Below are 72,089 nucleotides of genomic sequence, written 5' to 3'. Positions count from 1 at the left end.
GAGGCAACTCATAATTGTATTGAAGGAAACTGTTCATCTTTTCACTGTTTGTATTTTTTAACTTGATGCTGTTTTAAACTGTTTGGGAATGTAATTTTTACAGATTTTTATGAATAAAGTATATTTTGGAAATTTAAAAAAATAAAAAATAAAAAACTTGAGTACTTTTATATCCTGTGTGCATAACTAAGTAGTAATTGTAGTTTGAATTTCTTTCCACACTGTTTTAGTGTTGGTACTAGTTCGAGACCAATGCCTGCAGTGCTGTTGATTGCAAAATGCTGACTTCACACAGTTGACAGCATTGTTAGATATGAAAGTACTAGTCTGTACCAGACCCACCGGCCGTCCCTGTCTCCGCTTTAAAGACGTCTGCAAACGCGACATGAAGTCCTATGACATTGATCACAAGTCGTGGGAGTCAGTTGCCAGCGATCGCCAGAGCTGGCGGGCAACCATAAAGGCGGGGCTAAAGTGTGGCGAGTCGAAGAGACTTAGCAGTTGGCAGGAAAAAAGACAGAAGCGCAAGGAGAGAGCCAACTGTGTAACAGCCCCGACAACCAATCTTATCTGCAGCACCTGTGGAAGAGTCTGTCACTCTAAAATTGGCCTTTATAGCCACTCCAGGCGCTGTTTCACAAACCACTGACCACCTCCAGGCGCTTACCCATTGTCTCTCGAGACAAGGAGGCCAAAGAGTCTGTGTTGAGTGTTGCAGAGCCCCCATTTCTACTGGGCATCCCGATCTGTTAACAGTACTCAGAGCTCTCTTGACTACCTCATAAAATGCATTGAGATGGCTCTGTCCATCAGCATACCCATGTCATGAAGTAAAATAGCATTGTGATGCAATTTCGTAAGGAGCATTGGGTGAGCTCAGTTTCTACTCCCACCCTGTGCATCAAGCTTTTGAAATTGAAGACTTTTTGTTAATACAGAAGAGGAATATACTGCCTAGTGGCTCCACCTTCCTCTGGGCATGCTGAGAAGTGAATAGCAAAATGGAGATAGGCTTCTGCACATGTAGAATCAAATTGTTTCCAAATCAGCCACCAATGAGTCTACATAACAGCAGAGAATATCCAAAAATAATGAGGGTATTTTTGACTTTGGTTAATAGTGGAGAACAGGCGATTTGGAATCAGCTGCCCATTATACATCACTCCTGAGTTTTATTTCATTGATTTCAATGGAATTGAAAATTGAGGGAGGTGTACAATGGGCGTCTTAACTGATATCATCTGTTTTATACTATCGATGGAAATCAAGAGAGGTTACAATGGGTGTCTTATCCAATATCAGCTGTTCTACATTATAACCAAAATCAAAATTACCCCCTATAAAATGACACACTCAAAAGTCCAGGTAAGTATAAAAGCACAGTTAGAACAATGTGGAACAAGCAGGGAACAATGTGGAACAAGCCTGCTGGGCAGGCATCCCTCTTCCAGCCAGGCATGTATGGTTAGGACTTCTGGTCCATTGTCATGGCAGCTGCTCCAGAGGCTCTGCAAACTTTTAAAAATCAGGAAATATTGGAAAACAGAGACTGTGAAGATCTCAAGCACTGACTGGACTCCACCAGGTCCAATGTAGCCAACGAGATAAACTGTAATAGGGCAAAATGTTGCCACTGGGACTGCTCAATTTTCCAAAGCCTCTGTTCAGCATGAAGTTTGAGAAAATCAATACACAGACTATACAACACAGAAACAGGCCATTTGACACAACAAGTTTATGCCACAGGTTATGCTCCACACAAATCCCTTCCCAGGTTACTTCATCCCACCTATCAGAATAACCATCTATTCCTTTCTCCATCTTGTACTTAACTAACTTCCCCTTTAAATGCATCTCTGCTACTCAAGGCAACAACTCTATGTGGGAGCAAGTTCAACATCTTCCCTGCCCTCTGAACAAAGAGGTTTTTCCTGAATTCTTTACTGGATTTATCAGTGACTATCTTATATTTATGGCCCTTGGTTTTAGGCTCTGCCACAAGTAGAAATATATTCTCTACATGTACCCTATCTAATCCTACATAATTTTAAAGAATTCTATCAGGTCACCTCTCAGTCTTCTCTTTTCTAGAGGAAAGACTTCCAGCCTGTTCAGTTTTTCCAGCCAGCTTTAAGCTCTCATTTCTGGTATCATCCTTATACATCGGGAAAAGTAACAGGTGGGCAGGAAAGAAAGAGGGATCAGTAACTGTGGGTACTGTGGGCAGGCTGTAGTGTGCCTAATCGGTAGATGAGATGCTGTTCCTCGAGCTTGCGTTGATGTTCACTGGAACACTGCAGCAATCCCAGGGCAGAGATGTGAGCATGAGAGCAGGGGGGAGTGTTGAAATGGCTTGCCGGACTGAACATTGAGTTCAATAATTTCAGAGCATGACAGCCCCCCATTTTACTTTCATTTTTAGTTATTTTTTCTTCCTTTTTTTTACATTCCTTTTTACATTTTTTACAATCTTTTTTTGCATTTATTTCATTTCATCTTAGTTTGTTCAGTTTGCTTACCCACTGTTTTTTTCAGGTTGTTTTTCTTCAGGTTTGCACTTGCTGCTGTTCAATATTCAGTGTATTCACACCTAATCTGTACTAATGCTTTGTCTTTCAACACACCATTAACATATTGTTTGCCTTTGCTCCGTGACCTTTTGGTCAGCTATGTGGCCTGGTCCAATCTGCACCTTCTCTTTTGTTATCTCTTGCCCCACCCCCACCTCACTTGTTTATAATCTGTGACTTTTCTAATATTTGTCAGTTCCGAAGAAGGGTCACTGACCCGAAACGTTAACTCTGCTTCTCTTTCCACAGATGCTGCCAGACCTGCTGAGTGATTCCAGCATTTCTTGTTTTTGTTTCAGATTTCCAGCATCCGCAGTATTTTGCTTTTATTTTAAAGGAAAACTAAGATGGGGACGATGAGGTGTATTGGCTGTCATATGTTCACAAGTGAGGGAGCCAGATAAAATAAAGGGGTTAAGAAATATGAAAACTGTCTGCTACTCAATGAGCTTAAAGAAAGAATAATGGACCTGAATTTACCTTGCTGTTGCAGCTGCAAAAAAAGTGTCAGTTCTGCTACTGTCCTCCAGAGAGATACACAGACGTTTCCTGGAGAAGCATTTCACTTGGTGCTTCAGAGGATAATTTTAACCTAACTTGCCCGGAGGGAGACTGGCCTGATCAGATCAGCCATCCAGTTTTACATGTCACCTGTTTTTATTTTCCAATGAATCTGTTTGTTTGTTACCCATTAATCTAAAATAAAAACAGAAAGTGCTGGAAATACTCAGCAGGTCTGGCAGCATCTGTAGAGAGAGAAGCAGAGTTAATGTTTCAGGTCTGTGACCTTTCATCAGAACTCCATTAGTCTAGAACCCTGTCACAGCTGAATCAGCTGAACCTCCAGGAAACTCCTGTGCAGCCTATTAGATGCACTGTTCAGCCTGCGAACGGAATAAACAGCCCCCTGGGTGTAGGTGCCAACACACCACCCAGAATTATAACTCATGCCACTTGGAGGAAACTGGCACTGGCATTGACTGCCAACTCTCTCAGTCCCAGGACTGCAGACGATGCCACAACAAGTCCTACATCCTCAGCAGGGCAGGCAAGATAATACGCTGGACATCTCCTCCTTGCCTGCACCAGCAAATTTTTCACCCTCTTACAGCAACCCTCTTAAACTAACCCTTCACTCTGCACTCTGGTCAAGGACATTTCTATCTCTCTATTATACACTATGGCTGCACAGCTTTCCAAAGACGCAACTACCTTCCATAACCCCAAAACACTTTCCTTCACTTTAACACCCTCACACCGTTGCTTCTAATACTTCACCGCTATCATGCCACTTGCCACACAAAACTTTAAACACACTTTTAGACTCAACTACTCTAAAGATTTCCTAGCTGGCTTCCCATCTTCCACTGTTAATAAACTCCAGGTTATCTACTCGTTTCCTGTCTTGCACTGAGGGCTATCTGACTATCAGCCCCATCCTTGCTGACCTGCATAGACCATGTAGCAGCCCGTGTCCATATGCAGCAAGACCTGGACAACATCCGGATTTGGCCTGATAAGTAGCAAGTAACATTCGTGCCATACAAGTGCCAGGCAATGACCATGTCAAACAAGCGAGAATGTAACCATCTCCCCTTGATGTTCAATGGCATTACCATCGCTGAATCCCCCACGATCAACATCCTAGGGGCTACCATTGACCAGAAGCTAAACTGGACCAGCCACATAAATGTTGCGGCTACAAGACCAGGTCAGAGGCTCGGAATTCTGCGGCGAGTAACTCATCTCCTGTCACCCCAATGCCTGTCCACCATCCACAAGGCACAAGTCAGGAGTATGACGGAATACTCTCCAATTGCCTGGATGGACAAAGCAGCCTGCTTGATTGGCACCCCATCCGCCACCTTCAACATTCACTCTCTCCACCACAGACGCACAGTGGCAGCAGCGTGTACAAGATACACATATACAAGATACACTGCAGCAACTCACCAAGACTCCTTCAACAGCACCTTCCAAACCCGCAACCTCAACTACCTAGAAGGACAAGGGCAGCAGATGCATGGGAACACTGCCACCTGCAAGTTCTCCTCCAAGCCAAGACCATCCTGACTTGGAACTATATCGCCAGTCCTTCACTGTCGCTGGGTCAAAATCCTGGAACTCCCTTCCTAACTGGAGTGTGGGTGTGCCTACACCCCAAGCACTAGAGCAGTTCAAGAAGGCAGCTCACCACCACCTTCTCAAGGGCAATTAGGTATGGGCAATAACTGCTGGCTTAGCCAATGATGCCCACATCCCATGAACGAATAAAAAAATCATGTCAGGCAACACATTAAATCTACTCTCTTCATCCTTACCTTTAAATCTCTCCAGCAACACATCTAACACCTTAAATTATCTTTAAACTTCTCCATGGCCTTATCCCCAGCTCCCACTCTTTCTACAATCTCCTTCATTCCTTCCACTCCCCCGTTCTTTACAGGAAACCAGGGCCAGGCAGGCAGGTCCCAGCGAACAAGGACTGAGGAGTTGTTCTGATGGCAGCAAATTAGGCACGGAGGCAGCCATTGCTGCTATGGAGGCCCCTTCATGGGCCATGGACCACCCATCAAGGAGGGCCATCCCAGGTAACACACTGGGAGACCACCAGGGTTTACCTAGCGGTCTCCCCACATGGCGGCGGCCCCTTCCGATGCTGGTGAAATGCCAACAGGGGTGGGAGGAGGCCCTTCATTGTGCAATTAATTGACTCAATTGGCCGCCCGGTGGTGGCTGCGCCACTGTGGTTCCTGCCCCTGGCAATGTGCCATGGCAGTGCGAATACGTTGGGCTCCCCTCCTGCCTCCCAGCCCATCTCCAAAGGACCGGGAAAATTCAGCGTAACTTTTCAGGTTGATGACCTTTCATCAATCTGAAACATTAACTTTGTTTCTCTCCCCACAGATGCTGCCAGACCTGCTGAGTATTTCCAGCATTTTCTATTTTTATTTCAGATAACCAGCATCCGCAGTATTTTGCAATTGTTACACATACTGAAACTCCCTAGCTTCATGAGAAAGAGGCAGGCTACCTAAGTGTTCATTGTGGTCCACCTCCAACCAAATTGGCAGATGATGCCACACCCATGTTGTAAAATTTACCCTTGAAAATGTTGGCAGACTATGAGAGGCATTGCACTCAGGCCCGAATGTGCCCTCACCCACCCACACGTGCACTTTTCAGCAGAGATCACTGGATAGCATTGGGAAGCAGGAACCCTGGCTGATACTTTTCCTCCTGCCTGGCCCAGAGGTGGAGCCTTAAAAAAGTTTTTGGTAAAAGAGCAAATTTTTGATGTCCTGTTTAGCAATCTACCCAGAATCCAGCCTGGTGGAGAGATTATTCAGAGCAGCTCATTCTGGAACAGAGATGTGCCACAACATTCCGAATGAAGCAGCAATGCCCTCCTTATGTGACTCACTAGTTTAATTACAGTGAATCAAAGTAAGCCCTTCAGGGACAACCTGACAATTCCAAATTACTTCTGGTTCAACACACAGAACATTTTTCCATTATGAGCTCATTTTTGTCACTAATTTGTTTCAAATATTTATTCATTCATGGGATGTGGGCATTGCTGGCAAGGCCAGCATTTAGTGCCCATCCCTAATTGCCCTTGAGATGGCAGTGGTGAGCCGCCTTCTTGAACTGTTGCAATCCATGTGATGTCAGTACACCCACAGTGCTGTTAGGGAGGAAGTTCCAAGATTTTTACCCAGCAGCAGTGAAGGAACAGCGATATAGTTCCAAGTAAAGATGGTGTGTGACTTGGAGGAGAACTTGCAGATGGTGGTATTCCCATACACCTTCTCCTTCCAGCTGGTAGAGGTTGCGAGATTGGGAGATGCCATGGAAGCAGCCTTGGTGAGTTGCTGCAGTGCATCTTGTAGACGGTACACACTGCAGCCATGGTGCATTGGTGGTAGAGGGAGTGAATGCTTAAGGTGGTAGATGGCATGTCAAAGCGGGCTGCTTTGTCTTGGATGGTGTCAAGCTTCTTGAGTGTTGTTGGAGCTGCACTCGTCCAGGCAAGTGGAGTGTATTCCATCACACACCTGACTTGTGCCTTGTAAATGTTGGAAAGACTTTGGGGAGTCAGGAGGTGAATCGCCGACCGCAAAATACCCAGCCTCTGATCTACTCTTGTAGCCACAATACTTGTGTGGCTGGTCCAGTTATGTTTCTGATCAATAATAATCCCCAAGATGTTGTTGGTGAGGGATTCAGCAAAGGTAATCCTATTGAATGTCAAGGGGAGTTGGTTAGACTCTCTCTTGTTGGAGATGGTCATTGCCTGGCATTTGTGTGGTGTGAATGTTACTTGCTACTTATCAGCCCAAGCCTGAATGTTGTCTAGGTCTTACTGCATGCAGGCACAGACTGCTTCATTATCTGAGCAGTTGCGAATGGAACTGAGCACTGCAATCATCAGCGAACATCCCAACTTCTAAACTTATGAAGGAGGAAAGGAGCAGCTGAAAATGGTTGGGCTAAGACACTGCCCTGAGGATCTCCTTTGTGATGTCCTTGAGCTGAGACCATTGGTCTCCAACAATCACAACCATCTTCCTTGGTGCTCTGTATGACTCCAGCCAGTGGAGAGCTCCCAGACACCGATTCCCATTGACTTCAATACTCAGGCTCGTTGGTGCCACACTCCTAATTGGCACTGAATACAGCAAGAAGCTTATGGACTTGTTTGTCACCAAAATTAAGAACAACTGTTCAGCTGCCTCTGCTTCTCGCCGCCATCCCTCCCCTTTGCCAAAGCCAATCCAAACCATATTTCCTTCCAGATCACCGTTTCCCCTAGCTCTTTGTCTTTGTCTGACTTCTCTTCCATCTTCTCTCATGCTGTCTCCAAGTTCCTCTGGTTTGTGAGACCCACCTCCTATTCCCTTTACCCCATTCACACTAATTTGCTGACCGCCCAACCTCTCTTCCTATCCCCATGTTAGCTGACATTGTAAATAATTCTCTCACGTCAAGTATCGTCTCTCTCCCTTTCAAAACTGTTATCATCACCCACTTCATCAAAAAAATCCTCAAATCCATCCATTCTTACAAAATACTGCCCATCTCCAACTATTGATTCCTTTCCAAAATGCTTGAACACCTTGTTGCTTCCAAAATCTATGTTCATCTTACCCACAACTCCCATTTCAAATCTCTCCAATCTGGTTTCCACCCCTGCTGCAATACCAAAAGGCCAGAACTGAAGTCACAAATTACATCCTGTTTAACTGCAATTGTGGTGCATTATTCCTTCGCAACCTTTCTGCAGCCTTTGACATGATCGATCATTTTCTAATGCCTCTCCACTTGCCTGGATGGGGGCAGCTCCAATAACACTCAAGAAGCTCAACACCATCCAGAACAAAGCAGCCTGCTTGATTGGCACACCATCCACAAACATTCACTCCCTCCACCACCGATGCACAGTGGCAGCAGTGTGTACCATCTACAAGATGCACTGCAGCAACGCACCAAGGCTCCTTAGACAGCACCTTCCAAACCCGCGACCTCTACCACCTCAAAGGACAAGAGCAGCAGATGCATGGGAACATCACCACCTGCAAGTTCCCCTCCAAGTCACACACCATCCTGACTTGCAACTATATTGCCGTTCCTTCACTGTCGCTGGGTCAAAATCCTGGAACTCCCTTCTTAACAGCACTGTGGGTGTACCTACCTCACATAGCCTGCAGCGGTTTAAGAAGGCAGCTCACCACCACCTTCTCAAGGGCAATTAGGGATGGGCAATAAATGCTGGCATAGCCAGTGACGCCCACGTCCCATAAATGAATTTTAAAAAACCAAGGCTATAATGAGTTCAGGAGCTGAGTGGCCCTGGCGGAACCCAAACTGAGCGTCACTGAGCAGGTTGTTGCTAAGCAAGTGCCGCTTGATGACACTGTTGATGACACCTTCCATCACTTTACTGATAATTGAGAGCAGGCTGATGGGGTGGTAATTGGCTGGGTTGGACTTGTCCTGCTTTTTGTGTACAGGACATACCTGGGCAATTTTCCACATTGCCGAATCGATGACAGTGTTGTAGCTGTACTGGAACAGTGTGGCTAGGGGAGCGGCAAGTTCTGGAGCACGGGTCTTCAGTACTATTGCCGGAATATTGTCAGGGCCCATATAGCCTTTGCAGTATCCAGTGCTTTCAGTCGTTTCTTGATATCACGCGGAGTGAATCGAATTGGCTGAAGTCTGATATCTGTGACGCTGGAGACTTCAGGAGGAGGCTGAAATGGATCATCAACTTGGCACTTCTGGCTGAAGATTGTGCAAATGCTTCAGCCTTATCCTTCGCACTGATGTGCTGGACTCCCCCATCATTGAGTATGGGGATATTTGAGGAGCCTCCTCCTCCAGTTAGTTGTTTAATTGTCCACCACCATTCACAGCTGGATGTGGCAGGACTGCAGAGCTTAGATCTGATCCATTGGTTATGGGATTGCTTAGCTCTGTCTATCGCATGCTGCTTACGCAGTTTAGCACGCAGATAGTCCTGTGTTGTAGCTTCACCAGGTTGACACCTCATCTTGAGGTATGCCTGGTGCTGCTCCTGACATGCTCTCCTGCACTCTTCATTGAACCAGGGTTGGTCTCCTGGCTTGATGGTAATGGCAGAGTGGGAGATATACCAGGCCATGAGGTTACAGATTGTGGTTAAGAACAATTCTGCTGCTGCTGACGGCCCACAGTGCCTCATGGATGCCCAGTTTTGCATTGTTAGATCTGTTCAAAATCTATCCCATTTAGCACTGTGGTAGCGCCACACAACACGATGGAGGGTATCCTCAATGTGAAGGTGGGATTTTGTCTCCACAAGGACTGTGCGGTGGTCACTCCTACCAATACTGTCATGGACAGATGTATCTGTGGCAGGCAGATTGGTGAGGACGAGGTCAAGCATGTTTTTCCCTCTTGTTTGTTCCCTCACCACCTGCCGCATACCCAGTCTAGCAGATATGTCCTTTAGGACTCGGCCAGCCCGGTCAGTAGTGGTGCTACTGAGTCATTCTTGGTGATGGACATTGAAGTCCTCCACACAGAGTACATTCTGTGTCCTTGCCACCCTCAGTGCTTCCTCCAAGTGCTGTTCAACATGGAGGAGTACTGACTCATCAGCTGAGGGAGGGCGGTAGGTGGTAATCAGCAGAAGGTTTCCTTTTCCATGTTTGACCTGATGCCATGACTCTTCATGGGCTCCAGAGTCGATGTTGAGGACTCCCAGGGCAACTCCCTCCCACCTGTATACCACTGTGCCGCCACCTCTGCTGGGTCTGTCCTGCCGTTGGGACAGGACATACCCGGGGATGGTGATGGCAGTGTCTGGGAAATTGTCTGTAAGGTATGATTCCGTGAAGATGACTATGTCAGGCTGTTGCTTGACGAGTCTGTGGGACAGCTTTCCCAACTTTGGCACAAGCCCCCAGATGTTAGTGAGGAGGACTTTGCAGTGTCGACAGGGCTGGGTTTGCCGTTGTCGTTTCTGGTGCCTAGGTCAATGCCGTGTGGTCCATCCGGTTTCATTCCTTTTTATTGACTTATTGAAGTAGCTTTTCTTCCTACCCCATAACTATTACCTTTGGATTCAACCTTGCCTTCACCACCGCCTCCCCTTCCGCCCACCTCCCTCTCAACTCCTCTGCTTCTCTTGCTCATCTACAGTCTGCTCTTTGGCAATATCATCTGCAGACATCAGGACAGCTTCCACATGTACACTGGCAAAACCCAGCCCTACCTCTCTACCACCCTTTTTGAACCCCTCCACTGCATCTATGTTATTAGAGTGCTTGTTTGAGATCCAATCTTGGATGAGACACAATTTCTTTCAGTGCAACATTGGAAAAATTGAAGCCATTACCACAAAGCTCTTTTCATTAGCATTGATTCTATCCATCTCCTCAGCCACTAGCTTTGTTTTTGGTCTCTTACACTCTGCCAATGAAGCTCAATGCAATTTTCAGGAACAGTAGTTCATCTTTCTGCTGGACCTTTTTTTTTAGCGCTCTTGTCTAAACACTGACTTTGGTAACTTCAGATCTTAACTACAACCCCAACTTGTGATGTGGGGAGGATCTGTCAGTATCAAGGGGAGGCGTGTGTGTGTGTTGACATTTGAGTTTGAGACACCTCAGCACCAGCAAGGGTCTGACCCTGCTCTCTTTTTTGTACTCACTATTGGCCTGTCCACTTTGTTTCATTTTCATTTTCTGTTCTAATTTTATTTCTACTGCATCAGCAGTTTTTTCTTCTTTATGACTCCAGTTTTTGCATGCACAAACTTATTTTGTATCTTTTCACACCACTCATTTGCATAAACTTATTTTCATTCTATAGGTAAAATAATTTTCGAGTCCAATTGGTGAAAGCTGGCCAATATTAATAATTTAGTAATTTACTTCTTTTGGGCCTCCTTATCTCGAGAGACAATGGATACGCGCCTGGAGGTGGTCAGTGGTTTGTGAAGCAGCGCCTGGAGTGGCTATAAAGGCCAATTCTGGAGTAACAGGCTCTTCCACAGGTGCTGCAGAGAAATTTGTTTGTTGGGGCTGTTGCACAGTTGGCTCTCCCCTTGCGCCTCTGTCTTTTTTCCTGCCAACTACTAAGTCTCTTCGACTCGCCACAATTTAGCCCTGTCTTTATGGCTGCCCGCCAGCTCTGGCGAATGCTGGCAACTGACTCCCACGACTTGTGATCAATGTCACACGATTTCATGTCACGTTTGCAGACGTCTTTATAACGGAGACATGGACGGCCGGTGGGTCTGATACCAGTGGCGAGCTCGCTGTACAATGTGTCTTTGGGGATCCTGCCATCTTCCATGCGGCTCACATGGCCAAGCCATCTCAAGCGCCGCTGACTCAGTAGTGTGTATAAGCTGGGGATGTTGGCCGCTTCAAGGACTTCTGTGTTGGAGATATAGTCTTGCCACCTGATGCCAAGTATTCTCCGAAGGCAGCGAAGATGGAATGAATTGAGACGTCGCTCTTGGCTGGCATACGTTGTCCAGGCCTCGCTGCCGTAGAGCAAGGTACTGAGGACACAGGCCTGATACACTCGGACTTTTGTGTTCCGTGTCAGTGCGCCATTTTCCCACACTCTCTTGGCCAGTCTGGACATAGCAGTGGAAGCCTTACCCATGCGCTTGTTGATTTCTGCATCTAGAGACAGGTTACTGGTGATAGTTGAGCCTAGGTAGGTGAACTCTTGAACCACTTCCAGAGCGTGGTCGCCAATATTGATGGATGGAGCATTTCTGACATCCTGCCCCATGATGTTCGTTTTCTTGAGGCTGATGGTTAGGCCAAATTCATTGCAGGCAGACGCAAACCTGTCGATGAGACTCTGCAGGCATTCTTCAGTGTGAGATGTTAAAGCAGCATCGTCAGCAAAGAGGAGTTCTCTGATGAGGACTTTCCGTACTTTGGACTTCGCTCTTAGACGGGCAAGGTTGAACAACCTGCCCCCTGATCTTGTGTGGAGGAAAATTCCTTCTTCAGAGGATTTGAACGCATGTGAAAGCAGCAGGGAGAAGAAAATCCCAAAAAGTGTGGGTGCGAGAACACAGCCCTGTTTCACACCACTCAGGATAGGAAAGGGCTCTGATGAGGAGCCACCATGTTGAATTGTGCCTTTCATATTGTCATGGAATGAGGTGATGATACTTAGTAGCTTTGGTGGACATCCGATCTTTTCTAGTAGTCTCAAGAGACCTCGTCTGCTGACGAGGTCAAAGGCTTTGGTGAGATCAATGAAAGCAATGTAGAGGGGCATCTGTTGTTCACGGCATTTCTCCTGTATCTGACGAAGGGAGAACAGCATGTCAATAGTCGATCTCTCTGCACGAAAGCCACACTGTGCCTCAGGGTAGACGCGCTCGGCCAGCTTCTGGAGCCTGTTCAGAGCGACTCGAGCAAAGACTTTCCCCACTATGCTGAGCAGGGAGATTCCACGGTAGTTGTTGCAGTCACCGCGGTCACCTTTGTTTTTATAGAGGGTGATGATGTTGGCATCGCGCATGTCCTGGGGTACTGCTCCCTCGTCCCAGCACAGGCATAGCAGTTCATGTAGTGCTGAGAGTATAGCAGGCTTGGCACTCTTGATTATTTCAGGGGTAATGCTGTCCTTCCCAGGGGCTTTTCCGCTGGCTAGGGAATCAATGGCATCACTGAGTTCCGATTTGGTTGGCTGTATGTCCAGCTCATCCATGACTGGTAGAGGCTGGGCTGCATTGAGGGCAGTCTCAGTGACAGCATTCTCCCTGGAGTACAGTTCTAGGTAGTGCTCAACCAAGCGGTCCATCTGTTTGCGTTGGTCAGTGATTATGTCCCCCGATTTAGATTTGAGGGGGGTGATCTTCTTGATGGTTGGCCCAAGAGCTCTCTTCATGCCATCATACATTCCTCTGATGTTTCCGGTGTCTGAGGCCAGCTGAATATGACTGCATAGGTGTTGCCAGTAGTCGTTTGCGCAACGCCTAGCTGTTCTTTGTGCAGTACTTCTGGCTGCTTTAAGTGCTGCGGATGTTAAATTGCTGGGGGCTTTCTTGTAGTTCAAAAGTGCAATGCGCTTAGCGGCTATGACAGGTTCCAGCTCTTCATTATGAGATTGAAACCAGTCTGCATTTCTCTTCGCACTTTTGCCGTAGGTGGTCAAAGCTGACTCATAGATGGCGTCTCTGATGTGGGCCCACTTGGTCTCAGCATCCCCTGTGGGAGTGTTTTGAAGGGCTGTTACAAGTGAATTTAGAAATTTTTGTAACAGCTGTGGGTGAGAAATTCTGCTCGTGTTGATGCGCGGGTGGCCCTTCTGCTTGGAATGATGCAACTTCTTTGGTCTGAGTCTAACCTTGCTGCACACCAGGGAGTGGTCGGTGTCGCAGTCCGCACTGTGGAAGCTGCGTGTGATTTGAACACTGTTTAAGGCGGCTCGCCTTGTGACAATGAGGTCTAGCTGGTGCCAACGACGTGATCTTGGGTGCCTCCATGAAACCTGGTGACAGGGTTTAGTGTGAAAGAACGAGTTGGTGATGCAGAGGTTATGATAGGTACACAACTCAAGCAGTCTCTGCCCGTTCTCATTCATCCTTCCAACGCCATAGCGCCCAAGGCAGGAGGGCCATGAGTCATGGTCGGCCCCAACCCTGGCATTAAAGTCCCCCAGCAGGAATAGGTGTTCGGTGTTGGGGATGCTGCTAATGATGTTATGGAGTTGTTCATAGAACTGGTCTTTAGCTTCAGGTGCGGAGCAGAGTGTTGGAGCATAGATGCTGAGTAGGTGTACTGGACCAGAGGTGGTGAGCAGTCGGATGGACAGTATGCGTTCCGAGCCATTTGAGGGAGGCTCTATCATGCTGAGCAAGGAGTTTCTGATGGCGAAGCCCACTCCATGCTGTCTTGGTTCTTCAGGATCCCTGCCCTGCCAGAAGAAGGTGTAGTCTTGCTCTGCTAGAGAGCCACTCGCGGGGAGGCGAGTCTCCTGAAGTGCTGCAATGTCCACATTGAATCTACTGAGCTCGTTGTTAATGATGGCGGTCTTCCGAGAATCGTTGATTTGTGTAAGGTCTTCCGACAGGCCAGGACACATAGTTCTGACGTTCCAGCTTGCAAAGCGAAGGGCTGGTACCTTCTTTCCTTTTTTCATGTTGTTTGGTGCGGTGTATCAGTCCACCTTTCGGGCAATGACCCTGAGCTCCAAGCACCCATTGAAGCAGGCAGACTGTGGCGGGACAGAACCTTATTGACCGGGGGCTGCCCGGTTTGAGGCGGGCGGTAGCTGTCCAGTGAGGTGCAATGACCTCTCCCACCGACAAAGGCAACCCGTGGCGCCCAGTTTCTACGCCAATTTATCTGGACTTATAACCCGTAACTGCTGCCTTCCGTGTTGTTTTAGTCGCTGTGAGGCAACTATGGAGTGACCTCTCCATGGCGCATGCCTGGGCAAATTTATGGAGGTTGAGAGTTGCCCAGTCGTCAAAACCCCCCTCTCGGCCTTTCTGGTGGGGTCCAAAGGAGTGCAGGACACGACGTTTGGCACCAGTATGGCTGCAGGAACTGCCGGAAACATGCCAAAGGTGACACATGACCGCCTACGGGGTTCCGCTCCGGATTTTCTGTTAGGGTTTACTCCCTTAGCCTTGGTCTCTCCCGAGACGCCCACAAGGCAGTGGGGTTGTTGGGGCCCCTACACAGGTGTAGGATGGTGCCGGTGGGAGGAGGGGATGCAAGGGGGAGGGGTAGAGGGAGGGGGTGGGGGGGCGGTGCAGGGGAAGGGGGTGCGGGGTGAAGATGGTGCGAGGGGGGGGGGCGGGCTGGGACGGGGTTGTGAGGGGGTGAGCTGAGAGGGTGGAGCAGGGAAGGGGACGGGGGTGGGGGGGGGTGGAAGGGGGGTAAAGGGGGGGGGGGGGGGGGAGGGGGGGTGGAATCTGGTGCAGGTAATAAGCCATTTCCTCAGTGCCCACCATCGACGTCCGGAAAGCTCATCCACGTCCTTCGGGAGGTGAAGCATCATTTGGCAGATAACATCGTAGGATAACATAAAATGAAGGCAAAAATATGTCCTAATACTGAACAAGAATCTCAATGTTTTGCTTATGAACCCTACCTTCCTAATGTTAACTTATTACAATTTTACATAGGTAATTATACAAGAATAATAAAAGGTCTGTAATATAAGCTGTGGTGTTGAAAGTTTTCCCTCCCATGAAGACAAGTTTAAACGCATTCCGTATTGTAAGTACTAAGAATGCATTTCAAATATTTTTGCGACCTTATTTTATTTTAAGAAACTGATGCGATTATTTTTGCAAAATATTACAAATTATTTGTGATAATTCTGTAAGTCCAGGTAAAATGTTACGAGAAAACATTTTGACTGCACTTTTAAGTTGCAGCATCCGCGCAGACGTTACTTTATTTGGATCGATGCTGTTCAAACAACTGCATTACTTTCAAAATTATTTTCCCCAAAAACAGTTACTTATTTTTGGTAACTGGGACTTCAGGTATTTTCCCGTCTCGGTTGCCCATAAAACATGTGCTCCAGGTGAGGCTCGAACTCACAACCTCGGCATGGCTCACTCTGTACTGTCATATAAGTACCGCGCGCTAACCGATTGCGCCACTGGAGCTCTGACATCAACCCTCGACAAATCTCCCATCTACCCTCGGCCCAGAGGGAGGCAGCAGTTACACCGCCTCTTTACCGCTCCCCAAACCGGCCTCATTCCAACCGCTCGCCGCCACGTCGAGCCGCTGTACAGCCCCGGCCGGACGGCAGGCTTGCTGCCCCGGCTTGTGCTGAGAATTCGTCCCGCCACCCCCGGGTCTGGCCTCGCATTGTCGCCGCTTTGCTCGAAGGCCTTTGTGGCTTCGGCGGCCGGAGGAGGAGGGGGAGGAATTGGCGGAATTCCGGCCTCTCCCAACATTTAAAGAAAGGGCTCGATCTGCCGCCTCTGGGCGGAATATCGCAGGCCGCAAACCGCCACATTTCAGAGATAGCCAGGAGGCTGTGTGGCCTGTAATGGGAGGGGTAGAGAGGGAGACTGTCATCTGTGAAGAGAGACAGTTTGCAATGGGGGAGAGAAAAAGAGAGATGATCTACATTGGGGGAGAGGGAGAGAGAGACTGGCAACTGGGGAGCTTAAGCACCACAGCTTAAGAGTATGCAGGGAGAGAGGGAATGGGTGACCGCCAGGCAGTCAAAAAGAATGAGGCAGGTAGGGCAGGAGACCATTCAGTGCCTCTCACTCTCCAACAGGTATTCAGTTCTGAATACTGAGGAAAGTGATGCTTCACCTGGTGAGTGCAGCCAGAGACCACGAGTGGCTCAGCTACACAGTGGGGCTACAGGGAAGACTGGAAGAGCCATAGTGATAGGTGATTCAATAGTTAGGGGAACAGACAGGCTTTTCTGTGGCCGGAGATGTGAATCCAGTATGGTGTGTTGCCGCCCTGATGCCAGGATCATGGATGTCACTGAGCAGCTGCAGAGCATCCTGCAGGAGGAGGGCCAGCAGTCGTGGTCCACATTGGAACCAATGACGTAGGTAGAAAGAGGGATGTGGTCCTGCAGTCAGAATTTAGGGAGCTAGGTAAGAAATTAGCAAGCAGGACCTCAAAAGTATTAATCTCCGGATTACTTCCAGTGCCACGCGCAAGGTGAGTACAGAAATAGAAGGGTAAGACAGATGAATGATTGGCTGGAAAGATGGTGCAGGAGAGAGGGCTTTAAATTCCTGGGACATTGGGACTGGCTCTGGGAGATGGGACCAGTACAGGCCGGACAGGTTGCACTTGAACAGAGCCAGGACTGAGTTCCTTGTGGAATGTTTTGCTAGTACTGTTGGGGAAGGTTTAAACTAGTTTGGCAAGGGAATGGGAACCTGAGGATAGACTCAGTTGGGGCAAAATCAGAAATGAAAATGGAAGGCCGAAAATTAATGAATGAGTCTGGAAGACAGAGGAAACAAAGGTTAGAAAATTTTAAAAAAGTTTGGCAGTGCTCAAGGGTATTTATTTCAATGCAAGGAGTATAACAAATAAAACAGATCAGCTGAAAGCACAGACAGACTCATGGTAGTATGATATCATAGCTATTACAGAAACATGGCTTAAGGAGGGACAGGAATGGCAGCCCAACATTCCTGGTTACAGGGATTTCAGATAGGGAGGGGAATAAGAAAGGAGGGGGAGGGGCACTTTTGGTCAAGGAAATTTATTACAGCTGTGAGGAGGGATGATATGTTGGAAGGCTCATCAAATGAGGCCATATGGATTGAGCTAAGGAACAAAAAAGAGGCAATCACACTGCTGGGAGTGTACTATAGACCCCCAAACAGTCAGAGGGAGATAGAAAAGCAGATATGTAGGCAAATCTCTGAGAAGTGCAAGAAGAATAGGGCAGTAATAGTAGGGGATTTTAACTACCCCAATATTAACTGGGATAGTTTTAGTGTGAAAGGAATTGAGGGAGTAGAATTCTTGAGGTGCATTCAGGAGAACTGTCTTGGCCAGTATGTAGCAAGTCCAACAAGAGAGGGTGCAGTTTTAGACTTAGTTTTAGGAAATGAAGCTGGGCTGGTGGATGGAGTTGCAGTGGAAGAGCATTTTGGTGGGAATGATCATAATTCAGTCAGTTTTAACATAATTATGGAGAAGGACAGAGGTAGAACAGGAGTTAGAGTTCTCAACTGGGGCAAGGCCAATTTTACTAAAATGAGGAGTGATGTAGCAAAAGTGGACTGGAAACAGCTACTTGAAGGTAAATCAGTGTCAGAACAGTGGGAGGCATTCAAATGGGAGATTCAAGGGATTTAGAATAAACATGTTCCCAGAAAGAAAAAGGGCGAGATGGCCAAATCTAGAGCCCTATGGATGTCAAGGAGCCTACAGGGTAAGGTAAGGCAGAAAAGGAAAGCTTATGTCCGACACTGAGACCTCAATACTGCAGAAAGCCGAGAGGAGTATAGAAAGTGGAGGGGTGAAATCAAAAAGGAAAATAGGAAAGCAAAGAGGGGACATTAAAGAATATTGGCAAGCAAAATCAAGGTAAACTAAAAGATGTTTTATCAATACATTAAGAGTAAGAGGATATAAAAGGAGAGAGTAGGGCCCATAAAAGACCAAAAAGGTAACCTATGTGTAGGGGCGGAAGACGTTGGTATTGTTCTTAATGAATACTTTGTGTCTGTCTTCACAAAAGAGGGGGACGTGCAGATATTGTAGTTAAAGAGGAGGAGTGTGAAGTATTGGATCTGATAAACATGGGGAGATAGGAAGTATTTATGGGATTAGCATCCTTAAAATTTGGATAAAGCACCAACGCCAGAGGAAATGTACCCTAGGCTGTTAAAAGAAGCAAGAGAGGAAATAGCAGAAGGACTGACCATCATTTTCCAGTCCTCACTGGATACGGGTATGGTGCCGGGGGATTGGAGAACTGCTAACGTTGTATCTCTGTTTAAAAAGGAAGTAAAAGATATACAGGCCAGTAAGTCTAACCTCAGTAGTGGGCAAATTATTGGAATCTATTCTGAGAGACAGGATAAATTGTCACTTGGAAAGGCACAGGTTAATCAAGGATAGTCAGCATGGATTTGTTAAGGGAAGATCTTGTTTGACCAACTTGATCAAATTTTTTGAAGAAGTAATAAGGAAGATAGATGAGGGTAGTGCAGTTGATGTGGTCTACATGGATTTTAGCAAGGCTTTTGACAAGGTGCCACATGGCAGACTGGTTAAAAAAATAAAATCCCATGGGATCCAGGGAAATGCAACAAGGTGGATACAAAATTGGCTCAGTGGCAGGAAACAAAGGGTAATTATTGATGAGTGTTTTAGTGACTGGAGGGCTGTTTCCAGTGACTTTCCGCAGGGCTCAGTACTGGATCCCCTGCTTTTTGTGGTATATATTAACCATCTAGATGTAAATGTAGGGGCATGATCAAGAAGTTTGCAGACGACATAAAGATTGGCCGTGTGGTAGATAGCGAGGAGGATAGCTGTAGGCTGCAGGAAGATATTAATGGTCTGGTCAGATGGGCAAAAAAATGGCAAATGGAATTCAACCTGGAGAAGTGTGAGGTGATGCATTTGAGGAGGTCAAACAAGGCAAAGGATTACACAATTAATGGGAAAATACTGAGAAGTGTTGAGGAAGTGAGGGACCTTGGAGTGAATGTCCACAGATCCCTGAAGGTAGCAGTGCAGGTCGATAAGATGGTTAAGAAGGCATATGGAATCCTTTCTTTTATTAGCCGAGGTATAGAATTTAAGAGCAGGGACATTATGCTGGAACTGTATAACTCATTGGTCAGGCCACCAGTTGAGTACTGTGTGCAGTCCAGAAAGGATATATTTGCACTAGGGAGGGTACAGAAGAGATTTACGAGGATGTTGCCAGGACTGGAAAATTGCAGCTATAATGAAAGATTGGATAGGCTGGAGTTGTTCTCCTTGGAACAGAGAAGGCTGAGGGGAGATCAGATTGAAATGTACAAAATTTTGAGGGGCCTGGATAGAGTGGAGGTGAAGGGTCTGTTCACCTTAGCAGAGATGTCAGTGACGAGGGGGCTTAAAATGATTAGTAGAAAAATTAGAGGGGAGATGAGGAAAAACATTTTCACCCAGAGGGTGGTGGGAGACTGGAACTCACTGCCTGAAAGAGTAGTTGAGGCAGAAACCCTCAACTCATTCAAAAGGAGTCTGGATATACAATTCAAGTGCCATAATCTGCAAGGCCACAGACCAAATGCTGGACGGTGGGATTAGAATAGCTGGAAGGTTTTTCGGCCTGCACAGACACGATGGGCCAAGTGGCCTCCTTCTGTGCCTTAAACTTTCTATGATTCTATGGGGAGAGAGCGAGTCTGTACTGGGGGGGAGAGAGAAAGAGATGGTCTGTACTAGGGAGAGGGAGCGAGAGATGGTCTACACTGGGGGAGAGGGAGATGGAACTAACTGGTTCAGACCAGTTTCTGCCAGCTGCACACACAGTCAAATGGACACATCACATCATGTGACCTCTACTGCTGTTGCTCAGGGTAACCAAAAATGCAGCTGAAGTACATTCTGTCTCCAGAATTTCCAGAATCTTCTCTCCCTTTAAAGGTGCACTGTTTTTAACAGTCTTAAAGGCATACACACTGTTTTTAATCTGAGGAGAAAAAATAATACAAGTCTGTGACACTTTAAATCAATGGCCCCTGGTTGTTGACCTTACTGCTAAGGGAATTAGGTCCTTCTTATTCATTCTATCCAGACTGTCATAATTTTACACACCTCAATCAAATCTCCCCTTAGCCTCCTCTGTTCCGAAGAAAACAAACACAGCCTATCCAATCTTTCCTCATAGCTAAAATTCTCCATTTCTGGTAACATCCTCATAAATCTCCTCTGTATCCTGTCTAGTGAGATCACATCCTTCCTGTAATGCAGTGACCATAACTGTATGCAGTACTCTAGCTGTGATCTAACTAGTGTTTTATACAGTTCGAGCATAACCTCCCTCCAGTCCTTGGCCGATAAAGCAAAGTATCCCATCTGCCTTTTGACCACCTCATCTACTGCCTTGCTACCTTCGGGGATCTGGAGACATACACTCCAAGGTCCCTCTGTTCCTCTGCTTTTCAGAATCCTACCATTTAATGTGAATTCTGTTGCCTTGTTAGCCTCCACAAATGCATGACCTCACACTTCTCTGGATTGAATTCCGTTTTCCATTTTTCTGTCCACCTGACCAGTCCATTGATATGTTCCTCTAGACCTGCTGAGTTTCTCTAGAACTTTATGCTTTGCTGCCAGATTGACAGCATCCCCACTCTTCAATTGTGAGGTAAGTATTTATTTGGCAGGTTGTCAGGAAGCAGGTGCTGGGGCACTTCAAATAGGGCCCCAGAACCTGTTACACAGCTAAGCCAATGCCCATCATGGTGCTGGATGTCCCGCCTTCCCCCACGTAATTTTGGGGGGGGTGGCGCGCCGCCATGATGCTAAAAAGCCCCCGTGCGTAATATAGGGGGGGCTCAGCGATGGCGATCGGCGCTGGCGGACTGCAAACTTCAAAGCGCATGCAGCGATTGGCGGTGCACTCGTAAAATTCAGGTCATGAGGTCAGCAGCAGAGGAGTGGTGTGGAGGAACTGAGTCCAGTGCAGGAAATGTTTCAATGACCTGCTTAGGTCTGGCAAGGTGAGTCCAAAGATAGGCCCAGATGGCATGCCTCCTTGTCAGTAGTCACCAGATTGCAAAAGAGAGGGGCAGCCTGTGAGCACATCGAGCTCTCCTGACCATGGGAGAGATGTGTGCCCAGCATAATTGATGACACATAAGCATGGTTCATTATCTGAGTGCTATTGGACAGGAAGCTATGGGGAAGGCAACATCCCATGCAAATGAAAAGCTGCAAGTGGTGAGGTAGAGGCATTGTGCTAACGGCATCTTTCTTCACCTCATAAACCAGATGGGAGAACAATGTCAGGGCAAGTGAGAGGGCCCGCTGGACAGTGGGATTCCCCAGCTCACGTCACTGAAGCATTTCGAGGAGCTGGCCCGAGTGGCAAGCCACTGGGATGTTGGAAATGGAGAAACAGGAGTCCAACATAGGGGAAAAAAATCTCTACATCCCCAGGTTCAGAGGATGCATAGCAATCCTCCCTATGCAACGAGCTGTCAATGCCTAAGCTGTCATCTCATTAGTTCAAGCAGCAGAAGCATCTTTTGATTGTGCCGATTTCTCATGACCACCTTCTCATGTCTCAGGGCCAGCTGCAGAGGAGGAGGAGTTAAGACACCACCAACCTGTTCTGGAGGAGTCACAGGAGAAGACAGCTCGAAGCCTGCACCATCACATCTTTTTTGCGCACCCTCCTCTAGTGCAGATACTTGCACTTCGGTGGGTCCTTACACAGTATTAGAAATGGTGGCACAGGGTGAAGCACACATCACTTCAGAGCAGGAGGATACGGGGGAGGGAGAATTATCGGTGGGTAGTCTCTCTAGGAGGATGGAGGACAGGCGCAGCCCTGCTCAGTAGGGTGGAGATGCAAAGCCTAGGGAGTCACGAAACACATGGCTCTACTTGGAGAACCAGCATGAGATGTGTGCCCACATGCCAGAGTTTCCTATCATGGGATGACAATGGAGGAGTTCATTGTTTCAGTGCTTTGAGTGCATGAGCTCCACCATTAAGACAGTGGCTAACCTCATGAAGAGCCATGTGTGGCATAACTCAGTGGATGCAGGAACAGTGTATTGACATACACAGAATGCATGCTGCAGTCTGTAGCATTGACTGGTCAGTGGAGCAACGAAGCATGGATTGGATGCCAGCTGTGCCCCAGCTGGTGTTTCCCTCTAACGATCATGGGTGCCATGAAAGGGCTGAGGTGGTGACTTGGTGATGAGGGAGCCACCCCTCACAGGGCTCTGTCATCATCATCTGTCTCCATGGCTCCACCAATGGATGAAGCATCTGTAGATTCACACCCTGTGACAGAGGTTGCCCATATAGCAGCCTTTGGAGGTGCCCCCCGCCCCCGGCATCTCCTCACCAAGGTCAACCACCACAGGCATCTCAATTCCAGACAGGCATTAGTGAGCAGTCTGCCTCCACCTCATCCTCAGCCACAGGGGGAGTACCTTGTAGGAGTGGTTGTGAGCGGAAGCCACTGTGTTGGTGATGTCACTTTGTGGATCACTCGGCTATTTCTGTTGTAAATGACATCAATCTTATTCAATAAAGCACTGGGCATGTTGTTGCACTAAGGCAGACTTGTGTGTTTCCATTTCATTATGGTGACAAGCAGGAGAATGGAAAATAAGGGCTAGTAGGGCAAAGGAGTGTGTTGGAGTAGAGTGTGTCAGGTGGAGACTCTGGAGCCTTGCAGTGTTTGTGCCATTGGAAGGATGCTGCCTTTAGTTCTTAATGGATGCTTGCTCTCGATCAGATGAAGGAGAATCTCCTCTCCAAATGTCCTGTAGACTGTGTATTGCTCAGGTTAAACATGTCTGGATCAGAGTGGCCGTAATGGCCCTGCCATCCTGATAAGCACTTCACCTCCTGAGCCTACCACGGAGACGTCCCTGCAAAGCGTGGGACCATTCTCCAGTTCTCCCTCAGCCTCAACGTTCTCAGCTTCCTTTTCCTGTTCCTCTTCCGAGGTGCTGTGCCGTTCCAACATTTCTCCCTCCTCAAGGTCCACACCTCTCTGGGAGGCCATGTTGTGAAGTGAGCAGCAGACCACCACATGCGACCTTTGAGGGTGTGTAATGGAGGGTGCTACCCAACTGGTCAAGGCACCTGAACACCATCTTCAGGAAGCCGATAGCCTGCTGAATGATGATGGCCCACATGCTGTGGTGGCATCGATTGTTGTGTCTCTCAACCTCCATGGCAGGGTTACACACCGGAGTCATCAGCCATCTCCTCACAGGATAAGCCTTATCCGCTATCAGCCATTCAAAGATTTCCGATGGCTCCATGAAAAGCTGCAATACCTGTGATCGCCAGAGGATGAAGGCATCATGGCAGCTTCCAGGATAGCGTGCACACCCCTGCATAAAGCGCTTGCTGTGATCGCAGACCTTTGAGGAATCTCCCTGGCCGGTCAGTCAATCCTTGATGACCACATGGGTGCAATCGATGATCCCCTGCACCTAAGGCAATTCCCACCATACTTTGAGCTTGAGTGCTGCTATCCATGAATTCAATGTAGCCCGTTGCCCTCTCGAACAGAGCATCCATTACCTCTGTGATACAATGATGTGCTGCTGCCTGTGAGATGCCACCAATGTCTGCTGCCACTGCTTGGAAGGAACCAGTTGCAAAAATGTGCAAGACCACTGTGACTTTTACAGCCATGGGAAGTCCATGGTGACAGTTCCTGCAAACCCTCGCATAACCTTTAAGGAGGGCACACAAATCAGCAACCATCTGCCTGGACAGGTGCAGCTGACGCGCCAACCTGGTAGGTTCTCCTTTTGCGGTAGACCCTCTACTGAGGGTATCACCTTTGTTGCCTTCCTGCGCCTCGTTCCTAACCTCTGCGCCCCTGTTGCCCAGGGGTCTGCCTCTGCACCCGCAAATGCTGCTCCTCATCGCTAATCAATCCTATCTTGGAGTAGCTTAATCTCATTTCCAGTTACGTCCTTTTTCAGTTGGAATTTGCAGTCTTCCTGAAACCCCCTCTCATGAGGTTTGTAAGCAGAAGGACCCATCCACCGCCCCCCTCCCCCTCAAATTCCCTTATCCTGATTGAAGCGATATGACAAATAATTCTCCTGACTCTACAACTAGTTGCCCATGGATGAGGGCCTTCTCTGAGCCTTCTATTTTTAATGGTGGCTCTTGCTGCTGTCAATGAGGAGTGGGGGGGGGAGGGGGGGGTGGTGGTGGAGGTTTGCCAGAAGGCCTTGCTGCCACTGGCAATATCAGGCCGGGCCCTCGTGGCATCAGGGTGCATGCCGGCCCTCTACCAGAGGCATTTTTCGGCTCCCCGCCACGCACCCTGACATCGGGGGTCTGTAAAATCGAGCCCCTAGATTCCTTCAGCAACCTCTGGACCAGGTGACTTGTTAACTTTGAGTGATGACAACTTTTTTAGCACCTTCTTTCTGTCTTTATCTGAACAGGGATTACCTTTCGGTGCCTCACTTCCTCCAGTCGAATTGAAAGGGCCCCATCAAGGACTAGACCATTGCCAATTGTGGACTTGTTTGAGAGAGAGAAAAAGGAGCGGGTGCTGGTTTGTGATTCGTGTCGAAAATTTGTTGCAACAATATTGCTCAAAGTACCGCCTTTCCCACCAATGTACCAGCTGCCAGTCAAGTGATTTCCATGTCTCCTGGCGTAACTACGTATGAACTTTGAAAGCTCAGTATCTGGGTGTGACGGTTCTCATTTAAGCAGGTGTTTCTTTTTTCACTCTTTTTGCGTGCCAACTTGTTAAAGCTCGCAATATCAAAACGATGGGGCTGTTTTACAATGTAGATCGATGGATCGAAGAGAACAAGAAATACTTTAATCCCCCCGTCTGCAACAAACTCATGTAAGTCTTCTTTAGTGGTTGGGAAAAACAAGAGGTCAGCTCCTGCAGTAAAGCTGCAAGAATGAAATGCATTTCCATCGCGTTTGAATGTTTGTTAAAGAGTTGTGCACTTGCCACCGATTCTAAAAAAATCCGCACCAATCAATTCCTTCGGAACAGATCCCCAATAATGTATTGCAGCTTTAAAGCACCATCGATATTCCTTCATTTTAATGTGATGTTTTTGAAACCTGCCTTGTTAATTTTAAAAGGTCTTGCACTTCCCTCGAAGACTGGCGGGGAGCCGTGGATTTACCGTAAATCATAGTTCCGACATCGTTCTTAAATTAGCCATGGGTTAATAAAACGTTGTTAAACAAGAAATGGTGGAACCACTCAGCAGGTCTGACAGCATCTGTGAAAAGAGAAGCAGAGTTTCGAGTCACTAACCTGAAACGTTAACTCTGCTTCTCTTTCCACTGATGCTGCCAGACCTGCTGAGTGGTTCCAGCATTTCTTGTTCTTATTTCAGATTTCCAGCATCTGCAGTATTTTGCTTTTATTTTGTTGTTTACACCCAGGTGTTTGGTGGGGGGTGGGGGTGGGGGGGGTGCCGTCCGCGGCTCCCTCTCATTCGGCGGCACCGCGCTGTTTCAACGCGGGCTTTCCCTGCGGCTCCGGCTCGGGTCCCGATCCCAGTGGCAGTGCATTATTGTGGGGGGGACGATGGTGGGAGCTGGTGAGGTGTTTTGTGGCCTGCATCCCCCTTCCCAGCTCCCCCCTCGCACCATCTTCCCCTCGCACCCCCTTCCCCTGCACCCCTACCCCCTGCAGCCCCCTTCCCGGCTCCCCCTCGCACCATCTTCCCCTCGAGCCCCCTTTCCCTGCACCCCTCTCCCCTACCCCCTGCAGCCCACTTCCCGGCTCCCCCTCACACCATCTTTCCCTTGCACCCCATTCCCCTGCACCCCTCTCCCCTAACCCCTGCAACCCCCTTCCCAGCTCCCCACCCGCACCCCCTTTCTCCCACCGGCATCCACCTACCCCTGTGTAGGGGCCATAACAACCCCACTGCCTTGTGGGCATCTCGGGAGAGACCAAGGCTAAGGGAGTAAACCCTAACAGAAAATCCGGAGCAGTAAGCGCCTGGAGGTGGTCAGTGGTTTGTGGAGCAGCGCCTGCAGTGGCTATAAAGGCCAATTCTAGAGTGACAGGCTCTTCCACAGGTGCTGCAGGAAAGATTGATTGTAGGGGCTGTTTCACGGTTGGCTCTCCCCTTGCGCTTTTGTCTTTTTTCCTGCCAACTGTTAAGTCTCTTCGACTCGCCACACTTTAGCCCCGCCTTTATGACTGCCCGCCAGCTCTGGCGAATGCTGGCAACTGACTCCCACGACTTGTGATCAATGTCACAGGACTTCATGTCGCGTTTGCAGACGTCTTTGAAGCGGAGACATGGACGGCCGGTGGGTCTGGTACCAGTGGCGAGCTCGCTGTCCAATGTGTCTTTGGGGATCCTGCCATCTTCCAAGCGGCTCACATGGCAAAGCCATCTCAAGCGCCGCTGACTCAGTAGTGTGTATAAGCTGGGGATGTTGGCCGCCTCGAGGACTTCTGTGTTGGAGATACGGTCCTGCCACCTGATGCCAAGTATTCTCCGGAGGCAGCGAAGATGGAATGAATTGAGACGTCGCTCTTGGCTGACATACGTTGTCCAGGCCTCGCTGCCATAGAGCAAGGTACTGAGGACACAGGCTTGATACACTCGGATTTTTGTGTTCCGTGTCAGTGCACCATTTTCCCACACTCTCTTGGCCAGTCTGGACATAGCAGTGGAAGCCTTTCCCATGCACTTGTTGATTTCTGTATCTAGAGACAGGTTACTGGTGATAGTTGAGCCTAGGTAGGTGAACTCTTGAACCACTTCCAGAGCGTGGTCGCCAATATTGATGGATGGAGCATTTCTGACGTCCTGCCCCATGATGTTCGTTTTCTTGAGGCTGATGGTTAGGCCAAATTCATTGCAGGCAGCCGCAAACCTGTCGATGAGACTCTGCAGGCACTCTTCAGTGTGAGATGTTAAAGCAGCATCGTCAGCAAAGAGGAGTTCCCTGATGAGGACTTTCCGTACTTTGGACTTCGCTCTTAGACGTGCAAGGTTGAACAACCTGCCCCCTGATCTTGTGTGGAGGAAAATTCCTTCTTCAGAAGACTTGAACGCATGTGAAAGCAGCAGGGAGAAGAAAATCCCAAAAAGTGTGGGTGCGAAAACACAGCCCTGTTTCACGCCACTCAGGATAGGAAAGGGGCCTGATGAGGTGCCACCATGTTGAATTGTGCCTTTCATATTGTCATGGAATGAGGTGATGATACTTAGTAGCTTTGGTGGGCATCCAATCTTTTCTAGTAGTCTGAAGAGACCACGTCTGCTGACGAGGTCAAAGGCTTTGGTGAGATCAATGAAAGCAATGTAGAGGGGCATCTGTTCTATAAAAACAAAGGTGACCGCAGTGACTGCAACAACTACCGTGGAATCTCCCTGCTCAGCATAGTGGGGAAAGTCTTTGCTCGAGTTGCTCTAAACAGGCTCCAGAAGCTGGCCGAACGCGTCTATCCTGAGGCACAGTGTGGCTTCCGTGCAGAGAGATCGACCGTTGACATGCTGTTCTCCCTTCGTCAGATATATGTTTATACACACTATATATAGTGACCCCTGTGCATGGGCCACATCATTCTTCATCGACCTTTGACACACTAAGCTCATCTTGCCTTGACAGTGCATTTCCTGAAGCACACTGATATAACACCAGATAGGCAGGGCTGCATCTTCCTGTGGGCCAGAGGTGGATTGGGATAGTGTTGTATTTCCACCAGTTGCTCTGACCCCTGTGCAGCCCCAAAACCATTTTCTTGGATTGAGGCTTATCAAAAATGCTCCCGCTGGGGTCACAATCACACAGAGAGCCCACACTGCCAGAAGGTCATGGTCAGTTATTCTCTGTGACCTTGTCCTATCAACACCTCTTTTGTTATCTCTTGCCCACCCCTGCTTTACTTGCTTAAAACCTTTTACATTTCTCAGATCTGCCAGTTCTGATGAAGGGTCACTGACCTGAAATGTTAACTCTGCTTCTGTCTCCACAGATGCTGCCAGACCTGTTGAGTATTTCCAGCATTTCTTGTTTGTGTTTCAAATTTCCAGCATCTGCAATATTTTGCCACAAAAACATTGTCTGATTTTAAACAAAAACAAGAAATGCTGGAACCACTCAGCAGGTCTGGCAGCATCTGTGGAAAGAGAAGCAGAGTTAACGTTTCGGGTCAGTGACCCTTCTTCGGAACTGACAAATATTTAAAATGTCACAGGTTATAAGCAAGTGAGGTGGGGGTGCGGCAAGAGATAACAAAGGAGAAGGTGTAGATTGGACAAGGCCACATAGCTGACCAAAAGGTCATGGAGCAAAGGCAAATAATATGTTAATGGTGTGTTGAAAGACAAAGCATTAGTCCAGAAAAGGTGTTAACGGACCTTTTGCAGCAAGTGCAAACATGAAAAAAAACAGTGGTTAAGCAAACTGAACAAACTAAGATGAAATGAAATAAATGCAAAAAAAGGTTGTAAAAATGTAAAAAAGAAAAAAAAACTAAAAATGTAAAAAAGAAAAAAAAACTAAAAATGAAAGTAAAATGGGGGGCTGTCATGCTCTGAAATTAGTGAACTCAATGTTCAGTCCGGTAGGCTGTAGTGTGCCTAATCGGTAGATGAGATGCTGTTCCTCGAGCTTGCGTTGATGTTCACTGGAACACTGCAGCAATCCCAGGACAGAGATGTGAGCATGAGAGCAGGGGGGAGTGTTGAAATGGCAAGCAACCGGAAGCTCAGGGTCCTGCTTGCGGACTGAGCGGAGGTGTTCCGCAAAGCGGTCACCCAGTCTGCGCTTGGTCTCCCCAGTGTAGAGGAGACCACATAGTGAGCAGCGAATACAGTATACTACATTGAAAGAAGTACAAGTAAATCGCTGCTTCACCTGAAAGGAGTGTTTGGGGCCTGGGATAGTGAGGAGAGAGGAGGTAAATGGGCAGATATTACACCTCCTGCGATTGCAGGGGAAGGTGCCATGGGACGGGGACGAGGTGGTGGGGGTAATGGAGGAGTGGACGACGGTGTCGCGGAGGGAACGATCCCTTCGGAATGCTGACGGGAAGGGAGGGGAAGATGTATTTGGTAGTGGCATCACGCTGGAGGTGGCGGAAATGGCGGAGGATGATCCTTTGGATATGGAGGTTGATGGGGTGGAAAGTGAGGAGAAGGGGAACCCTGTCACGGTTCTGGGAGGGAGGGGAAGGGTTGAGGGCAGAGGTACGGAAAATGGGCCGGACACGGTTGAGGGCCCTGTCAACAACAGTGGGGGGGAATCCTCAGTTGAGGAAAAAGGAGGTCATACCAGAAGCACCATCATGGAAGGTAGCATCATCAGAGCAGATGCGTCGAAGACGGAGAAACTGGGAGAATGGAATGGAGTCGTTACAGGAGGTAGGGTGTGAAGAAGTGTAGTCGAGGTAGCTGTGGGAGTCGGTGGGCTTATAATGGATATTAGTAGATAACCTATCCCCAGAGATGGAGACAGAGAAGTCGAGGAAGGGAAGTGTCAGAGATGGACCATGTAAAGGTGAGAGAAGGGTGGAAATTGGAAGCAAAGTTGATAAAGTTTTCCAGTTCGGGGCAGGAGCAGGAAACGGCACCGATACAGTCATCAATGTACCGGAAAAAGAGTTGGAGGAGGGGGCTTGAGTAGGACTGGAACAAAGAATGCTCGACATATCCCACAAAAAGACAGGCATAACTAGGACCCATGTGGGTACCCATAGCGACACCTTTTACTTGAAGGAAGTGCGTGGAGTTGAAAGAGAAGTTGTTCAATGTGAGAACAAGTTCAGCCAGGCGGAGGAGGGTGGTGGTGGATAAACATTTATCTCATTGCTGTTTGTGTGTAAATTGTCTGCTGTCTTTTCCTATATTATAATACTGACTACGCATTAAAAGGACTTAATTGGCTGTGAAGCATTTGGGACATCCTGAGGTTGAGAAGGACTCTATGTAAATGCAAATGTTTTTCTTTTATTAGAAAATACAGAAAATTGTACTACAAACAGTGTGTTCTATTTACCTCATCCTTCTGTGCTGGATTTGAAGGTGTCAAGAATATTGAATTAGTAAAGATGAAAAGTAAAACTGTATCCAGTAAAACCCTAAAACCCTGACACCTGGTTGGGTATCATAGAGCTCAATGGCCTCCTTCTGTGCTATGATCATTGAAGAACACTTTAATTAAAGGAGGCATTCTGTATATAGATACAGAGACAGCCGAGATACATTGTCCTAGTTTATTAAATTGATTAATCAAGTAAATCAGTGCTCATTACTTCAATATTATATTGACATTTCTTTTGACATGTTATTGATTCTGAATGATCGCCTCAAAACAGTAAACGTTTGGCTAATACTTTGTTTTAAAATAATGCTTTGCAGGCACAATGGTCAGTTAAAGGTTATGTTTGTTGGAGGACCTAATGAAAGGAAAGATTATCACATAGAAGAGGGAGAAGAGGTAAAACATATTTATTCAATGGAAACTATTGCATCTCTTTGTCTCTCTACCTTTCCTAAATCTAATTCAGATGTACCCGGCATCTACACATGAACCCAATGACCCAGCTGGGGGCCATTGGATGGAAACAGGAACTTTAATTGTTCTTTTTCCCTCTCTAAGTTAGGTTCACTGAGGCCATTTATTGCATACTGGTTCTTCAGCTGGCATCAGATAAGTTTGTACAGATCAATAATTAAACCTGGGATGTTTCATTTGTATAACTTAGTACTATTTTAGGCTTCTTACTTTAACTATGAGCCCACGGAGGGAGCTAATTCTTCAATTTTAAAATTCTGGCTCATGGTGAATCCTTTGCCTTTATGAAGTGTGTTTGGATAACCTACCTCACACCTTCATCCAATGTAATCTTGAAAATTTTGTTTGAAATTTCAATTCATTTAATTAAAAAGGTTAAAAATTAGTTCATAATTTTCAGTCTAAGGTGATACAAATATTATACAAGACAAGTCTGTAGTTGTTCGGTCAGTTAGTCGTATTAAGCAATTTGAAACAACTGTTTTTAGCTGAGTGAATGCTTCAGATCAGAATTCTTGCTAAATATTTGAGAAAACATATTGGGTAACAGGAGTTCAAAGTCTTTTGAGTCAACAGTATGGGTTACTGGCTGATAAATGATTCTGCAGAATAAATCTCACAGCAGCCGTATTGATAACCCACAAGTCCACTTGATTCTTCACTTTTGTAAGTTATTTTCTGCTCATTATTTGAACCCCCTTGTTCCATGGATCATATCCTATATTGGTCTTTGGGCACATATATTTCCTGCTTAACAGCTGAACATTCCACTTCACTGCATAGTAACTCATGACAGACATTAACTTAAACTAGTTGGAAATTAACGAGTAGAAGTCGGCTGTGAGAGAATCCAAACATAACCTCTGCAGCAAATACTGTATTAACTTTAAAACTGGATGTGAACTACCATTTTCCTTGGAGCAATTATTATTCCTCATGAAAATATAGTTATGGCATAGCTTTGATATACTGTAGTGTTTGTGGATAGTTGAAGCTATATTATTGGTTGATAAAAGTAGTTTTATCGGGCCAGACTTTTCTGTAGAATAGTAAGGCGAACAACATTCGCCGTTATATAGGTGGAAATTGACCAGCAACCACACACTTGCAGATAAATGTGGAAATCTGGAAGTTGTTATCTGAGATGCGCTGATTCTCTGACAACTGCTCTGTCTGACTCAGAATTCAAATACATTGAGTGGTGTGAAGTTCCTGTATTTAGCTCAGAGATAGGAGCTAAACTCACCAGAAAAAGTTAGGGTTTGTCCATTCCAGTGCAAGTGCCCGTTTAACAGCATAGTAAGCCTAATTACTGCCAAACAACTTCTCTGGCACTGAAAATTAACTTTAACAAATGTTGAGTCTTGTTCCTTCAGGTTTTAATCATTGTTAGAAATTAAATTAAATTTTCTTTTACTTTTACTTAATGTCTTTTTTATCTCTCTCTTGGGAGACTTTCTTACTCTTTCCTTATTTCACTTTCTATACCTGATTTGACATTGAATTAAATATTCTAACTGACACCTCCTGGTTCAGACTGTCCTGCTTGTTAACAGTTCTTCAATCTGATTGATTAAGGAGATACACTGTTACTTGTCCTGTTCACATATGTCCCCGATGCCCTATAGAAGGTGGCATGCTGAAATGGCTTTCTAATTACAATAACACCCAGTGCAAACTACCATAGGAAGCCTGTGGACAAGTACAAGTGTAAGGATGGCTAGTGTCATCATTTGCCACTGAGAGCAAAATCCAGGCTAATATTTGTTTTAAGGTTGACATCAAACAGCTCTCAAAGTTATGCAGTCTTGTTCTGTAAACACTTCAATCCAACAAAATGTGCTTTTGGTGCCAAGTTACATGATTTCTCACAGTGTAGCAGTAAGTTATCTAGGTTAGAGATCCCAAGTCCAATTTCTGCTGACTTAGCTAATCTCAAATGCGGAAGTAAGGCAGGGTTTCTGGTGCTGATTACTACCCAGTGACCTCTGTTGGAAAGTGTTGGGTTCAAGCTCTCCATGATCAAATAACTTGCTCGCACTCGTGGGCCCAAAATTTCCTACAACCACAACATTGTCAGAGATATAGTTCCATAGGTGCAGATCATCCTCTATTACTTCCCCAAAGTACACATTCTTCATGTGTAAGCCCATGGCAAATTATTTGAGTGGGAAGGACATCACAGCCAAGCATGATCCTATCCTCATGCAAAGTCCATACATACACATTTCTCGTCAAAATTCATTACACAGAGGTGAGAAATGGTAACCCTCAATTACTTTTCCTCTCTCTAGTCTAGTAAGTTTTCTTGGAGCTCCAGCTCAGGCTTGGATCAACAAATTCAGTGCAGATCAAAGATCAAAACTGCAACCTTCATTTTCAGTACATAGGGTAATGTACTTATGAATGGAACTATCTTGGATTCTGCGTAGTAATAATTCTGATCAACAACAAATTGTGAAGCCAAATGCAATCTTAAGAATGAGGAATTGCTTTTGGCCCATCTTGTTCCATCATTCAAAAATACCCGACATATCGCAACAATTATTTCTAAAATGACTCCAGAATTTTCACCTCCACTAATTTGTCTGGGAGTCCATTTCAAGTATTGACCACTCTCTGTGTGAAGAAGCACTTCTTGATATCAGTGTTAAATTTACCTTTTTGCTAGTTTGAACCTGTGTTGCTTTGCCCCATTCCTGCAATTTAAGGTGATATTTTGGATTTTCTATTCCCTTAACTATCTTATATATGCCGATTACATCACCTTCATACACCTTTTTAGGCTGTAAAGCACAGGTTTCTCTCGTCTTTCCTTATAACCTTTGGCACTGGAGGTAAACTTCATTGCTGTTTTTCACACTCTCCAGTGCTTGAAAATCTCCCATATGCCCTAATGACCAGACCTGGGCACAGAACTCAAGATGTGGTTTGACCAGAGCATTGTACAGCTTGATCACTACTTCTTCTGTCTTGTATTCTACTGTTTTAGTTATGTAGTTCAATGCACTGTTGGTTCTGTTGCTTATTGTTCTGCAGAGGTGTTTACTGAGTTTCGAGTCTCCTAGATCTCTTCCAGGGTCTTCATTAGCTATTTCAGCAGTACTCATGGAGTAATTGTGTCACCCATGTTTCCTTCCTTTACAACACTTTACACTGAACCTTAAATTTCTTCTGCCATTGTTCTGCCAATTACATATTTTCAATCACTCATTCTGTCATTTCTAAGCTTCCTTTGACGTGGTCCCAAAACCGAGCCCTGGGGTAACCCACCCAATACTTTTCACCCAACCAATGTAACTTCTCATAGAAATACCTGTTTACTATCCTTTAGCCAGTTTCTTACCCATTGCCCATTTTTACCTTATATACCACAGCTTTGAGGTGATGCAATAGCCTTTTGTGAAAGAAAACTAGAATCATCTTATCCTGGAAAAGTACTCACTTTAACGATCGGGTATGTGTTTTCTTTAATTCTTGTTTCAGTTGTTTTACCAGTGCAAAGGTGACATGTGCCTGAAGATCATAGAGAAAGGAAAACATAAAGATGTACACATTCGAGAAGGGGAGGTCAGTACAGTTTCTTTCAAGAGATACGATTTTCAGTGATTTAACAAAATTCCCAGTATTTTTAGTTTGGCCTAGGCTTAATATAAAATCTATATGTGAACTGTTTCTCTTTTAAAATGTTCCTTTGCATTTGTTAGAAAAATACAACCATTATTATCCAATTGGATGTGACTCTCAGGTAATAGGGGTTATAGTGAATACTCAATGTTTATGCTATTTAGAGTCATAGAGTTATACAGCACAGAAACAGGCCCTTCGGCCCATCATGTCAGTGCTGGTCATCAAGCACCCATCCAATCTAATCCCATTTTCCAGCACATGGCCCGTAGCCTTGTATGCTATAGCATTTCAAGTGCTCATCTAAATACTTCTTAAATGTTGTGAGGATTCCTGCCTCTACCACCCCTCAGGTAGTGTGTTCCAGATTCCAACCACCCTCTGGGTTAAATTGTTTCCCCTCAAATCCCCTCTAAATCTCCTGCCCCATACCTTAAATCTATGCCCCTTGGTTATAGAAACCTCCACTAAGGGAAAAAGTTTTCTTATCTACCCGATCTATGCCCCTCATAATTTTGTATACTTCAATCAGGTCCCCCCTCAGCCTTCTCTGCTCTAAAGAAAACAATCTTAGCCTATCCAGTCTCTCTTCATAGCTAAAATGCTCCAGCCCAGGCAACATCCTGGTGAATCTCCTCTGCACCCTCTCCAGTGCAATCACATCCTTCCTATAGTGTGGCAACCAGAACTGTACACAGTACTCCAGCTGTGGCCTAACTAGCATTTTATACCGCTCCATTATAACCTCCCTGCACTTATATTCTATGCCACGGCTAATAAAGGCAAGTATCCCATATGCCTTCCTAAACATCTTACCTACCTGTGCTGCTGCCTTCAGTGATCTATGGACAAGTACACCAAGGTCCCTCTGACCCTTTGTACTTCCTAGGGTCCTACCATCCATTGTATATTCCCTTGCCTTGTTAGTCCTCTCAAAATGCATCACCTCACACTTTTCAGGATTAAATTCCATTTGCCACTGCTCTGCCCATCTTGCCAGCCCATCTATATTGTCCTGTAATCTAAGGCTTTCCTCCTCACTATTTACGACACCACCAATTTTCGTGTCATCTGCGAACTTACTGATCATACTTCCTATATTCACGTCTAAATCATTAATGTACACTACAAACAGGGTCCCAGCACCGATCCCTGCGATACACCACTTGTCACAGGCTTCCAATCGCAAATACAACCCTCGACCATCACCCTCTGCCTCCTACCACTAAGCCAATTTTGGATCCAATTTGCCAAATTGCCCTGGATCCCATGGGCTCTTACCTTCTTGACCAATCTCCCATCCGGGACCAAAAGCCTAACTGAAGTCTATGTAGACTACATCAACTTTACCCTCATCTAGACACCTAGTCACCTCCTCGAAAAATTTAATCAAATTTGTTAGACATGATCTTCCCCCTGACAAAGCCATGCTGACTATCCATGATTAATCCCTGCCTCTCCAAGTGGAAATTAATCCTGTCCCTCAGAATTTTTCCCAATAGTTTCCCTACCACTGATGTTAGATGCACTGGCCTGTAATTACCTGATTTATCCCTACTACCCTGGGAGGCAAAGCATTCTCTGAGGAAATATCCACCCCCTCCCACCACCCCACAGAACAACAATCCAGCAAGCTTCCTTCTAGAATATGTTGACATTAATACTTTCCAACAGTGAAAGACTTCTAAGAACCCTTATTAAACCATTAAGGAATGACCAGTATTATAAGAAGGACAACTTGCATTTATATAGTGCTTTAACATGGAAAGATGTCCCAAGGCATTTCACAGGCATAAGAAAAAATAAAATCAATGAGGTGGATTTTAGGAGGTCCTTTAAAGGAGGAGAAGCGATGGAGTGGTGAATTCTTCATGTCTGTGTTTTTGGATGAAACCTCAAATTGCCTTCCCGTAAGTGGGGTAAAATTTCTAGGTTGAAATGATGAGTATCTAAGAAATTGTAATCAATAAAGAGGTGATAGATAGGCTGAAAGCATTGAAGAGGTTTTTTTTCCTTGAGTCACTAGTAACGTCTTATTTCTGGTAATAAACACTAATGAGCAAAATTGAGAGTAGATATCTTTTTTTTTTAAAAGTGATGTAGAAGGATACAGCTGAAAGGAACCGAAAACTAACTGTAATTCTTCACAAACACACCTGACAATTGCGATGCGCTCAGTCAGCTCACAAGTATCATGCCCAATGTTTCTTCTCAGCCGCGCCACAACTCAGAAACTCCCTTGCAGGCTGACTACAAATTGGTCCCTTTAAGTTACTGCGATTGTGCAGTCGCACAAAAAAAATTTAAAGGTCCCATGCACTTAAATGAATAGGCCACACAAAACAAAAAAAAAATTAGAGGGAATGTTGACCGTATCACAGAATCTTAACAATAATCTCTACATATGAGGCTAGAAAACTACTGGAGGTAAAAGCACACAACACAATGGGCTGAATTTTATTTGGGCGCCACGCCACGCTGCGGCACCCTTTCAACACAGTGGGGTGCCCGCATTTAGCGGCCGCCACAGAGACCCGCAATGTTATGCATGGGGGCTCATCAGAATCACGGCGCCAAGCCGCCCTCCCCATATTACGGGGGGAGAGGCGGGCCATTCGGCGCAGCAAGGGAGATTTTGACAGCTGTGCAGCAGGTGCTGGGGCCCTATTTTAAGCACCCCAGCATCTGCTTCCTGACAGCTGTCAAAGAATACTTACCTGACTGCTGAAGAGTGGGGCTGCTGTCAATCTGGCCGCAAAGCAGAAAGTGCTGCAGAAATCCAGCAGGTTGGGCAGCATCTGTGGAGAGAGAAGAGGAGTTAACTTGTCCAAGTTCACAGACCTGAAAGTTAACTCTGCTTCTCTCTCCACAGATGCTGAGTGACCCCAGCACTTTCCACTTTGCTGCCACATACTTACCCTGCTGTGTCACGTGTCCTGTGAAGTTGTGATCCTCTTCTCCCACTCAAGTGTAACATTCCTCCTTGTAGGAGTGCCACACCTGGGTGAATAATCTTAAATTTGCACATTCCCGGATGTGCGACTTAAGTAGATCATAAAAAGTATTACACAGGTTTACAGAGAACACACTGACACAAATGGGAATGCACGGGTGTCGCAGCAATGTAAATACATCTTTCACTAAATATTCCTCACCAACATGTGTGTCCTTTTCTCTGTGTGAATGATGTGTGCCAGCATGTAGTGCCAATGTCACATCCCTTTGCACTGTTGGCCCTTCAGGAGAGCCAACGTATGCAATAACATCATTGCCATGCCACAATTACTCATGAGCATCTCCACGGATGCAGTGACATGGACATTGGCTCAGTCAGCTGCTGCCTCTAATGGTTTACACAGGGTTGCTGCAGATGTGGACTGGTGCACAGCAGGTGAGCGAGGATGATGTGTGGCTTGCAAAGCTCATGTCAGTTCCTATGGAGCAGAGAGCCTTTGTCCGATAAGTCACTTCTGTACATCCCTAGCTCACTGCTAGCCCTGTGTGCAGAGCCTGGGTGCCATCTGCCCTCCCATGCGTCTTTCATGTTGTAAGTCCTCAGCATCCTCATAGTCTGAGGAGGAATCCTGTTGATGTCTCTCCTGGCCTGGCCCCTGTTGGGTGCGTAGTTGTGCAGAGCAACAAAGAAAGGAGCTGGCCTTTTCGGCCCGTAGTACAGGGCATCACCCTATCCATACAGGCATTGGAGGTGCTCTTTCATCTTGCTGATCTCCTGCTCAGTGGTGGCTCATGTAGCTCAGTGGCTGGCGTTGTATCTCTCCGCTACAGCAGTGGTGGAGTCTCTCACTGGTGTCGGGAGCCATGTCTGCAAAAGATAGCCCTTATCTCCAAGAAGCCACCCCTCCATCTGAGCCAGTTTAGTGAGCAGAGGTGGCAGCCGGGACTGGTGCAAGATGCAGCTGCCTGAGAAGCAGTGACACATTCACAGCAAGCATCTGCGGTGATCACATTCCACCTTGAGAGGGCTCCTTTAATGGTGACATCTTCAGGTGGTAGCCTGGCAGTAGGCCTGATGGCCACATGAGTACAGTCTATGAACATTACAACCTATGGTTCTCTAGCAACGGTGTCAGAACCAATGGCCCTCTGAAGCTGACATACTCACTGGCCCTACAGTGCAGGGCATTGGTGGTCTCCCTGATGCAGCGGTGCACTGCTGACTGTGTGACCCCACAAAGGTCTCTGGTGGGCCCCTAAAAAGCTGCAGAGGCGTCAAGCTTGAGAACCACTGCTACTATGAGGAACAAAGGCATGGGATGTCCACCGGAGCCCATGGGCTGCAGGTCATCCTTTGAGCAGGGCACAGAGACGTGTCACCACCCTCTCTACATGCGTAATCGCCTCTGACACTGGTGCTCTGACATCTGATGGCATGTCATGTGGGGCCTGTAGCTGCACGGCAATTGTAATGGCGAGCTCCCCTGGGGGGGTTGAAGCTCACGACCGGAGGCTTCTACATGGATCGCACCTGCCTGTTGATATTGCCTCTGGCGCATACGGATCCTCAATAGCAGAGGATCATACAATGTAGGATCAGCCATACCTATTTCTATGTGATAAATAAAGTTGAACCCTTCATATATTCGAAGGTTCCTAACAGGGCAGGGATTGGTGTTGACAGGTACATCAGCTGCTTTCCTGGATCAACTATGTGGCGTGCCATGGCCCATCTTGGCTAACACTCAGAGTGGCACAGCATAACCATATCAAGATCCTACCAGCTGAATCGATTGCCCCCACTATCTATATAACCTTAATGCTCCTGCCCTCTCTGGCACCCTCCCCACACAGGGTGCCTAGTGTGCCATTGATACTTCACAAACACAAACAGACACAGAGCGTACACTGTTAATGGAGGGAGGGTACACAGTACCTCCCTTCATGCCTGCAGAGCTTTCCCTCCAGTAATGCCAGACTCCCTCCCTTTAAGAATGCAGAGTGAGACCCCTGTGTATCCCCCTCCTCCCTTTAAGAATGCAGGGTGAGACCCCTGAGTATTCCCACTCCCTCCCTTCCAGTATGCAGAGTGAGACCCCTGTGTATCCCCCCTCCTCCCTTTAAGAATGCAGATTGAGACCCCTTTGTATCGCCCCTCCTCCCTTTAAGAATGCAGAGTGAGACCCTTGTGTATCCCCCCCTCCTCCCTTTAAGAATGCAGATTGAGACCCCTTTGTATCGCCCCTCCTCCCTTTAGGAATGCAGAGTGAGACCCTTGTGTATCCCCCCCTCCTCCCTTTAAGAATGCAGATTGAGACCCCTTTGTATCGCCCCTCCTCCCTTTAGGAATGCAGAGTGAGACCCCTGAAAAGAAACTTACCTTCTGCTGCAAAACCTTCTGCCTTTGTGGACCCGACGGGCTGCATAATCAGCAAAGGTAAGTACCATTTACTATATGCTAATTCTGGTGCCTCCGCCGTGCAGTGGGGGGCTGCACCGAGATCCCCCGCTGCTGGTAATTTGCGGCGGGCCCTTCTCGACGTTGTAGGTCAAGGCGGGCCTCTCGGCCTCTCTCTCTAGAATTTTACTGGCCCCCACGCCGCGTCCCATGACACCGAGGGGCTGATAAAATTCCGGTCCAATATATCTGTTTTTTCTCTTTTTACAGAAAAAGACAGTGTCACGGACAGGTGGTAATGGGTGTGGGTGGTTCCCACAGTTCACCTCCCAACTGACCACAGTTGTGTTTTGTTTGAAATGATAAGTTAGCCCCTGAGTGTTTTATTTGCCAAATAAACAAACAGTGACAGGTTTTCTTGTAGGTTTAAAACAGAAGATAGTTATTTATTGAACCATATTCATTCCCCGAAATGTTCGCAACACCACTCGCACGCATTCGCTCTCTCGTGGATTCTCAAGAGAAGATAGATAGAATGTAAAAGGTAAGAGCTCAAGCTGTGGGAGGTGTTTGTGGTTAATGGTAAACCTGTTGAATTTTCTAAGTCGGATAGTCTCTTTTAAAGGCGCAGGCCTGGTGTTTTGTAGTGTTAAATTTGTTGAGGTGTTGTAGATTTCTGGTGATTAAGATTTTATACTGGAGGTGAAAGTCACTTTCAGTTCTCTGCTGCACCAAATTGAAGTGTAGAATTAGCAGCAGGGCTCTTTTTTGTTTAGATTTAGATTTTAGATTTAGAGATACAGCACTGAAACAGGCCCTTCGGCCCACTGAATCTGTGCCGACCATCAACCACCCATTTATACTAATTCTACACTAATTCCATATTCCTACCACATCCCCACCTGTCCCTATATTTCCCTACCACCTACCTATACTAGGGGCAATTTATAATGGCCAATTTACCTATCAACCTGCAAGTCTTTGGCATGTGGGAGGAAACCGGAGCACCCGGAGGAAACCCACGCAGACACAGGGAGAACTTGTTGTTGTGATCTCTCCCTCTCTCGCCAGAGGGTTACCTTTTTAAGGTCACAATTCATCATATTAGCTTTTCTGTCAGTTGACACATGGCCTTCTCCCCTGGTATAACCACACAATGGGACCAGGATGTGGAATCTATGGCTATCTATTAATGTGTGGATGAGTGTCATTCTATTATGATGCGTCTACTTCACACCTGCTTTGTTTCAGAAGAAGTTCATTCAATTCAGGAATGTCACTTGATGATTTCAGGATGGGTGTAGTCAGCACCTCTTAGTGTCCTTTTATCTTTTCGAGACGGTGAGAGAGTTTTTGAATACTCAGACCAGGTCATCTGACCTTCAGAGGCCATCTTGCAGCATATTGTCCACTTTTTAAAAGAAGTCAATTTCAATTGAATAAAGTTTGTAACTTAAAAGTAGGAATATGACATGTCTTTACTGAACACGGCAGCAGTAAATAACAAGAAATAAAAGCAGAAAAATCTAGAAATACGCAGCAGATCATGTAGCACCTGTAAAGCAAAAGAACGGTTTACAATATTTGTGGTATATATCATTCATCAAATAGAAAATACTAAGGCAGACAGTTGGATGATCTTGGGGCAAAATCTCTCACTCCCTTTGAAAAGACAGTAATAGAACTCATTCTGTTGTGGCAGTGGCTGTCTGTCAATCCAGTGATTTGATTTTAAAAAATGTTTTAGTCCTGAAGCTATTCAGCTGCACTCCATTTCCCCTTTGGAAACGTTTGCCAATCAACTGCAATTGTGCTCAACCAAACTAGAACTTTGAATATCCAACTGATCATCCATCTCTGTCTGCAGGTTGTGTAGGAAGAAGAGAGAGAACAGATGAGGCACACAATAGGGGCTAAATTTAGTACGGCCATTTGGAGCAAGAATGGTAGCATGGGCAGCTGGAGATTCACGTCGGAAGTGACTACACGGAAATCTCGGGTTGCGACGTTGATTCTAGATTTAGTCAGCAGCAGGAAAGCCCGACGCGAAGGGCATGTAATTTAAATTGAAGAGCAGTTACTTTTAATACATTTGCAACTAATTCATTGCGATTCATTGGGGGGCTTGGGATTAAGTGGACAGCCGACGGCCCTCTCGTGCCTTCGGATTCCCGACCATTAAAAGCTGGCAGCACCGAGGTGAGGCCTCAGAAACATGATGGGTAGGCAGTATCGACCAGCACTGCATAGGGGAAGAGGGGGGAGCAGAGGTCATTGTCGGCCTACAGCGCAGTGCAGTCTGCAAGGGATAGGTGTGGGGGTTGGGGACTCGGGTGCTCTGCATGGGGGATCTGGGTCTTTGGGTGCTCTGCAAGGGGGTCGGGATCTTGGATGGGAGTGCTAGCTGAGCAGGGTCTCGGGTGGTCTACAAGGTGGGTGGGGGGGGCTTGGATGGCTTGTTGGATGATATGTTCGGGTGCCCATATTGCTGGATGGAGGGTCGGCTATCAGCAAGGATGGGCATTGAGGGACATCAGGGATTCTGCCAGGAGAAGTAGTAAAAGTGCAGCTGCCGAAGTAGAGTTGTCTCTGCATCGACAGCTTTCTGGAGGTCCACTGCTCACCTGGCATGGGTCTCATACACCCTGTCATTTTGGACCCTTGTGGCGTGATGCGGTGCCTCCAATGGAGAGAGGGCCAGGAGGCAGCTGCGCCTGCCCTTGATGCTCCATGGCAAGAGCAGTAGCAGCCACCCATGCCAAGAAAGGTCCACCTGCACTAGAGAGTGTACTGGACACCAAACAGCTGCCTCCAAATGTCCGAGCAGCATTGTCAGCAAAGACTACGCTGCTCCAGGGAGGCCATCACCAACTTATGCACCCTGCTGCAGGACAAGCTGCGACCTATGGGATTCAGGGGTCACCCAATGCCAGTGGCCCTGAAGATCACCATGGCACTAAACTTTCACACATCTGGATCATTCCATGGATCCATTGGGGACATGTGTGGGATTTCCTTGGCAGCAGCGCACCGCTGTATTAAGGAGGTGACCAATGCCCTGTTCAAGAGGACCGGCGACTATGTACACTACCAGACCGGTGCTGATAGTCAGGCCGAGAGGGCCATCAGATTCGGGGCCATCACTGGATTTCCCCAGGTGCAAGGTGTGATAGATTCCACGCATGTGACCATCAAGGCTCTGAAAGACCAGCCAGCCACCTTCATCAAGAGGAAGGGCTTTCATTCCATCAATGTTCAACTGGTCTGTGCAGCACCTTCTAAACGCTTGACCTCTACTACCTAGAAGGACAAGGGCAGCACGGAACACCACCACCTGCAAGTTCCCCTCCAGGTCACACACGATCCTGACTTGGAACTACATCATCATTCCTTCACTGTCACTGGGTCAATATCCCGGAACTCCCTTCCCAACAGCACCGTGGGTGTACCTACCCCACATGGCCTGCAGCGGTTCAAGAAGGCAGCTCACCACCACCTTCTCAAGGGCAAATCAGGATGGGCAATAAATGCTGGCCTGGCCAGCAATGCCCACATCCCAGGAATAAATTTTAAAAACTGGTCTGTGACCACCAAAAGCATTTCCTGCAGGTGTGTGCCCACTTCCTGGGAAGCAGCCACGACACCTAAGTAGTTTGACAGTCCCAGTTGCCATAGCTTTTCAGACTCCCCCCTCCCCCAACCCCACGATCGCCTTCAAGGATGGATTCTTCGGGACAAGTGCCCATGGTGAGAGATCATATTCAAATGAGGGCTGTGCCTACATTGGCATTCCACTAAGGGTGAAATCAGCAGCTCACAATTAATGCATGATCACTTTTACACAATGAAGGTTAATTGCTAGAATAAAGAACTTTATATGATGCAGCACATGTCAAATTTCAAACACCCATGAAACCCCAAGTGTCTCGAGATGGTTTTCTTTATACGTTTTCAAGTGCTTCTACAAGGTCTGATCCGTGCGATAGCAGCTGGGATGGAGGTAGGCTGCTGATAAGGCTGCTGATAAGACTGCTACTTGGTCTGTGATGACTTCGGCAGCAGTCCTCTGGCTGCCTGAGGCCTGGAGGGCCCTGGCTTCCTGAGGTTTTCTTGCACAGGTGCAGGATTCTCCTCAGGGGTTGTAGCTGCTGGAGCTGGGCTCACTAGCAGAGGGGCAGAGGAGCGGGTGTCAACATTCGGAGCTCCCTGAGGGAAGCTTCCAGCTGTGGTGGTCAGCCTCTCCTCCTCCTCCCTTTCAAGGTCCACTTGAACCTCCCTGCTCACCAGGGAAGGGCGAGAAGCTGGAGAAGACTCCAGGCGCCTCATCCTTTTCTCGTCTTGCCACTGCTGCGTCAAGTTCATGGCCAAGGTGTGCAAGTCTGTGCACATTTGTGGGATCTGGCTCTCCATGAGGGTCGCCAACCTCTCGATGGAGAAAGCCATGCGCTCACATGCCTGGGACATGGTAGCACTCGTAATCATGGACTCCTCCATCATCCACTCATGGCTGCACATTGCCTCTGGCATCTCTGCCAGATGTTGCCTTACCTCTCTCTGCATGCCCTGTTTGTCGACACCAGAGACTCATCATCAGCCTGGGGCTCAGCATGGGCCTGGACAACCACAGTCCTCTGACTGTCGGATGCCTCGGCTGTGTTGTTCTCTCACCAGCTCGTGACCCTGATTCTACAGCCAAGTGAAAACCCACCAAGGTGGAGGCACCTGCGCTGGTGGAAGGTCCAGGAGAGTCATGGGATAGTGCATCATCTGAGTGCTCCTCCTTCTCAGAGGTTGATGGCTGTCCCTGTTCTGTTTGAGTCTCCTGTGGACGTCAACCTGCATGAGAGAACACAAACATATGTGGGTTAGGCTGTACAGATCTCTTCATGCCAACCATATGTGATGTGAGTCTCCAGTATGTCGATGGAAGCCAATCCTGACTCTCTTGCACAGAGACTCTGGTCTTTCCATCTGATATAGAGCAGCTGCCCTGGGTCCCTGCCAATTCTAATGCCTCTTCCTCTGCCATGGTGAGAAGCCAAAGATCCGGTATACCTCCTCCGGTCCGGGCTATATCCATCCTCTTATGGGCCCTCTTGTCCTAAAAGTGGAAAGAGGGAGGTATTCATGCTTCACATAGAGATCAAGATGGCAATTCTGCCAGTGTCAGCCCCTCAAACCATACTGGGGTATCACAATTAGCTCACGCTCCTGTCCGCTCTCAGGAGTTAATCGGGGTGAGTTGTAAAAGAAGGTGGCCTGTGGCCGAGATGCAGCCATGCATCTATCAGGTTGAGGTGATGCCTAATTCCCTCTGCTATCACCGTTGTAGTGCCTCCCTCCCCATGTCCCACTTCCTCCTGCATAGCCACTTGCAATTACTAAAAAGGAAAGAGGTGAGGAGCACTCAACTTGGCAGAACGAAGGAGGTCGTTGACCCTCTTGCAGCACTCTACCCCTGTCTGACCCCATGGCTGCTGACCTCCTCAGCTTTCTCCATCCAGACTTGGTTGATCAGGCGGGAGGGCCTCTTCTGGCCATCACTGGGGAAGAGGAGCTCCCACCTTTCTCTTGCAGCCTGGAGGAGTATCTGGAGAGAGGCATCGCAAAACAATGGGGCAACTCTGTGTCTTGCCTCTGCTATCCTGGGGGCCCACCTCTGGGGGGTGGGGGTCCAGAGTCACTGCAACACAGGTTTCAGTTGTGAAGAGGTAGCAGCAACTGAGTGCAAGGAAACAATGCAAGCAGAGCTGACAGGCCTTTAAATATGGCGGTGGGCGCCTGCTCCAGGGTCATCTGACACTGTATTCGGCATCTCGCATCCTGCCCCCATTACGTGATCGCGGTGGGCCAGCCACCCATGTAACTAGCGGGAACGGCGCACATTTCTGGGTCCACAGCCAGGACTCACGGTGGGCTCACTAAATTCAGCCCAATATGGATGCTGAAGAAAAGCCAACATTATTCCGTATTCAGATATACATGCCAAGATGGTCATACTGGGATATGCCCAAGGACCTGGCCCCAATATTAACTTAGAGCTTGGGACGGTACAGCGGAACATTGTCCGAAGAACCTGGCAAGGACATGGACATGGAGGCCCTCTAGGCCTCATTAGAATATGGCTGGGCTGCACCCACTTGGCAGCAGGCCAAATTAATAACCTGGCTATTGGGTGGGAGGGAAAACTATTAGCAGGAGGCTGCAGCCTGAGATCCATGGGTATGTTTCCCCAGCACTCAGAAACAAGCATCAATTCCAGGCTCACATTCAGGAGGGGGGAAGCTGGAAAACGGGGCTCAGGAAGGGAAGGGGGTGCAATATGGCAGTTATGGAGGCTGGGAGGTGGCTGCAAATCAGGACTTGGGGTGGGGAGGGGCAGCAATTAGGGCTGGGGGAGGCCAAAAGCTTCTTTGTGAGGTTTGAGGGGGACAGCACTTCTAGTCTCCAAAGAGCACTAAAAGAGCAGATCTTTAGCACTTACCTTCGGGAGTTGGTAGCTCCTGCATTGGAGCAGCTGACAACTTAGGACTCCACCTCACTTCCAATAAAAGTTAAGTCACGGTGCCAACGATGTCATAGAATTTCTCAAGAATGCTGTGACATGACAGTTCAGGCTGCTGCAGCTTGGCCTAGAAAACACATCAAGGACAGGATTGTGTTTGCTGCCTTAATTTTTCATGATGCTCAATATTTCCACACATCAACAAAAGAAATCTGTCAAACCTCAGAACTTGCCTTGAACAAATACATCATGCTGGTGACATGTATCTTGTTTGCTGAAGGTAGTGTTTTCATAAAAATACCCATGGAAAACAGCCAGCAACACAAAAGAGAATTTCACTTTACAATCTGCCTGGATTCCTCAAAGCGCAGAATATTGTTGATGGTACACATGTGAGTATATGGGCCATATACTGAATGCTACCTCCTTCGGGAACAGAAAGGGGTTAAGCTACATGCATGTGAAGCTTGGCAGAGAATCATGCCCATTAATACATGCTATCCTGGTAGTTGTCATGATTCCTTTATTTTGCAGTAGTCAGTGGTACCAACATTGACCTGAAATTTGCTAGAACTCTTCAGCCTGGCTATGACATACAAGTGGCATTCTTGTTATTTTTGAGGAAATTCACTGCAACACTGAAGTACAGAGAAACCCAAATTTCCTTAACTGTTTGTGCTGCTCTAAGATAGGTCTGCCAAAACCCTTTACTGCTTGTTTACACAGCTCAGTTCTTCCATACAAAAGTCAGTGTCTAGTGATGAAGGATAGTCAGTAGCTCTTCGTGCTGAGTTAATAGATGACCTTGCAACTTCAGGTGGCATGGGTATTATTGCACTGGTTGCCTGGGTCAGCTTGTTTTCTGTCATTTGAATGGGGCAACTGGTGATACATCTTCTGTCATTCCCTTGCTGCCGAGAACCCCTTCAGCATGGCTAGAGATTAATGTGGGATCACTGGGCAGTAGTGAGGTTACATTATGGCTGTTTCAAACTGAATCTTCAATATGTTGAATCCAGACCATATTGACTGCTGTAGACTGCAACCTGAGTTCCCTAGAACCCCAGTCAGAGTATTGATTGTGGATGCTACGTCTGAACATACGACCGTGGCAAAATGCAGCCATATTCTCCCCGATGGTCTCCAGCTTGGTCAGATAGTCATGCAGCACTGCACAAAGGGAAAAACTTACATTTATATGCCTTTCACAACCTTGGGATGTCCTAAAGTGCTTTACATCCAATGAAGTATTTTTGAAGTGGAGTCACTGTTGTTGTAATATAGGAAACATGGCTGACAATTTGTGCACTGCAAGTTTCCACAAACAGCAGTGTGATAATGAGCAGATCATCTGGTATTTTTTAGTGATGTTGATTGAGGGATAAATATTGGCCAGGACATAGGGTATAACTTCCTTTCTCTTCTTCAAAATAGTAGTGTAGGATCTTTTATATCCACCTGAGAGAGCTGACAGGGTCTTGGTTTTAACATCTCATGCAAAAGATGGCAACTCTGAAAGTACTCTCAGTACTGGAGTGTCAGCCTAGATTCTTGAGAGTCTCTGAAGTCATTGGGTTCAACCCACACCTGCTGTTTGGTACCTAGAATGTTGGCAGCATGAACCCTCTTGAAACAGAGCTTACATGACAGGACATCCTGATGCATTGTGCCAGAGCATTGTCATGCATGCTTGCATGTAAAAAGTGAATGAGTGAGTGAGTAAAGTGACAAAGAATGAAAAACAAAGGATACTCGCACTAAATTTGAGGAAGGCCTCTGACCTCATCCTCTGCCACTCCTTCAGGCCCAGAATCTCCAGGGAATCTCTCTTCACAAGGAGTCAAAGGTCATGAGGAAGAAGAGTGAAGGTTTTTGCCACCCAAGTACTCAGTTCAGCACCACCTTATTTGATAGTATGAACATGTAGAATGAAGGAACCTTGTTTGAATAGGGTAATTCATACTTGTTGCATTTAGAGGGCCACAATACAACCACGTAGATCCTGAAAATCCACAGGAATTCTCCTGCTGTAATCCCCATGGAAACCCTGTCAAACTGCTAAACCCAGCCATCTGCACTGTTTCTCTAGTGGTTCTGCTGGAGCTCCCTGTGGAATCCCAGGGCTGTTGTTATGGCAGTCATGTAGAATGCCATGGTGAAACATGGTCCTTTGAAAAGTACAGGAATAGTTGCCAGACTGAGACGCATTCTTCCTCTGATATTCCTCTAAACTTGCAATGAAGGCCTGTTAAGAAACATTGTATGATGACTCTTAAACCAAAATGTGACTACTCACCTTGCAGCTCTGAGATCAGCAACTTCCTTCCTCACTTGCTCCCAGATTCAGTAGACAGGTTAGACAGAATTTAAGGGTGACCAGCAGCCCTTTGAGAGCTACTAGTACCAGATAATCCTACCATTAACGCCAGTGTCCTTCTAGTATGTCATATATTGTCAGGAGCACTGTGATCGTATGCTAATGAGCTGATCTTGCATTATAGTGTAAGATTAACACTCTGCAAGCAGCAGCATTTGTGTGACCTTTTCTGCATTTAAAGTTTCTCTTCATAGTAATTTTTTTAAAACTTCATTTCAAGCAAAGCACTCCCATTCATAAATGTTGACTTTTGCAATTGCAATCCATAATTTTTCACAGCACCAGTTTTTTCTTTTCATTTCTAACTGTTGCCATTGTATCTCTATGCAGAATCTTTGGTCAGTAGAGCTCTTAAATATATAAATGGTATAACATGAATTCCTTTCCTTCCCCACCCCCACTCCAGATGTTTTTGCTGCCAGCTCGAATACCTCATTCCCCTCAGCGACAGGCAGACAGCATAGGGCTGGTTTTTGAGAGGATGAGGCTGAAGACAGAGCTGGATGCACTCAGGTAAAGTAGGTGCTGCAACAGCCAAAATGTGTGGATCCTCTGTTTAAAAAAAAATGAATGAGAAGATTGTGTTAAGTAGTGAACCAGTTGGGTTTTTATGACAATCCAACAGCTTCATGAACATTTTTACTGGCAATCATTTTATTTCCAAATGCTTTAAGCTGATTTCAATTTCTTAAATTATGTGTTAGGATTTGAACTCATGCTTTACTATATTGTTACTCCAGGCCTCTAAGATTACTAGCCCAATAACATAACTGCTACACTACCATAACTTTTTCTGTACCATTTGAGCCTGGTAAAACCCCTTGCACTGTGTAACAACAGCACCATCACAGTTAGCAACTTTGATGACGATGTTGGGGTTGGAACTAAGAAAACAAGTGGCAGAGGTTCAGAGGGAGATTGATTAGCATAGAGAAGGAGAATAGAGAAACTCAGGCTACCATTTATTCAGTGGAAGAGATCTCAATGAAAAGATTAAAGGAGGCTAAAAGGCTACAGGGAGAGAATCAAGAAAGCTGGTAACGGAGGAATCAGAAAAGGAACTTCCTTCCAAAGGAAATATAATTCTAATTCTAAAAAGCATGGAGCTGAAGTCAACAGTGAATTCATAAACAATTCCAAGCTCGACAGGAAATCAGAGCATAGCTCTCACACCTTAAATAGTGGCAAGTTAGAGAGTAGCATTGGAATAGGTTTGGGAGAAATGTCTAGCCCAGCCTCTTGCCGAGGAAGAGCTGCATACTATGGCTAGGTTTCACAAAGAAAAACTGGAATGTAGATTGGAAAACAAATTCAAAGTAATATTCGGAAGAACAATGGGCAAAGATTTCCTCCATGCACTAAGTGTGGTGAAATCAGAACTCAGTCTTTATAAATGTGTTTATAATTTTGCGATATCTAGCACGCTGAGGAAATCTTTCTTCGTTGCTTGGCAATGAAAGAAATAGTTCTATTTATTTGAAAAAAAGAGATTTCAACATTCATACTGCAGCAGATTTTATCAACTCCTCCTGTACAGGATTTGCCAGCATATCAGAGTTCATAGACTTTCAGTTCCGATGAAGGGTCACTGACCCGAAACGTTAACTTTGCTTCTCTTTTCACAGATGCTGCCAGACCTGCTGAGTGGTTCCAGCATTTCTTGTTTTTGTTTCAGATTTCCAGCATCCGCAGTATTTTGCTTTTATCATAGAATTTCAGAGCAGGTTCTTTTGTAACTTTGAGCATAACTGAGTATTCCATTAGGTAGTGACAATTCCCTTTTAAGAATGTCATTCCAACAGGATTGTGCTGTTGTATTTTTTGTGATGCACAGTGATATTTCTCTAAAAGGTGCATCTGACAAGATTAATACTTATATTTCTTTTGACAGATATTATGTAGGTAATTCCACTGATGTGCTGTTTGAAAAATGGTTCTACTGTGAGGACCTGGGCACCCAGCTTGGACCCATAATAAAGGAGTAAGAGTTTTTGCATTATTTTGGCAAATAAGTTGAAAAATGAATAATTTCTCATTTACAACATGATTTTTGTTCTCTATTTTGTGAACCATAGTTCAGACATCTTGTGGCTGAATGTAGATTAGACCATGAGTCAATGTTAAAGTTTCTTTCCCTTTTTTCTTTAAAATAGTTATTCTCAAGTTTTTTATTCACCCTCTTCCTTCCTGAAAGCATTGACTCCTCAATGGAGTGTCAGCCTACTAACGCTGTCTGCTATTCGGTGCCTTGCACACATAACTCATTTATCAGTTTGACCTTGATGGGAAAATGTTACAAGGTTCTGCTGCTGACTGGAGTTGCTGGGAATACTGCAGTAAGTGACTCACCTCCTAACTTCCCCAAAGCTTGTCCATCATCTCTAAGGCAAAAGTCAGGAGTGAAATGCAATAATCTCCATTTGTCTGTTTGAGTGAAACTCCACTAACTCTCAAGAAGCTCAACACAGTCCAGGACAAAGCAACCCGCCTGATTGGCACCCCATTTACCACCTTCAACATTCACTTCCTCCACCATCAGTGCCCTGTGGCTGCAGTGTGTACAATCTACAAGATGCACTGCAAAAACTTGCCAAGGCTACTTCAACAGCACCTCCCAAACCCACAGTCTCTCCTACCTAGAAAGATAAGGGCATCAGGTGCATGGGAACACCACCACCTCTAAGTTCCCCTCCAAGTTACACACCATGCTGACTTGGAAATATATCGCTGTTCCTTCAGCATCGCTGGATCAAAATCCTGGAACCCCCTCCCCATCAGCATCAGGTGTATCTTCACTATGTAGACTACAGCAGTTCAAGAACCAATATCTTCTCAAGGGCAATTAGGGATGGGCGACAAATGTTGGCCTTCCCAGCTTCACCCATATTCTATGAATGAATAAAAAAACAATAAAACTCCCTAAGGGTGCACTTACACTACAAATTTAGCACTAGTGTGAGGCTGTTTCAACTTCTCACCAACACAAGGCAGAATAAGTCATCCAAAACTGACTCCAGAGCAAAGTGGTGTTAGACTTCATCTATACAGAAAATCACTACTTAGTTCCAATGTCAGGTTGTGTAGTGACATTGGATTCAGGCTGTATTTACACTATAATTGCTCTGTTAGTGTGAAGTGCAACAGTTTCACACTGACCTTGTAGTTCAATTGTTGCACAAAGCACCCTCAGAACTCTGAGCAAGGTTTCAATAGATGGCTTTCACTATCCTGATAGATGCTGCAACATCTCTGCCATCTGAGCATTCGCTGGCTCACTGGACATATGACAGCTTTCACAATCTCTCATATTTGAGACTCCTGTCAAATACTGGAGAGTTGATCAGTCAATACAACTCCAATGTAATACACTGAACTCTGGCCCTGAGATTGTATCTGGTCCTAAAGTTGAAACTTGTTGTAGAAGTATAGTGTAACCTTTCTCCTTTTGTCAAAAATATAATTCCAGTAAATAAAAAGCTTTCAAAAAATAACACATTGAACAACTTCTCCTTCAACTCCACTCACTTCCTTCAAGTAAAAGGTGTTGCTATGGGTACCTGCATGGGTCCTAGTTATACCTGTCTTTTTGTGGGATATGTCGAAATTCCTTGTTCCAGCCCTACTCAGGTCCCCTCTCCCAACTCCTTTTCCGGTATATAGATGACTATATCAGTGCCGTTTCCTGCTCCGCCCCGAAATTGAAAACTTTATCAACTTTGCTTCCAATTTCCACCCTTCTCTCACCTTTACATGGTCCATCTCCGACACATCCCTTCCCTTCCTCGACTTCTCTGTCTCCATCTCTGGGGATAGGCTGTCCATTAATATTCACTATAAGCCCACCGACTCCCACAGCTACCTTGACTACACTTCTTCACACCCTGGAGTCCTGTAAGATCTCCATTCCATTCTCCCAGTTTCTCCATCTCCGATGCATCTGCTCTAATGATGCAACCTTCCACAACAGCACATGATATGTCTTCCTTTTTCCTCAACCGAGGATTCTCCCTCACTGTGGTTGACAGGGCTTTCAAACATGTCCGGCCCCCATTTCTGACCTCACCCCTTCCCCCTCCCTCCCAGAGCCGCGACAGGGTTCCCCTTGTCCTCACTTTCCACCCCATCAGCCTTCACATCCAAAGGATCATCCTCTGCCCTTTCCGCCACCTCCAATGTGATGCCACCACCAAACACATCTTCCCCTCCCCTCCCCTGTCAGCATTTCAAAGGAATCGTTCCCTCTGCGACACCCTGGTCCACTCCTCCATTAATCCTGATACCTCATGCTCTTCCCACGGCACCTTCCCATGCAATCGCAGGAGGTGTAATACCTGACCTTTTACCTCCCTTATCCTCACTATCCAAGGCCCCAAACACTCCTTTCAGGTGAAGCAGCGATTTACTTGTACTCCTTTCAATTTAGTATACTATATTTGCTGCTCACAATGTGGTCTCCTCTACATTGGGAAGACCAAATGTAGATTGGGTGACCGCATTGCGGAACACCTCTGTTCAGTCCGAAAGCATGACCCGAGCTTCTGGTTGTCAACATTTCTGTCTTTGGCCTGCTGTAGTGTTCCAATGAACATCAACGCAAGTTCGAGGAGCAGAACCTGACCTTTCGATTAGACACTCTACAGACTTGCGGACTGAACATTGAGTTCAATAACTTCAGAGCATGACTGGCCTTTTTTTAAATTTTATTTTTTCACCATGTGCCTGCTTTTCATGCAGTCAGAGCTGCTCATTATTCTGCTATTAACACTCTCTCTGGACTAATGCTTTTTCTTTCACCACAAGCATTAACACATTCTTTGCCTTTGTCCCAGGACAGCTTTGTTATTTAATCTCTCCTGCCCTCTGCCCTATCAAACACCTTCCCCTTTGTTCTCTCCCCCACCCCTCCCACTCACTTGCTTAAAACCTAACTCTTGTCTAACCTTTGCCAGTTCTGATGGAAGGTCACAGACCTGAAACCTTAACTTTGCTTCTCTCTCCACTGATGCTGTCGGACCTGCTGAGTAATTCCAGCACTTTTTGTTTTATTTCAAAAAATAATGAATGCCCTGACAGAGTACTTTAACTTTGCAGATTAATTAGTATCTGAACTCTAGCATTAACAGCACAAATAAATACACATCAGTTCCTTGTAAACAGCTTTGAGATTCAGAGTGAAACTGTTTTATTCCTAAAATGGACTCTTCATTGAGCTTTTCTCTATTATGTCTTTTGGCGTTACCTCCATTACCTCCATTACAGTTGTTGATATTACCCCATGTACAATTGCCTATTTTCCTTTTGAATTTCAAGTAATGTTTTATTTTATTCATTCATGGGATGTGGGTGTCGCTGGCCAGGTCAGCATTTATTGCCCATCCCTAATTGCCCTTGAGAAGGTGGTGGTGAGCTGCCTTCTTGAACCGCTGCAGTCCATTTGGGGTAGGTATATCCACAATGCTGTTAGGAAGGGAGTTCCAGGATTTTGACCCAGCGACAGTGAAGGAATGGTGATATAGTTCCAAGTCAGGATGGTGTGTGACTTGGACGGGAACTTGCAGGTGGTGGTGTTCCCATGCATTTTCTGCCCTTGTCCTTCTAGTTGGTAGAGGTTGCGGGTTTGGAAGGTGCTATCTAAGGAGCCTTGGTGCATTGCTGCTGTGCATCTTGTAGATGGTACACACTGCTGCCACTGTGCGTCGGTGGTGAAGGGAGTGAATGTTTGTAGATGGGGTGCTAATCAAGCGGGCTGATTTGTCCTGGATGGTGTCGAGCTTCTTGAGTGTTGTTGGAGCTGCACCCATCCAGGCAAGTGGAGAGTATTCCATCACACTCCTGACTTGTGCCTTGTAGATGGTGGACAGGAGGTGAGTTACTCACCTCAGGATTCCTAGCCTCTGACCTGCTCTTGTAGCCACGGTATTTATATGGCTACTCCAGTTCAGTTTCTGGTCAATGCTAGCCCCTAGGATGTTTATAGTGGGGGAATTCAGCGATGGTAATGCTGTTGAATGTCAAGGGGAGATGGTTAGTTTCTCTCTTGTTGGAGATGGCACTTGTGTGGCGCGAATGTTACTTGCCACTTATCAGCCCAAGCCTGGATATTGTCCAGGTCTTGCTGCATTTCTACACGGACTGCTTCAGTATCTGAGGAGTCATGAATGGTGCTGAACATTGTGCAATCATCAGCGAACATCCCCACTTCTGACCCGATGATTGAAGGAAGGTCATTGATGAAGCAGCTGAAGATGGTTGGGCCTAGGACACTATCCTGAGGAATTCCTGCAGTGATGTCCTGGAGTTCAGGTGATTGACCTCCAACAACCACAACCATCTTCCTTTGTGCTAGGTATGACTCCAGCCAGCGGAGGGTTTTCCCCCGATTCCCATTGACCTCAGTTTTGCTAGGGCTCCTTGATGCCATACATGGTCCAATGCTGCCTTGATGTCAAGGGCAGTCACTCTCACCTCACCTCTTGAGTTCAGCTCTTTTGTCCATGTTTGAACCAAGGCTGTAATGAGGTCAGGAGCTGAGTGGCCCTGGCGGAACCCAAACTGAGCGTCACTGAGCTGGTTATTGCTAAGCATGTGCCGCTTGATGGCACTGTTGATGACACCTTCCATCACTTTACTGATGATTGAGAGTAGGCTGATGAGGCGGTAATTGATCAGGTTGGACTTGTCCTGCCTTTTGTGTACAGGACATACCTGGGCAATTTTCCACATTGCCGGGTAGATGCCAGTGTTGTAGCTATACTGGAACAGCTTGGCTAGGGGAGCGGCAAGTTCTGGAGCACAGGTCTTCAGTACTATTGCCGGAATATTGTCAGGACCCAAAACATTTGCAGTATCCAGTGCCTTCAGTCGTTTCTTGATATCATGCGGAGTGAATCGAATTGGCTGAAGTCTGGCATCTGTAATGCTGGGGACTTCAGGAGGAGGCCAAGATGGATCATCAACTTGGCACTTCTGGCTGAAGATTGTTGCAAATGCTTCAGCCTTATCTTTCACACTGATGTGCTGGGCTCCCCCATCATTGAGGATGAGGTTATTTGTGGAGCCACCTCCTCCAGTTAATTGTTTAATTGTCCACCACCATTCACGGCTGGATGTGGCAGGACTGCAGAGCTTAGATCTGATCCATTGGTTATGGGATCGCAAGGCTCTGTCTATCGCATGCTGCTTACGCAGTTTGGCACGCAGATAGTCCTGTGTTGTAGCTTCACCAGGTTGACACCTCATTTTGAGGTATGCCTGTAATATTACAGTAGTGTGCCTGTAATTGCTGAGTAATATATTTCATTAGAATTACATCATAGTTACAGCACAGAAACAGGCCATTCAGCCCAACAGGTACTGTCTGCCAGTGTTGGTTCACCACATGGTACATCTTCCACCTTACTTCATCTTGTCCTCATCAGCATAGTCAATACTGCTGCAAATTAGTTGAAAATATCTGCCCTTCATCTTTCAGATTTTTCAGCTCTGAAGAATATAAAATGGGGAAACCTAATCCAGGTACAACAAGTATCCAAATAATTCAAATCTATGCTGTTGATAATATTTGACTTTTACATTTTTTAATCTGAATTTTTATCTGAAAGTTTATGCTCAGCACTCTAATGCCATTAATGGAGAATACAACAGCCTCCCTAATTGTCACATTTAGCAACACCACTAAACACTCCTGGGTCAAGATGTGGAGTGAAAGCTCTCTGTCACAACATTATATAAAGAACAAAGAACAGTACAGCACAGGAACAGGCCATTCGGCCCTCCAAGCCTGCGCTGATCTTGATGCCTGCCTAAACTAAAAGCTTCCGCACTTCCGGGGACCGTATCCCTCTATTCCCATCCTATTCATGACTATCCACTCTGTCCTTGCCACTCATAACTTAGTAAACCTCTATCATGTCGCTCTTCCACCTCCGTCGTTCCAGTGAAAACAATCCGAGTTTATCCAACCTCTCCTCATAGCTAATGCCCTCCAGACCAGGCAACCTCTTCTGTACCCTCTTTAAAGCGTCCACGTCCTTCTGGTAGTGTGGCAACCAGAATTGCACGCAATATTCTAAGTGTGGCCTAACTAAAGTGCTGTACAGCTGCAGCATGACTAGCCAATTTTTATACTGTATACCCCGACCGATGAAGGCAAGCATGCCGTATGCCTTCTTGACTACCTTATCTACCTGCGTTGCCACTTTCAGTGACCTGTGGACCTGTACACCCAGGTCTCTCTGCCTGTCAATACTCCTAAGGGTTCTGCCACTTACTGTATACCTCCCACCTGCATTAGACCTTCCAAAATGCATTACTTCACATTTGTTCGGATTAAACCCCATCTGCCATTTCTCCGCCCAAGTCTCCAACCGATCTATATCCTGCTGTATCCTCTCACAATCCTCATCACTATCCACAACTCCACCAACCTTTGTGTCGTCTGCAAACTTACTAATCAGACCAGCTACATTTTCCTCCAAATCATTTATATATACTACAAACAGCAAAGGTCCCAGCACTGATCCCTGCAGAACACCACTAGTCACATCCTTCCATTCAGAAAAGCACCCTTCCACTGCTACCCTCTGTCTTCTATGACCGAGCCAGTTCTGTATCCATCTTGCCAGCTCACCTCTGATCCCGTGTGACTTCACCTTTTGAACCAGTCTGCCATGAGGGACCTTGTCAAAGGCTTTATTGAAGTCCATACAGATAACATCCACTGCCCGCCCTTCACCAATCATCTTCGTCACTTCCTCAAAAAACTCAATCAAATTAGTGAGACACGACCTGCCCTTCACAAAACCATGCTGCCTCTCGCTAATAAGTTCATTTGTTTCCAAATGGGAGTAAATCCTGTCCCGAAGAATCCTCTCTAATAATTTCCCTGCCACTGACGTAAGGCTCACCAGCCTATAATTTCCTGGATTATCCTTGCTACCCTTCTTAAACAAAGGAACAACATTGGCTATTCTCCAGTCCTCTGGGACCTCACCTGTAGCCAATGAGGATGCAAAGAGTTCTATCAAGGCCCCAGCAATTTCTTCCCTAGCCTCCCTCAGTATTCTGGGGTAGATCTCATCAGGCCCTGGGGACTTATCTACCTTAATGCTTTGCAAGACACCCAACACCTCCTCCTTTTTGATAATGAGATGACTGAGACTATCTACACTCCCTTCCCTAGGCTCATCATCCACCAAGTCCTTCTCTTTGGTGAATACTGATGCAAATACTCATTTAGTACCTCGCCCATTTCCTCTGGCTCCACACATAGATTCCCTTCTCTGTCCTTGAGTGGGCCAACCCTTTCCCTAGTTACCCTCTTGCTCTTTATATACGTATAAAAAGCCTTGGGATTTTCCTTAATCCTGTTTGCCAATGACTTTTCATGACCCCTTTTAGCCCTCCTGACTCCTTGCTTAAGTTCCTTCCTACTGTCTTTATATTCCTCAAGGGATTCGTCTGTTCCTAGCCTTCCAGCCCTTACGAATGCTTCCTTTTTCTTTTTGACTAGGCTCACAATATCCCGCGTTATCCAAGGTTCCCAAAACTTGCCAAACTTATCCTTCTTCCTCACAGGAACATGCCGGTCCTGGATTCTAATCAACTGACGTTTGAAAGACTCCCACATGTCAGATGTTGATTTACCCTCAAACAGCCGCCCCCAATCTAAATTCTTCAGTTCCTGCCTAATATTGTTATAATTATCCTTCCCCCAATTTAGCACCTTCACTACTCTTATCCTTATCCACAAGTACCTTAAAACTTATGGAATTATGCTCCCCTACTGAAAATTCGACCACCTGGCCAGGCTCATTCCCCAATACCAGGTCCAGTATGGCCCCATCCCTAGTTGGACTATCTACATATTGTTTCAAGAAGCCCTCCTGGATACTCCTTACAAATTCTGCCCCACCCAAGCCCCTAGCACTAAGTGAGTCCCAGTCAATATAGGGGAAGTTAAAATCACCCACCACTACAACGCTGTTACCTTTACATCGTTCCAAAATCTGTCTACATATCTGCTCCTCTACCTCCCGCTGGCTGTTGGGAGGCCTGTAGAAAACCCCCAACATCGTGACTGCACCCTTCCTATTCCTGAGCTCCACCCATATTGCCTCGCTGCATGACCCCTCTGAGGTGTCCTCCCGCAATACAGCTGTGATATTCTCCTTAACCACTAATGCAACTCCCCCACTCCTTTTACATCCTCCTCTATCCCGCCTGAAGCTTCTAAATCCCGGAACATTTAGCTGCCAGTCCTGTCCTTCCCTCAACCAAGTCTCTGTAATAGCAACAACATCATAGTTCCAAGTACTAATCCAAGCTCTAAGTTCATCTGCCTTACCTGTTATACTTCCCGCATTGAAACAAGTGCACTTCAGACCACCAGTCCCGCTGTGCTCAGCAACATCTCCCTGCCTGCTCTTCCTCTTAGTCTTACTGGCCTTATTTACTAGTTCCCCCTCATTTATTTCACTTGCTGTCCTACTGCTCTGGTTATAGTTACGTGATATTTAACTGTTGTCTGAGACATTGGAATGAACAACATTAACCTTGATTTTATGGCCTGCTTGATTCACAGACAAATTACAGAGACAAATTCCATTTCGTATAAATACTGTCAGTACTGTTATGGAGCCATTTTCACTGCAAGACTGGTTCCACCAGCACAGTCAGCATATTAAAGTGAAGCAGATTGTGGACATGTTTGGTGACCAATTTGAAACCAAGGTAAAAGAATTAGTTTGATTCTGTTGCAACTTGGTTGAGCTTGGTTCCAATAAACACATATCTGTCTTTGGAATTTAAAGTAATAACATGTTTTATTCATATTATCCTTCAGTGTATGCTTGTTAACTGTGTAGTGCCTGTTTGTGTTGTTCTGACAGACGGCAGTCTATGCAACTGGAGAGAGCGAGGGAAAGGAGAGTGTAGACACCTGGATATGGCAGCTGGTGAGAGATTTTAATATTTATCCTGTAATATTTTGCTGACACTCTGACGCATGAATCAGATCTAGCTTTTAGTTCTCCCATATGTTTTTAATATAAGGTTTAATTTTTCCTCATAGTTGACGGATAAAATAATGCAGAGGTACTTATCACTAAAAAAATGTATTTTTGTCCAGATGGCAATGGTATAAACAGTTCAAAAATTGCTGGCATCACATGGTCCAGACTGAACAAAATTGCTGTTGTGTAGGCCATGACTTTCTAAAGTTAAGGCTCATGTCTCCATCAGCCCTGCACACACAGCACAGAGCATAGGGATGGGAAAATTGGGCGAGCAGGCCTTAGGCATATTTTTGCCCAATTCCTTACACCCACAATTTTCCATTTGGTATCATTTTGTGTGCTCCCGTGCACCTTTCAAGTCAAGTCCTCAGAAAAGACCTGGAATGTTTAAATAAATATCTGGCATAACTTGCCAAGTTTTGCCCTTGAGATTATGATTTTTTTGCCGTCAGAGAACAGTTTGAATAGGGTGAAGGAAAGCTCCATGGGCAATGGAGCTGTTTTAAAGACAAACAGACTTTGCATTTGTTTTTTCTTCTATGTTTACAGTCAATTTTACACACTATTTTAGTCTTTTCAATTTCTATAGTGTTCATTAATTATTTTTCAGATTTTTTTTAGGACGTGCAGTTTTTATTTACTCGTTGTAGTAAGTTTGTTTTAAAACATCCCAAATAAAATAATCCATTGTTGCCCATTATGTCACCTGAAAGGAGATTATATCAGGGATCTGTCGCCCTTCCTCCATTGATGTCTGGGGAAAACTAGGCCAGGCAAGGCAGAAAATTAAACACAGCTGCTTTCCTTCCATTTCCCCTTTCAATGGACTTTCCACTAATGGCCTACACTACATTGCTCATATCTGGCTGAGTATAGTGAAATGATATTCTTCTTTTTCTTTTGGGCCTCCTTATCTCGAGAGACAATGGATACGCGCCTGGAGGTGGTCAGTGGTTTGTGAAGCAGCGCCTGGAGTGGCTATAAAGGCCAATTCTGGAGTGACAGGCTCTTCCACAGGTGCTGCAGAGAAATTTGTTTGTTGGGGCTGTTGCACAGTTGGCTCTCCCCTTGCGCCTCTGTCTTTTTTCCTGCCAACTACTAAGTCTCTTCGACTCGCCACAATTTAGCCCTGTCTTTATGGCTGCCCGCCAGCTCTGGCGAATGCTGGCAACTGACTCCCACGACTTGTGATCAATGTCACACGATTTCATGTCGCGTTTGCAGACGTCTTTATAACGGAGACATGGACGGCCGGTGGGTCTGATACCAGTGGCGAGCTCGCTGTACAATGTGTCTTTGGGGATCCTGCCATCTTCCATGCGGCTCACATGGCCAAGCCATCTCAAGCGCCGCTGACTCAGTAGTGTGTATAAGCTGGGGATGTTGGCCGCTTCAAGGACTTCTGTGTTGGAGATATAGTCCTGCCACCTGATGCCAAGTATTCTCCGAAGGCAGCGAAGATGGAATGAATTGAGACGTCGCTCTTGGCTGGCATACGTTGTCCAGGCCTCGCTGCCGTAGAGCAAGGTACTGAGGACACAGGCCTGATACACTCGGACTTTTGTGTTCCGTGTCAGTGCGCCATTTTCCCACACTCTCTTGGCCAGTCTGAACATAGCAGTGGAAGCCTTACCCATGCGCTTGTTGATTTCTGCATCTAGAGACAGGTTACTGAAATGATATTCACATGATTGATATACATCATCCAATGCATTTCACATCATTTGTTCCATCACAATAGAAGGAATGGGGTTTGTAAAAGAGCTAATGTGTAAAGCTTGTGTGTGATGAGGGTTACAAGGAAGTGGTCAAATGTTCTTTTATCAGTGATCAGGACAAATGGAGTAGAAAGACCAAGAGAAATGGTATGATCGAGAGGGTGGCTATGGAGTTGGGTAGGAGAGTTTAAATGGAGGGCCAATTTGAGGGAGAACAGAAGCGGAGGCAAGGTGAACTGAGATGGAGATTGTGATCACTGAGGATGAGGAGTTGTTGAGTGCAGAGGCTGAGGGAGGGTATCTCAGTGAGAGACTCTGTGTGAGGCTTGGGAGGTGGTAAACAATAAGGATTTTAAAGGAGGTGAGGAGATTCAACATGCTAAGTGCTTGAAGGAGGAGAAGGTGCCGGATGAGTAGGGGAAGGGACCAAGTTATGACATGGTGATGAGTGTCACTCCACCGATGCAAAGGTTTACATGGTGGTCGGAAATTTAAGCTAATGAAAAATACTGTAATATTAAAATATATTGTGTCCTGGATATGTGTCTCTGAAGTCTGCTCGCACGCCTACTACATTCACTGTAATATTGTGGTCTGTAATTCTCACTTTGACCATCTGAGGGCCCTCTTGTTCTACAGTCTCATGAATTTTTAGGCGGCCTGTTTCTTCAGCAACTCCAGTCGTGAAGAATTTGCTTGAGTAAATTGGAGTGATTTCATGCCGTTCCCAATCACTTCACTGCATTTTGTGTACAGTTGCTTAATTTAGCAGAGATTGAATTAGGAGACCAGAACCTCACACACCCACAAGTGCCACCTGGGTATTCAATATCTAGGGCAGATCACAACCAAGCACAGTCCTGACCTCAGCCCATAACTACTTCAAGACTTTTTATCAATGTGTCCTCTTTTTCAGGAGGGTGCATCGGTTATAGTGATGGATGGCAAAACTACTAACCTGACTGCAGGAGACAGCCTTCTCATCCCATTAAAGACTAAGTAAGTGTATAAGCTGAAGACAAAAATAAAAGCAAAATACTGCGGATGCTGGAAATCTGAAATAAAAACAAGAAATGCTGGAACCACTCAGCAGGTCTGGCAGCATCTGTGGAAAGAGAAGCAGAGTTAACGTTTCGGGTCAGTGACCCTTCATCGGAACTCCCGATGAAGGGTCACTGACCCGAAACGTTAACTCTGCTTCTCTTTCCACAGATGCTGCCAGACTTGCTGAGTGGTTCCAGCATTTCTTGTTTTTATATTATATAAGCTGAAGACAACTGACTCTGTAATATCAATAGATTCACACTAGCACCTCGGGATGAAATGATCCCTCTCAACTGGACTGCTACTGGTTCTATTATGACCTGCACCTTCCTATTTACAAGATCAAACTATAACATTATATTTTTAGAGTAACACTGAGTACAATAGAAACAATGGCTGGAATTTACCAGTGCTTTGGAGATGGGCTGGGAGGTGGGAAGACCTGGTAAAATAACAGCAGAAGGCATTGAGAGAGGCCATTGCCCGTGGGGAGCTTGCCAGTTAAACCCTGATGGCCTCCCAGCAGGTTCCTGGGGTGTTGGGGGACGTCTTTTTGGCCATTCCATGGCCAAGGAGGGGTCTCCCTGGCGGCAGTGGCCACGTGGTTATGTTGCTGAGGCTGCAATACTGCTGGCCCTCTGATTGGACCTGCAGCTCTGGGAGGCAGACTGCCGCCCTACTTTGGATAGCAGTCCCTGCGACGACCTCTTAATTGGCTGCCGCCAGTAAAATGGTGCCCAGGGTCCCACCACCCACTGGCAAGGGGTCAGGTCCCACTTTTTGTCCCAGCGGCAGGACTTCAGCCCTGGTAGCAAACTTCAGCCCAATGTTTACAATGACAAAAGTAAGATTTTTTTCTGGTTTTAATAGAAAGGACCAAGTGAGGTTGCTACTAGTCCAGTTTTGAACTTATACTCCAGGTTTTGAGAGAGCTCACCGGAATTATTTTTACATTAGCAGTGAATTGCAAGAGATTTGAACTGATGCTACTCATATGAATCACACTAGACCATTTCCCCCCATCATCACTACCTCAGTTTTCTTCTCTCCTCTCCTCTCCTCTCCTCGTGCATGAGTCTGCAGTCACCATTCCCTCTCTACTATCTGTCCCAAATGGATTTTATTCATGTGAGCCCAAATAGTGAATGTTAGCAGGTTATTCTGTTGTAGTTGGGGGGGGCACAACACAACTGAGGCCAATCCTGTTCTGCTCCGAAGACCACACTTTCCAGCTGGGATCAATGAATAATGATCAGGCCTGATTATTCTTCTCTCTCACTTGCTTGCCCAAGGGTATTCAGGTTAACAACAGCACTTGACTATCACCTTGACTGAGGACAGTTAACTCAAAATGGAACAGAAATCAAACCCTGCAAGTTCCTGCTCCAGAAATAAAAACAATCTTACATATCACTACTGAAATAAAGAATGCATATTCATTAAGCTGAAGCTTACTATCCTTTCTTTATACAAGGTACATTTGGAAAAGGGCTGAAGGAACTATTGCGCTTTGCATCATACTGGATCCGGCACTCAAGAAATCCTATGATAAATAGTCCTGAAGAGACAGAGTTTTCTTCATCCATTTCATTTCTATGTATATGTAATAGTTTCAATAATTTGAAGTGAATCCTCAGCATTTAGTATCAATGCAATTTTTTGAACTTTGGACAAGTGAATCACTTGTCAACATAATGATCATCTTCTCAATGTTTCAAATGCTGAATATATGCATAGGAGAGGAAAAGAAAGCAATAAGCATTGATCAGGAGTTGAATCTCAGGAATATTTCAGCGATACAAGAGCTGAATCAATTTTCACTAGAATATGATATATATTGATCCGATGATTTCCGGGCAATTATTGTTTTGATGTAATAAAATATTAGTAATCCGTCAGTGTGTGCGGCATCATACAAAGAACAGTACAGCACAGGAACACGCCATTCGGCCCTCCAAGCCTGCGCCGATCTTGATGCCTGCCGAAACTAACACCTTCTGCACTTCCGGGGCCCATATCCCTCTATTCCCTTCCTATTCATATATTTGTCAAGATGTCTCTTAAATGTCGCTATCGTATCTGCTTCCACCACCTCCCCTGGCAGCAAGTTCCAGGCACTCACCACCCTCTGTGTAAAAATCTTGCCTCGCACATCCCCTCTAAACTTTGCCCCTTGCACCTTAAACCTATGTCCCCTAGTAACTGACTCTTCCACCCTGGGAAAAAGCTTCTGACTATCCACTCTGTCCATGCCGCTCATAACTTTGTAAACCTCTATCATGTCGCCCCTCCACCTCCGTCGTTCCAGTGAAAACAATCCGAGTTTTTCCAACCTCTCCTCATAGCTAATGCCCTCCAGACCAGGCAACATCCTGGTAAACCTCCTCTGTTACCTCTCCAAAGCCTCCACGTCCTTCTGGTAGTGTGGCGACCAGAATTGCACGCAATATTCTAAGTGTGGCCTAACTAAGGTTCTGTACAGCTGCAGCATGACTAGCCAATTTTTATACTGTATGCCCCGACCGATGAAGGCAAGCATGCCGTATGCCTTCATGACTACCTTATCCACCTGCATTGCCACTTTCAGTGATCAGTCGACCTGTACGCCCAGATCTCTCTGCCTGTCAATACTCCTAAGGGTTCTGCCATTTACTGTATACCTCCCACCTGCATTAGACCTTCCAAAATGCATTACTTCACATTTGTCCAGATTAAACTCCATCTGCCCTTTCTCCGCCCAAGTCTCCAACCGATCTATATCCTGCTGTATCCTCTGATAATCCTCATCATTATCCGTAACTCCACCAACCTTTGTGTCGTCCGCAAACTTACTAATCAGACCAGCTACATTTTCCTCCAAATCATTTATATATACTACAAACAGCAAAGGTCCCAACACTGATCCCTGCGGAACACCACTAGTCACAACCCTCCATTCAGAAAAACATCCATCCACTGTTACCCTCTGTCTTCTGTGACTGAGCCAGTTCTGTATCCATCTTGCCAGCTCCCCTCTGATCCCGTGTGACTTCACCTTTTGCACCTGTCTGCTATGCGGGACCTTGTCAAAGGCTTTACTAAAGTCCATATGGACAACATCCACCGCCCTTCCTTCATCAATCATCTTCGTCACTTCCTCAAAAAACTCAATCAAATTAGTGAGACATGACCTCCCCTTCACAAAACCATGCTGTCTCTCGCTAATAAGTTTGTTTGTTTCCAAATGGGAGTAAATCCTGTCCCAAAGAACCCTCTCTAATAGTTTCCCTACCACTGACGTAAGGCTCACCAGCCTATAATTTCCTGGATTATCCTTACCACCCTTCTTAAACAAAGGAACAACATTGGCTATTCTCCAGTCCTCTGGGACCTCACCTGTAGCCAATGAGGATGCAAAGATTTCTGTCAAGGCCCCAGCAATTTCTTCCCTTGCCTCCCTCAGTATTCTGGGGTAGATCCCATTAGGCCCTGGGGAATTATCTACCTTAATGCTTTGCAAGACACCCAACACCTCCTCCTTTTTGATAATGAGATGACTGAGACTATCTGCACTCCCTTCCCTCGGCTCATCATCCACCAAAGCCTTCTCCTTGGTGAATACTGATGCAAAGTACTCATTTAGCACCTCACCCATTTCCTCTGGCTCCACGCATAGATTCCCATCTCTGTCCTTGAGTGGGCCAACCCTTTCCCTGGTTACCCTCTTGCTCTTTATATATGTATAAAAGGCCTTGGGATTTTCTTTAATCCTGTTTGCCAATGACTTTTCATGACCCCTTTTAGCCCTTCTAACTCATGTCATCTGTTCAAAAAAAATTCCAGTGATTGTATAATAATCAAATACATTATTATTACTCATTTTACAATACTCGATCTACTGTGCAAATGGGGAGTCAAGACACAACTGTAGGTTTCGGCGGATGTAGAATTGGAATGCGGGGGAGTTAATTGAACAGGAAATGCTGATGCCCATTTTAAATGCTGTCCATATTTTTATAAATCATTTGTTTTTATATTATTTATATCTAAATAGCAAAACTTATGGGAATTTGGGGAACAGACCAAGGTGTTGGAAGTGTAAAACTGAGGTAATCCCATGCCTCCAGCAGCAGGAAAGTATAATTACAGCATGCCATTTATACGGGCAGTTTCCATTATAAATGTGGACATAAGAATTTAGTGTGGAAAAAGTTGTCATGAAAGTGTGGCATAAACATAACAGCAAAATGTTTTTTTTACACCTGCAGGAAATCCCAAAGTGCTTCTCAGACATGAATTATTTGAAATATAGTCACTGTTGATATGTAAGCAAATGTGGCAGTCAATCTGTGCACAGCAAGATCCCAAAATAGCAATGTGATAATAACCGAAAGTTCACAGATATTAAATAATTTGTCTTATAATTCCTCCCGTGCTTTCTGCCTGTTTAGAGGTACATTGTTCAGACCAAAATTAATATAAATTATAATAGCTTTGAGAGAGAAGTAATAAAGTAGATCTGACCTACTGTTATTGAATAAGCAGACTGTCCCATTTGGGGGTTTACGGGGAGAACCATTATACCAAAACTTGATATCAAATTAACACTTTTTACAGCAAACATTTCTGCAACAATACTTATTAGTTGTTGAAATTCAGACCTTAATATGTAGAACATTCCCCTTTGCTCAAATGATGGTACAGTCCTTCTAGATTTTCCCCCTTTTTAGTTAACAATTCCTGTGCTATTCTTGATTCTGTGTTCTCTCTCTGAGATGTAGATATAAATAAAAGAGATAATGAACCTCAAACTCACTTAGCAGATAAAATAAACAAATAGTGCAAATTTTTAAATGCAATACATAATTTATTTGCGATACATAACATGGGGAAGACTAAAACCAGTTTTTGGATCTCACTACAAACTTCATTCCCTTACAGTCAACTCCATCCTACTCCCTGGGCACTGTCTGAGATTGAACATGACATTTGCAACCCTGGGGCTGGATTTTCCATGCGTTCTAATGGTGAGTACAGGTGCAGGCATGGATTGAATATCATGTTCTCAGAAGGTGTGTCAGGATCCCGCTGCCTCCAATTAATTGGTTATTGAGCTTGTTGAGCTCATTAAAAGTCTTGTCAGGAGCAGTTTGTGATTTTCAATAGGAGGGCACGGGGAAAACACAATGCCTGGAACACAGCAGGTTGCAGCTATCATGAATACTGCAGGGGGCCATGAAGGTTATTGGAAAGGCTGTTGAACATATTTTAGAAGGGCAGAATAAAGCTCAGCTGCTCACACAGTGCACAGACTCGCCATCACTGAAGCTGAAAGACTTGCATTTGTCAGTGGTGAGTGGTGGGAATCTGGAGAGAAACGAGGCCGTTGGCATCACTTGGGGTTGGCAGGGGTAGGCCTGGTGAACGAACCAACGCCAGCTGAGGGAGTTGAGATGGGAACAGGCTACTCTGACATTGGACAGACATTGGGGAGGTGGTGGGGGGAGAGGGGGATGATGTTGGCAATGCTGCAAGGGGAAGAAGGTACTATCCAAGACATAGGGTGTACTGCCCAGAGCCAACTACCTTCAAATGACAAAGTGCCAGTGCCTTAGGAGGCTGTACCTATCCAGGTAGATGGTCTTGGACATTTGTGCTCTGATGACCTGAGGCCTCGTGCCCCGCATGTCAGTCCCTTCGCTGCAGCTCTCAAGGTCTCCGTGCCGTTGAATTTTTATACATCCTGGACATTCCAGGGATAGCTGGCATTTCGGAGTCGGCAGCTCATCAGGCCTTCAGGCAGGTCACGGATGTCCTATTCAGGAGGGCGGGGCGGGGGGGAGGCTACATCCATTTTGAAATGGATGGGCCAGCACAGGCACATAGGCAAGGATGGATTCCTGGAGGTCCGGGGGCATTGACTGACTCACATTGCCATCAAGGCAATGATAGACCAGCCATCCAAATTCCTGACCAGAAAGGGCTACCACCCATTGAATGTCCAGCTGGTCTGTAATCACATGAAGTGAATCTTGCAGGTCTGCACCCGGTTCCCAGGCAGCTGACATAATTGCTTTATCCTTCGAGAGTTCCAGGTGCCGCACCTCTTCAGGCCCACATTCAAATCCGTGGGTGGCTGCTGGGTTTAAGGGTTATTTCCTGAGAAGGTGGCTGCTGAAGTCCATCTGCAACCGAGACACGAATAGAGAGAAGTGCTACAACCAGAGCAATCTCCTAACATAAAGCTGCATTGAATAGACCATTGGCACCTTGAAGATGCACTTCCATTGCCTTGACTGGTTGGGTGGTGCCCTCCAGTACGAGCCAGCCAGAGTGATATGTATCATGGTCATCTGCTGCACCCTGCACAACATGACAATACAAAGAGGTCTGGAGCTGGATGGGGAGGAGGATCTGAAACGCCACTCTCGGAGGAGGATGAAGGGATTGCTCCAGAGGTGGTCAGCACCCAGACATTGGAGGAAGACAACCAATGCCATCCCAGATTTTAGGGCAAACAGCAGGTTGGCATGGCCACTCATGGCCATGGAGAATGAGGTTTCCACCGCCAACCTTCTCCAATATCATAGAGCAAGAAAATACAGTTATCCCAGGTCCCCCCTGCATCTTCCCCCCCCCCCCCCCCCCCCACCTAGACGCTATTCCCCTTTTGACATGAAGCATCAACAACACACATTTCAGATTGATAACATAAACAATTGATATTAAAACGGAAAGAAAACAGCAGACAAATGTAGAAAACAGCACCCTGGTGACCATTAAGTAAAAGTAACGGCATGACACCTTTCTTTCCCTATCACTTCCATGGGGTTCTCCCCTTGTGGCAGAGGATGAGGTGGAGGCAGCCTGCTCCCTAGTCACTTCCTCCAGCTGAGATGCCTGTGGTTTCCATCCTCGTCTTGGAGGTGCCCGTGGGGGATCCTCCACAAGTGCTGTGCCTGTGTCATTGCAGGGGCAGCCTCTGTCATAGGACCTTGGCACAGATGGTTCCTGAGTCAGAGGGAGCGAAAGGGGCGAGCAGCTGAAGGTTGAAGCCAATGCCCCCTGAGGGATGGCCCCCTCATCTGCCTCTTTGTCTGCCTCAGCCTTTTCCTGGCGCTCTTGGATGCTGGATGAGGCCACTGACTGGGGCACAACTGGCATCCATTCCACTCTACGCCATTAGTGACACTAAACAATCCATATCACAGAGACTCTCAATCTTTCTGTGCATATCAGCACACCGCTCATGCATCCGTTCAGAATGGTGCTGCATATGGCTCTTTAAGCAGTTGCCCAATCTTTCAATGGAGGAGCTCATGTGCTCGAAACCCTGAGTCATGACGGAGCAAATACACTGCCGGACTCTCCAGTATCTGCCCAAGGCTCCTCAAGACCTCAGGGAACTCCGACAAGCAGGAATTTATCTGCATCTGATTCTCAACAAGACCCTCCTTGTTTGAGACACCCGAAAGCCAGCATCATCAGCCAGCAGAGCTGTGTCTGTCCTACGTCCTCCAAGACTCTGCCTCACGCTCCTCCTTCTGCTCATGTGTGATGTGAGGTTCACCCAATGCTCCCTGTTCTCAGCTAGTTTGTGGCCTGACCAAAGTGAGTGTGTCTGCGCTGGTGGAAGATGCTGAGGAATGTTGTGACTGTGCTGGCTTCGTTAGCTCCCCCGCCACCGAGAAGGATGGCGACATTTGTCCTTCGGCACTGCACTCCCCCTCAGCCATGGCCCTGTGGGAGACACAAGAGGGTGGTTACGAGAACTTGTCCTACTCACCCTGTGTCCCCAGAATAACCAGCCCATAAAACACATCAGTCGAAGAGCCAAAGCGTGCATTGGACAGGAGTTTCCTCCATGTCCTCTACCCCAAGACAGAGCTAACAAATAACCCTTCTGATCTCAACCTCACATCTCCCCATCACCCACGGACTAGCGCGTCAGCACCCTGGCAATATCCAGCACTATCTTCTCCATTGATGTGAGCCTCGGGCACACCAATGCCCATTTTGGCCAATTCGCAGACATGGTGCGCTCTTTCTTCCTGCAGGATGAGGAGAGAAAGATTCATGAATAGGATGTCCTCCTTCACCTATTCTAGCATGACATTCATGTGACCTGATTCACGCCTCAGTGGTGCCCCCTTCTGAATATCGCCCATATGTGAGGTTGGCTGCTGTCTCAGTTATGCAGCTGGCCACCCGATCTGACAATGTTAGGGAGACCTATGGACATTCAGTTCAGTTCGTCTGCATGCTGCTGTATACAGAGCAGGTCACTTGTTATCCAGTGCTGCTTGCCACTCACCTTTCCAGACTTTATGAGGTCACTGAATCACCCTTGGATGCCTGCCCATTCCATCTCTTCCAGAAGTCCCCTGCTGCTCCATTTCTTCAGCGAGGGGAAAGCCAACCATGGCTGATGCTCGCTTTTTCAGAGGGCCCTTGTTTACCGAGTCCTGTCTCCATGCTGGTCCTGACACTGCTAATTGGGCGCTACTCTCTTTCCCCAGCCAATTACTGCTTTTGAATTTGAAAATAGCGCCTTGTCATCCGATTTGATCCTAAGATGCGCATCCGACACCATATCCGCACCATTATTGAAGCAGTTTACAACCCCCCTCCATAATATCGCCCACCTCTGCCCAACCTCACCTCATTTGCTGCTGAAACCTTGGTTACCTCTAGACTTGACTATTCCAATGCTCTTCCACTCTCCATAAACTTCAGCTCATCCAAAATTCTGCTGCCTGCATCCTAAGTTGCACCAAGTCCTTATCTCTCATCATCCCATGCTCCAATGTCTTGATTTTAAAATTCACTTCCTTGTTTTCAAGTTTCTCCATGGCCTCATCCTTCTCTATCTCTGTAACCTTCTCCAGTCCTCCGAGATCCCTGCATTCCTCCAATTCTGGTCTATTGCACATTCCCAATTTTAATCACTCTACCATTGATGACCATGTCTTCAGCTACCAAGGCTCTAACCTCTGGAATTCCCTCCCTAAATCTCTCTGCCACACTAGCTCCTTTAAGACACTCCTTAAAATCTACTTTTTTGACCAAGCTTTTGATCACCTATCCTAATATTACAAGAACTACATTACACAGAAACAGGCCATTCAGCCCCAGCTGGTCTGTGTTGGTGTCCATACACCACACGAGTCTCCTCTATCTCCTTTAATGGATCAGTGTCAAATTTTGTTTGATAATGCTCCTGTGAAATGCCTTGGAACATTTTACTATAGGAAAGGCACTTTATAAATGAAAGTTGTTGTTATAAAAGGTGAAACTAGAAGAAAGAAAATCACCTAAAGGAGTATAGGAGAAGATAAAGCCTTGCAATAAACTTGGAAAAGCTATCATTTTGTATTTATTAAAGAAGCAGGAAAACAAGGAGAAACCAAGTAGCAGGTTTTTACTGAAATGAATTTTATAGAATATCCATTATACAGATTGGAGAATTCTCTGTATTGAAACTATCCCTCTAAGCATTGTGTGTCCTTTAAAAACATTTATGAATGAAAGAAATGTTTTAAAAGCTTGCAACATTAATGTTTAGCTTCCCTCTGAATGTGCACTCCCTGATTATATTGTGTTTATGGACTAAAAACATTCCAGGAATCAGGAACAGTTTGTTCAGAGTCTTTAGTGTTCCAGTAGCTG

The 72,089-nt window shown here is 46.2% G+C and overlaps 1 protein-coding gene and 1 non-coding gene across 2 annotated transcripts; one reads left to right on the top strand and one right to left on the bottom strand.

The window, feature by feature from the left end:
• Positions 1 to 15,630: 15,630 nt before the first annotated feature.
• Positions 15,631 to 15,723, bottom strand: trnai-uau (transfer RNA isoleucine (anticodon UAU)). The gene is given in 2 exon segments: positions 15,631 to 15,666; positions 15,686 to 15,723. It is a non-coding gene; the product is annotated as a tRNA-Ile (tRNA).
• An 8,846-nt stretch (positions 15,724 to 24,569) lies between these two features.
• Positions 24,570 to 66,848, top strand: haao (3-hydroxyanthranilate 3,4-dioxygenase). The gene is made up of 10 exons (XM_068045159.1): positions 24,570 to 25,139; positions 30,646 to 30,724; positions 34,289 to 34,372; positions 49,071 to 49,177; positions 50,556 to 50,645; positions 56,136 to 56,179; positions 59,247 to 59,395; positions 59,554 to 59,619; positions 62,314 to 62,396; positions 63,916 to 66,848. The coding sequence occupies exons 1-10, from the start codon at positions 25,060 to 25,062 to the stop codon at positions 63,995 to 63,997; spliced, it is 864 nt and encodes a 287-aa protein (XP_067901260.1). The 5' UTR covers positions 24,570 to 25,059; the 3' UTR covers positions 63,998 to 66,848.
• Positions 66,849 to 72,089: the final 5,241 nt, after the last annotated feature.

This window comes from Heterodontus francisci, chromosome 13 (genome assembly GCF_036365525.1).
Source record: "Heterodontus francisci isolate sHetFra1 chromosome 13, sHetFra1.hap1, whole genome shotgun sequence".
NCBI classification, from domain to species: domain Eukaryota; kingdom Metazoa; phylum Chordata; class Chondrichthyes; order Heterodontiformes; family Heterodontidae; genus Heterodontus; species Heterodontus francisci.
This window is presented reverse-complemented; position numbering and strand designations above follow the sequence as displayed.

Bases quoted from the DNA above. Each gene is read 5' to 3' on its own strand.
- haao (XM_068045159.1), top strand. From the start codon at position 25,060: ATGGGGCTGTTTTACAATGTAGATCGATGGATCGAAGAGAACAAGAAA. The intron at 25,140-30,645 runs GTAAGTCTTCTT...AATGCTTTGCAG, and splicing joins CCCGTCTGCAACAAACTCAT to GCACAATGGTCAGTTAAAGG. The intron at 50,646-56,135 runs GTAAGAGTTTTT...TTCATCTTTCAG, and splicing joins CTTGGACCCATAATAAAGGA to ATTTTTCAGCTCTGAAGAAT.